The sequence below is a fragment of the Lucilia sericata genome, unplaced genomic scaffold, assembly GCF_015586225.1.
Source record: "Lucilia sericata isolate MDLA Ls3-8-SP2 unplaced genomic scaffold, ASM1558622v1 Contig000594F_arrow, whole genome shotgun sequence".
Lineage (NCBI taxonomy): Eukaryota > Metazoa > Arthropoda > Insecta > Diptera > Calliphoridae > Lucilia > Lucilia sericata.
This window is the reverse complement of record NW_023994601.1, coordinates 28708-100796: the sequence shown is the minus strand read 5'-3', so window position 1 is coordinate 100796 and position 72089 is coordinate 28708. Positions and strand designations below refer to the sequence as shown.

General features: G+C 32.3%; 1 protein-coding gene across 1 annotated transcript; it reads left to right on the top strand.

Annotated features, from left to right (window-relative positions):
- Positions 1–13948: 13948 nt before the first annotated feature.
- Positions 13949–49710, top strand: LOC119606491 (the record flags this gene model as incomplete). The annotated part of the gene is made up of 3 exons (XM_037960019.1): positions 13949–14239; positions 14363–15093; positions 49573–49710. Coding segments are annotated over exons 1-3 (996 nt in total), but the record flags the coding sequence as incomplete, so codon positions are not given.
- Between the last annotated feature and the right edge of the window lie 22379 nt (positions 49711–72089).

Below are 72089 nucleotides of genomic sequence, written 5' to 3'. Positions count from 1 at the left end.
TTATTCTACACCGATTTATATTATAGTCTGTACCATAGAATAGACTATAGTCTGTACTATAGAACAGACTATAGTATGGACCATTGAACACACTATAGTCTGGGCCATAGACTATAGTCTGGACTATAGAATATGCTATAGTCTGGACTATAGAACAGGCTATAGTCCGTCAATAGAATAGGCTATAGAATAGACTAGTTTAGAATAGACTATAGTTTGTAACATAGAATATACTCTAGTCTGGAAAAGATTACAGTCTGGACTACAGGATAGACTGTAGTGTGGACTACAGAATAGCCTGTACTGTAGAATAGACTATAGACTGGACTGGAATACACTATAGACTGGACTATAGAGTACACTATAGTCTGGACTATAGAATACACTATAGTCTGGACTATATAATAAACTATAGTTTGGACTATAGAATAGACTATAGTCTGGACTATAGAATAGACTATAGTCTGGACTATAGAATAGACTATAGTCTGGACTATGGAAAAGACTATGGACTATGGAATAGACTATAGTCTGGACTATAGAATACACATAGTCTGGGCTATAGAATAGACTATAGCCTGGACTAAAGAATAAACTATAGTCTGGACTATAGAATAGACTATATTCTGGATTATAGAATAGACAATAGTCTGGACTATGTAATAGACTATAGTCTGGACTATAGAATAGACTATAGTCTGGACTATACAATTGACTATAGTCTGGACTATAGAATAGACTATAGTCTGGACTATGGAAAAGACTATAGTCTGGACTATGGAATATACTATAGTCTGGACTATAGAATATACTATAGTCTTGAGTATAGAATACACTATAGTCTCGACTATAGAAAAACCATAGTCTGGCTGTAGAATAGACTATAGTCGGGACTATATTATAGACTATAGTCTGGATTATAGAATAGACTATCGTCTGGGCTATAGAATAGACTATAGTGTGGACTATGGAATAGAATATTGTCTGGACTATAGAATACACTATAGTCTGTACCATAGAATAGAGTACACTATCGTCTGTACCATAGAATAGAGTACACTATCCTCTGTACCAAAGAATACACTATAGTCTGGAGTATAGAATACACATAGCCTGGACTAAAGAATAGACTGTAGTCTGGACTATAGAATAGACTATAGTCTGGACTATAGTATAGACTATAGTCTGGATTATAGAATAGACTATAGTCTGGCCTATAGAATAGACTATAGTCTGGACTATGGAATAGACTATTGTCTGGACTATAGAATATGCTATAGTCTGGACCATAGAATAGTCTATAGTCTAGAACATTTGATAGACTATAGTCTGGTCCATAAAATAGACTTTAGCCTGGACTATAGAATAGCTATAATTTGGGTTATAGAATATACTATAGCCTGGACTGTATAATAGATTATATTCTGGACTATAGAATAGACTTCAGTCTGGACTATAGAATAGACTTCAGTCTGGACTATAGAATAGACTTCAGTCTGGACTATAGAATAGACTATAGTCTGGACTATAGAATAGACTATAGTCTGGACTATAGAATAGACTATAGTCTGGACTATAGAATAGACTATAGTCTAGACTATAGAATGGACTATAGTCTTGACTATAGAATGGACTATAGTGTGGACTATTGACTATACTATAGCCTGGACTAAAGAATAGACTATAGTCTGGCCTATAGAATAGATTATAGTCTGGACTATAGAATAGCCTTGACTATGGAATACTCTATAGTCTGGATCGTAGAATAGACTATAGTCTAGACTATAGAATAGACTATAGTCTAGACTATAGAATATACTATAGTCTGGACTATAGAATAGACTATAGTCTGGACTGTAGAATAGACTATAGTCTGGACTATAGAATAGACTATAGTCTGGACTATAGAATAGACTATAGTCTGGACTATAGAATAGACTATAGTCTGGACTATAGAATAGACTATAGTCTGGACTATAGAATAGACTATAGTCTGGACTATAGAATAGACTATAGTCTGGACTATAGAATAGACTATAGTCTGTTCTATAGTCTAGACTATAGTCTATTCTATAGTCTAGACTATAGTCTATTCTACGGTCCAGACTATAGAGTATTCCATAGTCAAGGCTATTCTATAGTCCAGACTATAATCTATTCTATAGGCCAGACTATAGTCTATTCTTTAGTCCAGGCTATAGTATAGTCAATAGTCCACACTATAGTCCATTCTATAGTCAAGACTATAGTCCATTCTATAGTCTAGACTATAGTCTATTCTATAGTCCAGACTATAGTCTATTCTATAGTCCAGACTATAGTCTATTCTATAGTCCAGACTATAGTCTAATCTATGGTCCAGACTATAGTCTATTCTATAGTCCAGACTATAGTCTATTCTATAGACTATAGTATGGGCTATAGAATACTCTATAGTTTGGCCTAAAGTATAGACCATGGAGTAGATTATAAAATAATGTGGATTTTACACTCTGTTGTAATCCAGTCTTTAGTCTATTTTATAAATTCTACAATAGTCTATTCTATCGGCTTAATAAATCCCCATCTCCGTATTTTTACAATTATTTACAAAAACAAACGTAATAGCATCCTTTTACCAACAAACCAAAACTAAAAAAAATGATGATGATAACAGAAATGTACTCGTTGTACTCATTTCTGGGGTGCTACATGGACAATTGCCATTTCTCACCATTGATCATTTTTCTGTCCATTCGTTTGTTGGCTTGTTTTCATTTTTATTGCTGTTGTTTTTCTTATTTTTACCTTCTTATTGGCCAAACATGAGAAACAAACAAACGTAAAGAGTTTAAATGAAAAAATAAATCAAATATCAAAAGAGCGCCATTTTAAGACAAGCCGTTTAAACTTGTTGTTCGATTTAGGTTTTTATTTAGACTTTTTAACTGAAGTTGGTGTTTTTTCCTTGATTTCTGCACTTAATTTGATTTGTTTCGTTACTATCAGGCGCCAGACCATGTTGTGATCTTTTTTCATTTTTTTTTTCGTTTTTCTTCTCCTTTTATTGTATGACCAATTTTGCTATTGCTATTTGAGTACAACAACAGTTTCTTTATAAACATTTTCTTTAGTTTTTAGCCTTTTTTTAAGATTTTTTTCTCCAAAACTGCAATTGTAACATGTCATAGAAATAATGAAGTATGCCCGCTACATTTTTGAAATTATTTAGTGTCTATTTTATAATGTTTCTTTGACTTTTTTTGGTTATTGTAATGGAGCAGAAAAAGGCACCGAAAAAGGTTTAATGTGAATATGAACAAGTTTTGTAAGTTTTTAAAAAATATGTTTATCATAAAGTGTTCATTACTGTAATGTTTCTTAAATTTAGGAAATTTATTTGATAATTGGAATGGAATTTAAATACTTTAATCTGGTTTAATTTTATGTATTAAAACTATAGTCCGGGTAAAATACATACATCAGAATATAAAGAAATCTGGAGTACAGAAATATTATATTGTGGACTATAGTATGGACTTTAGAAAAAAGTATAGTCTAGACTACAAACGAGACTATAGTCTGGACTATAGAATACACTATAATTTGGACCATAGAATAGATTTTAGTCTGGACTATAGAATAGACAATAGTTTAGACTATAGAATAGACTATAGGATGGACTATAAAATATACTATAGACTTTACTATAAAATATACTATAAATAAACTGTAGTCTGCACTATAGAAAAAAATGTAGTCTGGATTATAGAATAGACTGGACTGGATAATAGAATAGACTAGATTATAGTCTAGACTATAGAATAAACTATAGAATAGATTATAGTCTAGACTGTAGAATAGACTATAGTCTAGACTATGGAATAGACTATAGTCTAGACTATAGAATAGACTATAGAAGAGACTATAGTCTAGGCTATAGAATAGACTATAGTTTGGACTATAGAATAGACTATAGTGTGGACTATAAAATAGACTATAGTCTGAACTATAGAATATAAAATAGTCTGGCCTACAAAATATACTATAGTCTGGACTATAGATTAGACTGTAGTCTGGACTGTAGAATATACTATAGCATGGATCATAGAATGGACTATAGTCTGGACTATAGAGTAGACTATAGTGTGGACTATAGAATAGTCTGGACTATAGAATAGACTATTGTATGGACTATAGAATAGGCTATAGTCTGGACTATAGAATATACTATAGTCTGGAATATAGAATAGACTATAGTCTGGACTATCGAATAGACTACAGTCTGGACTATCGAATAGACTATAGTCTGGACTATAGAATAGACTGCAGTCTGGACTATAGAACAGACTATAGTCTGGACTATAGAATAGACTATATAGTCCAGACTATAGTCTGGACTATGGAATAGACTGGACTATAGAACAGAATATAGTCTATTCTATAGTCCAGACCATAGTCTATTCTATAGTCCAGACCATAGTCTATTCTATAGTCCAGACTATAGTCTATTCTGTAGTCCGGACTATAGTCTATTCTATAGTCCAGACTATAGTCTATTCTATAGTCCAGACTATAGTCTATTCTATAGTCCAGACTATAGTCTATTCTATAGTCCAGACTATAGTCTATTCTATAGTCCAGACTATAGTCTATTCTATAGTCCAGACTATAGTCTATTCTATAGTCCAGACTATAGTCTATTCTATAGTCCAGACTATAGTCTATGCTATAGTCCAGACTATAGTCTATGCCATAGTCCAGACTATAGTCTATTATATAGTCCAGACTATAGTCTATTATATAGTCCAGACTATAGTCTATTATATAGTCCAGACTATAGTCTATTCTATAGTCCAGACTATAGTCTATTCTATAGTCCAGACTATCGTCTATTCTATAGTCCAAACTATAGTCTCTTCTATAGTCTAGACTATAGTCTTTTTTTTTTTTGATACGCTGGAGGTGTGGAATTTTCATAAATGTATTCAACCCGTGTTGAAAAACATGCACGATTCGCAGATGCGCCTACGTACTAAACCACACCCCCATACTTCGGACCCTTGTCCCCGCGGAACTGCCATTCGGTATTACTTCGCGGGGGGGCTCAGCCTTATGCTGCTATCTTTATATTTAGGACAGTCTTGTTTCCGATTTGCGGCTACGTTCGGCTAGTAATAGCGAGTGACTCACGACGTCTATAAATTTTCTCACTGCCTCCCAGTTGCTCTCCGATTGAAGCATAACTCCAACTACATTTTCTGTTGACAGGTTTTCGCCAACAAGTATCTCCAGCTGACGCCTTTGGCTTGCGAAGCGCGGGCAATGAAATACTACGTGCTCCGCAGTTTCCTCCTCATTGGTGCATTCCGGACATATGGGAGAGATATCCAGGCGAAATCTATATAAGTAGCTTCTATAGCCGCCATGGCCTGACAAAAACTGCGTAAGGTTGTAACTCAATTCCCCGTGCTTCCTGTTTACCCAGACATTGATGTTGGGGATTAAATTGTATGTCCATCTTCCATTTTGTGCATTGTCCCACCTTTGTTGCCAGTTCTGTATAGATTTAGCCCTTTCAGTTTTCTTTACAGTTCTTCTTTCTAGGCTAGAGCTATTACTTAGCGCAAAGTACGTGACCGAAATCTCATTTGCTGTTATATCTAAAGGCATAATACCAGCTATAACGCTAGCTGCTTCTAGGGATATTGTGCGGTATCCACTGCATACTCTCAGACATGTTCTCCTGAAAAGTGATGTCACGGCTTTTTGGGCAGATGGTTTTGTTATATTCTGCCATGCTGGTGCTCCATATAGGATTATGGAGTTTGAAACTCGTGACAGGAGCAGTCGTTTGCTTTGTCGTGGGCCTCCAATATTTGGCATCATCCTCGCCAAGGCGTTTACTACTCCGGTTGCCTTTTTACAAGCATACTCCATGTGGCATTTGAAGTTCAAGCGATCGTCTATCATAACTCCCAGATATTTGATTACTCTTGAAGACGTAATTGTGTTATCACCTACGCATAAGTTTAGTTTTTCCACCTTCCTTTTTCTACTGATAAGAACAGCCTCCGTCTTGTGTTCAGCGAGTTTAAGGTTTACTGACTCCAACCAATCTTTTATTGTAGTTATCGCCTCGTTTGCATATAATTGCACATCCTCTACATATCTAGCTTGAACGAGTATAGCTATGTCGTCTGCAAAACCAACGATGCTTGCCTCTTCGGGTATTCGTAGTCTGAATATCCCGCCATACATAATATTCCACAATAGTGGGCCAAGGACTGAGCCTTGTGGAACACCGGCAGTAACATTATATGACTGTGGCCCTTGGTCGGTTTCATACCATAAGGTTCTATTTGAGAAGTAGTCCTTAGTTATGTTAATTAGGTAGTTTGGGATACTTATCTTTTGCATAGCTGTCATTATAGCTTTCCATCCGGCGGAATTGAATGCATTTTTGATATCCAAAGTGATGATAGCGCAGTATTTTCTTGCGGTGCCATTTCCTTGGATAGCCGCTTTCGCCGTGTTCACTACGTGGTTGATGGCGTCGATGGTTGATTTCGCCTTACGGAAGCCGAACTGCATTTGTGATATGCCGCCAGCTTCTTCCACGGCTGTTAGAAGACGTCTGTATATAACTCTTTCTAGACACTTTCCAACTGTGTCAAGAAGACATATTGGCCTGTAGGATTGTGCTTCACCTAGAGGTTTTCCTGGCTTTGGGATCAATATCAGCTTTTGCTTTTTCCATCTGCTATAGAATATTCCATCTTTAAGACATTTTGTAAATATTTTAGCAAACACTTTAGGTCTTGTTCTGAGGGCGAGTTTCAAGGCTTTATTTGGAATAGAGTCCAATCCAGGCGCCTTATTGTCGCCGATTCTAGAACATAATTCCAGAATTTCCTCCTCCGACACTTCGACTTCGTTTGGCAAAGTTTCTTGTGCGTTTTGCCTATAATCGGCGTAGGGTTCACCGTCTGGAAACAGATCTTTTACAATGTTACTAATCAGCTTTGGGCAAGTAATTTGGGCTGATTTCTTCCCTTTAAGGCGTGACATCTAGACTATAGTCTCCTCTATAGTCTAGACTATAGTCTATTCTATAGTCCAGACTATAGTCTATTCTATAGTCCAGACTATAGTCTATTCTATAGTCCAGACTATAGTCTATTCTATAGTCCAGACTATAGTCTATTCTATAGTCCAGACTATAGTCGAGACTATAGTCTAGACTATAGAATAGACTGTAGATTGGACTATAGAATAAACTATGGTTTGGCCTATAGAATAGACTATAGTTTGGACTAAAGAATAGTTAATAGTCTGAATTATAATTACATCCTGGCCTAACTTTTTCGCACACTTCCACTCTGTTAACAAATTTCATACAAACACTTCTGGTCTAGACTATAGTCTGGACTATAGAACAGACTGTAGTCTGGACTATAGAATATAATATAGTCTGGACTATAGAATAGACTATAGTCTGGACAATAGAAATCACTATAGTCGAGACTATAGAATGTAATATAGTCTGGACTATAGAATAGACTATAGTCTGGACAATAGAAATCACTATAGTCTAGACTATAGAATAGACTGTAGTTTGGACTATAGAATAGATTGTAGTCTGGACTATAGAATAAACTATAGTCTGGCCTATAGAATAGACTATAGCTTGGACTAAAGAATAGTATGAATTATAGTTACATCCTGGCCTAAGTTTTTCTCACACTTCCACTCTGTTAACAAATTTCATACAAACACTTCTGGTCTTTAAAGTACAAATTAAAAATATTTTAATTAATAAATGAAAAAAGAAAATCTCAAAAATTTTTTCGTTACCACATTTTGTGCGTCTCAATCTTAAAACAAGTTACATATTAGAATTTTTACTAGTATTTATTCAAATGACAGCAAACTAAAGAAAATTGTTATTAAACAAAAAAATATTTTCAACATAGAATGTGTTGGTACTTCGTATTTATAGTATGTATAAGAATTGAAATTATTTTTACTAAGATGCAATAATTCATTTGCATACTTGGCTACCAACCATACCAATTTTGAATCCAATCCATGTCTTAGTATAAAAACAGGATAAGAAGATTTGTCTCTGAGTTGTTGGTTTGTTCGTTCGATATATATGTATGTTTGTTGCTAGAATGTCTGGTTGGTTAGTGTAGTTGTTGCAGTTGCTTAGTATGTGTGTGGATGTACAATATTTGTTTTCTTATATAGAGAGATGACGACGACGACAACACATGACATTTTGCAACAACTTGAAATGCAACTGAAAGATACAATCACAATCAATGGTTGCAGAAGGCATAAAGTAAATACACACATCCATATACAGATTTGTATGTGTAACTCATATATCATACATATTTGTAGATATAGTTGTTTGTTAACATAGAATTCAATATAGAAATTACATTTTATTATAAAATATTATCGGAATATACTTTCATATGTGCAGTAGACTCCTAGAATAGAATGAGTAAGAGAGTAAATCTCTCAAAAAGACCCAGCAATATTAGCAACTAGAATAGGATTAAATTATAGTCTGGACTATAGACTATAGAATAAACTATAATCTGGACTGTAAAATAAACTACAGTCTGGACTATACAATTGACTATAATCCGGACTATAGAATATACTATAATCTGGACTATGATCTAGACTAGACTGTATAATATGCTAAGGAATAGCCAATGGAATGGTTCATAGTCTAAACTATATAATAGACTTAAGAATAGTATGGACTATTCTATGGACCATAGTAGAAACTACAGAATGGACTATAGTCTAGACTATAGAATAAACAATAATCTGGACTATAAAAATGTCTGCAAAATACACTATAGCCTGGACTATCGAATACACTATATAATAGACTATGCTATAGACTGCAGACTGGACTATAGAATAGACTATAAAGTGGACTATAGAATAAACTATAGTCTGGATTGTACAATGGACTACTGTCTGGACTATAGACTAGACTATAGTCTAGACTATAGTCTAGACTATAGACCAGACTATATAATTGACTACAGTCTGCACTATAGCATATACTATAGTCTGGGTTGTAAAATAGACTATAGTATGGAATGTAGAATAGACTACAGACTGGACTATAGAATAGACTATAATCTGGACTATATAATAGACTACAGTCTAGTCTACAGAATACTATACTCTGGACTATAAAATATAATAAGGAATAGAATATAGTTTGGACTATATAATAGACTATAATCAGGACTATAGTCTGGACCATAGAGTGGTCTATAATCTGGACTATAGAATAGACTATAATGTGGACTATAGAACAGACTATAATTTGGACAATAGAATAAACTATAGTCTGGACTGTAGAATAGACTATAGTCTGGAATGTAGAATAGACTACAGATTGGACTATAGAATGGACTACAGTCTAGACTATAGAATGGACTATAGAATAGACAATAATCTGGACTATAGAACAGACTATAGTCTGGACAATAGAATAGACTATAGTCTGGAATGTAGAATAGACTACAGACTGGACTATAGTCTGGAATGTAGAATAGACTACAGACTGGACTATAGAATAGACTACAGTCAGGACTATAAAATATACTATGGAATAGACTATAATTTGGACTATAGTCTGGACTATAGAATAAACTGTAATCTAGACTATAGTTTGGACTATAGAATAGACTATGATCTGGGCTATAGAATAGACTATAGTCTGGGCTATAGAACAAACTATAGTCTGTACTAAGGAATAGACTACTTTGTGGACTACAGAATATACTATAGTCTACACTATAGAATAGCCTATGGAATAGACTATAGTCTGTACTATAGAATAATCTGGATTATAGAATATTATTGTTTGTACTATAGTCTGGTCTAGAGTTCCTTCTGCTTAAAACTTCTTTACATTCTACTACATGTTGGTAGAACTACATATAACCTCAAGTAATCGTTTTGGTTTTTACAAATACATAAAACTGCTCACTGCCATTGAAAGGTACTTAAAATATCTATGTATCTTAAAAGATACATTGTTAAATTGCACTTTATTGCAGATACATTCGTATGTTATAATATTTGTTATTTGGTTGCAAATATTTGTGCAAATGATAAATGACGACATCTCAACAATTTTCACATTCATATTGAAAACAATCACAACATACAAACAAACAAACGAATACACATGTGGTAAATCGAAAATGAAATTAACACAAATTTTTAAGAAAATGATTTCAAAATCAAAACAGAAAAAAAAATCAAAATGAAAGAACAAGAGATTTTCCAGAGCATCTGTAAGTGACTTAAACTACTATAGTAGCAGTATTGAAACAATATGCAAAATGTATGGGGCGGCTGCTACTGAAGATGATGTTGGTGACAATAGACACAACAATTTATAGATTTATTAAGATTCTTGGGAGTGAGTAAACAAATGTAGTTAAAAGTATTTGTATATGTATCTATATATTTGCAATTTTATTTAGTTTATTATTATTTTATACTTTCATTTTATTCAAAAACAAATTTATTTTAGTAGCATGTTTATTGACTGACTGCAGCAGTTACAATATATAACAACAAAATCGTTTACAGAAAAAGTGGAAGAAAAATGAATTTGAATATTTGATTGTGATTAAAATGTTTGCAATTTGTAAATGTTTGTCAAGTGGAAAAACCAAAATGAAATATACAACAACATTCGAAATATTGAAATTTGAACAGAATACATACAAAGTGTTAGAGGGGTTGTTTATATGAATCTATTTTTTACTATATATCTATATACTTTGTTATAGACGATTTGTTAGTTATTCATGTTACAAAAGTAATTGGAAATCAAAATTTAAAAAAAAGAACATACAAGACAATTTATTTAACTTGTATGAAAAATAAATTCTTTGTAAATGTAATTAAAAATATCTATTCAAAAGCTTAGTTTATTGATAGATATGAAATTCCTTGTGTTATTTTCGGAAATGTCGGTACGACTCTATCTCCCCTTCGAATAATATATCTTATTGTATGTACCCTGCAAAAATTATTGGAATACATGATCCATTTGGGTAATCTCAAAACTTCTCCATGAGACGTTTAGTAGGCCTATGTAATACAAGCATAGATCATGTTTATTTCTTTATAACAATATGGTACATGGCCTGCATTACATAAGATTATGGTGCGGATCACGTACTCCCACAATTTTAGATTTCAGATTACTCTGATATAATGCATAGATGTATTACGTGGTCCTTACCTAGGACATCAGAATGTTAAAAGGAGTTTGTTTTTACCATATATTTGGCTTAGTTTTGGACCAAGGGAGTAAAAACGAAATTTGATTTTATTTAAACTAATTGAGCCAAATCTGATAATATTTGAAAAAAGTGTTATATTTAAGGCCCTTTTATACCACAAATAATATGATTTCTCAAAATTTTGTGTAGAAGGGAACGGATGGAATAGTCTAAACGCAATCAACATATATGTACATATAATAATGTTTGTATATTTGAAGATTATAGACTACTGAACGGCTGAAATTTTCACAGTGTATTCCTTTATGTCTGGAAATTTTGAAATTTCAAGTGGGCGAGAAGCCACGCCCATATTAAGAAAATATGAAGTTAGTATATCTGAGTCCATATAACAGTTAGGTAGGTAGGTAGGTTGATAAGAGGATGTATACTACATCAAATCCGAAAAAGTACACCTAGGCCACTATCGGGCTTGTTGTGTGCTCCTTATCATGAAAAAAAGGAAACTGAATGAATTATTTTTCAGTGATTCATAAACTCGGTTTCCTGAACGTAATTCCTAAGAATCTTCCAATCAGTGTTAGTTAGGAGTGTTATTTCCGGAATAACATCACTTTCAAGATACTTGGAAGTTCTCAAATTTTGTAGGAGCCACTTTAGTATCAATATGATTATTTAGGACAAAAAGTAGGCAGACGTTTATCTTGGAAACTATTACAGTTACAATCTTGATATTTAGCACGAAGAACTATAACATCCATGTAAAATAAATTGGCGGACTACCAATGAGGGGAGCGGTACCACCCATACGAATTAAATGCAAAAATTCGTTTATCTGGGAAACTAAAAGAACTAAATTCTTCAAATTTTGCATGAAAAATTTTAATTTTATTCTGAACATTTTGTAAAAATCAGGGCGGACTTTCATCTGGAGGTGGAGTTGGAGCCACCATATGAATTAAATAGAAAAATACGTATACTATTAGAGCTATAATCTTGAAATTTTACATGAAGAACTTTGATATTCATGTGAACACTTTGAGAATAACGGGTGGACTTTCAATTGGGGGTTGGCATCTCCCATATAAATTAAATACTCGTTTATCTGGGAAACTAATAGAACTAGATTCTTAAAATTTTGTGCGAAGAACTTTATATTCATCTGAACATTTTGGATTAAAAAGGGCGAACTTTCATCTGGGTGGGCTTGAAGCCCCAGAATTAAATAGAAAAAAACGTATATCTGAGAAACTAATAGAGCTAGAATTTTCAAATTTTACATGAAGAACTTTGACATTCATGTGAACATTTTTAGAATAACGGGCGGACTTTCAATGGAGGGCTTGGCACCTTCCCTATAAATTAAATACAAAATTTCATATATCTGGAAAAAATTTGACAGTCGTATAGCTCTCTTCATACGTAAAGTCGCAGTAATTACAATAATTTCTAATCATTATAACTGAACAGACATATAGTCTAATACATAATGTTATATATTGTTATTTTTTACATTTTCTTAGGGGGAAAAAAAATATGTATTCCCCTACATGTGCCTCATATGTACATATTTCACTTAATACCTTACCATTCGCCTAAATTTACTCAGAAATGTTTATTTAATTTGTCACAAAAGTGATAAATTTGTATGAATTTTGTTTTATAAAACTGAAAATTAATATCCAAACAATTATTTAACACGTAAAAATGCATGATTTGCGGTGTATTAACAATTTTTTACAATTAATTTTCTTGGCAATTTTAATGCGAAAATATTTTTTTTATTTAAATATTGGCTGCGGTAATATGCTCATCGCATATTATAAATATTTAATAGTAGTACATACGTACCCCTTGAATTGAAAATGTGTGTGGCAAAAATTGTGTCTATTTTTAAAATTGGATCCACTATGTCTCTTCGCTTTAAATGATTGTGAGTTTTTGTCTGTGACAAAATAAATAATGAATATATTTACATTGAAAAATTAAGTAATTTACAAGAAGATTTACATGTTTTCTGCTGTTTTTCTTTAATTATGATAAATTATTGAAAATGAAGCGGGATTTAAAGAGGGAAATTTTAAAATGATAAAAATTTATAGATGAATATTGAAAATTGGAAGAGTGTTTTTTTAATTTCAAGGTGGAATAGAACGAAAATGAAGAATATCAAAATTTGCCAAAAACAAAGACATATTGAATCTTTACTTAGTGTAGTATACAATATGGACTTTTTACTAAAATAGTTAGGCTCATTGTAATATATTTTTGGCATTTTAATAAATATTAAATTTTATATATCTTTTGAATCTAGCGTATTTTTATTTAGAATAATAATTTCAAATTTCAGAAATTTATTTACAGATTTTTTATTAAATAGATAAACGAAATAAATAATTTCATAATTATGTATTCAAAATTGAATTCCACAACAAAAATTTATATTTAAAAACACAATAAATCATAAAATTTTCAATATAAACACTATTTTTCATATAATCTAGTCTATTTTTCATTTCCAACATTCACTTCAACTTATAATTTAGCTTGTACCTCCACTTTCTCACAAAACAGCACACCTCGCTGTTTGCTTTTTTCGTTTATTGAACATATTTCTTGTCTACTCGTTACTTTTGTTCATACACTCGTTCGTTATCGTGCTATTTGACAGTTCGCTCAGCTGTTTTGTTTGTTTGGTTTTGTGTTGTTGCTTCAAAGTGAAGAAAAAACAAATTTGTTTATAAATTTTGTGAAATTCTGTGTTTTTTTGTGTGTGAAATATATTTGTGCTATAATTATAAAAGATAAATAATAAAATATTGCAAAAATGGAGGGACCAAAAGAATTATCATTAAGTGAAATACGTAAATACATGCTGGACAATGGTTGTAAAGTAACAAATCATGCCTTAGTGAAGCATTTCAAACGTTTCCTCACACATCCCGAGACACAAAGTGAGTCACAATGTGTTGTTGTTGTTTTTCATGTACAATATAAACAAAAATACTTGTTGCTTATAAATGAATGATAAGGAATACAAATTAAATGTTAATGGATTTTTTTTTCTAATATTCCAGATGAAGCTCGTAAAGAATTTAAAACTTATGTGAATATTTTGGCCACCATTAAAAATGAAAACAATCAGAAATATTTAATTTTGCGTAAGAAATATTTAAATGAATGTCCGTCTGAGGATGTAGTGCAACGTGCTGTTTCACAAGCTGGCGGCTCTGATTCAGTGCCTAGTAGTCCCGGGGGAGTTTCATTAACTTCAGATGCTGTGGCTAGTTCTCCTTACCGCCAGCCACCTCCATACAAACCTCCCCCAGAGTTTTCCTCTCCTCTGGCTAAAATTTCCCAAACACCAGTCGCTACTGGTGTTGCCGTTCATACGGAAAACGTTGACAACTATCGTGAGTGTGTTAATGAGTTTACCACGGCCATGTCACGTATTGACCCTAAACGTCTTGAACGTCAAACTTCTGAAAATGAACCTCCCACCCCTACACCCCAGGGTGAGGATAATAAACGTAAAGAATTGGAAGAAAAAGCCAATCGAGAAAAAAGTGTTTCTAGAGCTAATTCTGTAGATGAGACCGGTGGTAATAAGGAAAATATTCCACGTTTTTCTTTTTCATCCGGTTCTTCGGCTACCTCAACTGATGGTAGTGGTGAGAAATCATCGGGTCCCGATGTGGACACTGAAAATCCCATAAGTGTTAAGGAGGCCACGCGTAAATTTAATCGAATGGCATCGGAGGAAGAGGCGAAAATTATTTCACCACCTTCGAAAAAGAAGCCGGAAAAGGTAAGTGAAATTTTGGTAGGGAGAAAGGACGGTAGACTATAGTCTAGTCTATAATCTAGTCCATAGTCCAGTCTATAGCCTAGACTCTAGCTTAGTATGTAGTCTAGTCTATAGCCTAGTGCAAAGTCTAGTCTACAGTCTAGTCTATAGTCTATTATATAGTCTAGTTTATAGTCTACTTTATAGTCTAGTCTATAGTCTAGTATATATTCTAGTATATAGTCTAGTCTATAATCTGGTCTATAGTCTAGTCTATATTCAAGTCTATAGTCTAGTCTATAGTTAAATCTAGTCTAAAGCCTAGTTATTAGTCTAGTCTATAGTCCTTTCTATAATCTATTCTAGTATATAATCTAGTATATACATAATCTGGTCTTTAGTTTAGTCTAGTTTTTTACAAAAATTTTAAACAAAATCTTAATTTACTTTCTTGAAATTAAAATATTTTAACTGTAAAAAATCACCTGCATTTATCTAAACAACAAAATTTTGTGCTTTAAAGTTTCCCCATCCAAAAAATACCAACGAAAAATGCTGCTGGTCTAAAGTCTTAAGACGATTTAATTTTTGCTCATATATCTCTCTCCACGATGTTGACTGTTAGTCTTTGTCTGTTTAGTTCTTTTAGTTGTGGTTCTAGTGTCTTTTTAGTTTTCAGCTGATTTAACTATGAGTACTTGTAAACTGTCACTTGATGTCACGTAACAATTTGAAATTGTTTAGCTTTTATTATTACCACACATTTTCATCTTTCAACTGTTGCCCTCTTCTTCAGTAAGACTTCTTCTCGTCCATTATAGTTTTCTAGCTTTTCCTTTTGTTTCGCATAGAAGGAAAACCAGCAGTTTTTCTTCTTTTTGGTGGAAATTGTCACCATTTATTATGTTTGTAGCCGAAACGTGAATGTATTAAATAAATCCATTTATTTTATTAGCAGACAATAAAAATAATGTTCTTACATACACTTTAACATAAATACACATTGGCCGATGTACTGATATGCTTTGGTTCTGCCAATGCAAGTATTTATGTATGGATTTGTAAAGAAGACTAATTTACAAGTGCATTGAATGTCTTACTATGAGCATAAATATAATAATGTTTTATTTTAATAGTTTTTTGTTTGTTTGCTTTATACACTTAGCGATAAAATATAGTCGACTCTATAGTTCAGACTGTTGTCTAGTCTCTAGTCCACACTATACATATTGTAGTCTAATACTATATTCTACTCTAGACTATAATCTATTGTCCACACTATAGACCTGTCTATAGAACAAATTAAAGGCTAGTTAGTCCAAATTATATTATATGCTCTTGTTGAAAAGTTCGTGTTGTGTACATGTAAATTACCGAAAATATTCTATAGTCTGAACAATACTAGTGAGGAACTATGTTCTAATTTATAAACTATAGTCCACACTTAAGTCTAGTCTAAGTTCCAGATTATAGTCTGATCGACAGAATAGACAATAATCTAATGTATAGTCTAGTCTATAGCCTAGTCTAGTCTAGTCTGGTATATAGTCTATAGTCTAGTCTATAGTCTAGTCTATAGTCTAGTCTAGTCTATAGTCTAGTCTATAGTCTAGTCTATAGTCTAGTCTATAGTCTAGTCTATAGTCTAGTCTATAGTCTAGTCTATAGTCTAGTCTATAGTCTAGTCTATAGTCTAGTCTATAGTCTAGTCTATAGTCTAGTCTATAGTCTAGTCTATAGTCTAGTCTATAGTCTAGTCTATAGTCTAGTCTATAGTCTAGTCTATAGTCTAGTCTATAGTCTAGTCTATAGTCTAGTCTATAGTCTAGTCTATAGTCTAGTCTATAGTCTAGTCTATAGTCTAGTCTATAGTCTAGTCTATAGTCTAGTCTATAGTCTAGTCTATAGTCTAGTCTATAGTCTAGTCTATAGTCTAGTCTATAGTCTAGTCTATAGTCTAGTCTATAGTCTAGTCTATAGTCTAGTCTATAGTCTAGTCTATAGTCTAGTCTATAGTCTAGTCTATAGTCTAGTCTATAGTCTAGTCTATAGTCTAGTCTATAGTCTAGTCTATAGTCTAGTCTATAGTCTAGTCTATAGTCTAGTCTATAGTCTAGTCTATAGTCTAGTCTATAGTCTAGTCTATAGTCTAGTCTATAGTCTAGTCTATAGTCTAGTCTATAGTCTAGTCTATAGTCTAGTCTATAGTCTAGTCTATAGTCTAGTCTATAGTCTAGTCTATAGTCTAGTCTATAGTCTAGTCTATAGTCTAGTCTATAGTCTAGTCTATAGTCTAGTCTATAGTCTAGTCTATAGTCTAGTCTATAGTCTAGTCTATAGTCTAGTCTATAGTCTAGTCTATAGTCTAGTCTATAGTCTAGTCTATAGTCTAGTCTATAGTCTAGTCTATAGTCTAGTCTATAGTCTAGTCTATAGTCTAGTCTATAGTCTAGTCTATAGTCTAGTCTATAGTCTAGTCTATAGTCTAGTCTATAGTCTAGTCTATAGTCTAGTCCATAGTCTAGTCTATAGTCTAGTCTATAGTCTAGTCTATAGTCTAGTCTATAGTCTAGTCTATAGTCTAGTCTATAGTCTAGTCTATAGTCTAGTCTATAGTCTAGTCTATAGTCTAGTCTATAGTCTAGTCTATAGTCTAGTCTATAGTCTAGTCTATAGTCTAGTCTATAGTCTAGTCTATAGTCTAGTCTATAGTCTAGTCTATAGTCTAGTCTATAGTCTAGTCTATAGTCTAGTCTATAGTCTAGTCTATAGTCTAGTCTATAGTCTAGTCTAGTCTATAGTTAGCGATAAAATATAGTCGACTCTATAGTTCAGACTGTTGTCTAGTCTCTAGTCCACACTATACATATTGTAGTCTAATATTATATTCTACTCTAGACTATAATCTATTGTCCACACTATAGACCTGTCTATAGAACAAATTAAAGGCTAGTTAGTCCAAATTATATTATATGCTCTTGTTGAAAAGTTCGTCTATGATCGTGTTGTGTACATGAAAATTACCGAAAATATTCATTATCTGAACAATACTAGTGAGGAACTATGGTCTAATTTATAAACTATAGTCCACACTATACAAAATCTATAGTCTAGTCTATAGTCTAGTCTATAGTCTAGTCTACAGTCTAGTCTAGTCTAGTCTATAGTCTAGTCTATAGTCTAGTCTATAGTCTAGTCTACAGTCTAGTCTACAGTCTAGTCTATAGTCTAGTCGAGTCTATAGTCTAGTCGAGTCTATAGTCTAGTCTACTATAGTCTAGTCTATAGTCTAGTCTATAGTCTAGTCTATAGTCTAGTCTATAGTCTAGTCTATAGTCTAGTCTATAGTCTAGTCTATAGTCCAGTCTATAGTCTAGTCTATAGTCTAGTCTATAGTCTAGTCTATAGTCTAGTCTATAGTCTAGTCTATAGTCTAGTCTATAGTCTAGTCTATAGTCTAGTCTATAGTCTAGTCTATAGTCTAGTCTATAGTCTAGTCTATAGTCTAGTCTATAGTCTAGTCTATAGTCTAGTCTATAGTCTAGTCTATAGTCTAGTCTATAGTCTAGTCTATAGTCTAGTCTATAGTCTAGTCTATAGTCTAGTCTAGTTTATAATCTAGTCTATAGGTTAGTCGGAGTCTGATTTATAAAATAAACTACAGACTAGTAGGTTAGTGTTCTGGTCTGCTAGACTGGAGGTCGTGGGGGTTCGATTCCCACCTAAGACACCTGTAAAGGAGCGCGCAACAGGCCCGATAGAGTCCTAGGTGTATTTTTCCGTTTTTAATGTATGTATGCGTACATCAGCGAAAGGCAAACTAACTAACTATAGTCCAGTCTGTGGTCTGGCCTAAAAGTTGTTTGACTTCCGAACGATTTTTATCGTTAAGTGTATAGTATAGTTTTCGGAAGGGGCACCAAAACAAAAATTAGTTATTTTATTCGAATACTAGAAGAGGGGAAAGAAGTTTGTAGACCATAAAATATTTACATGATGATGATACAACACATTGATGATGTTGATGGCAGTGGTGCATATGATGATGATGGTAGGAAGGTTAATGTATGAGTATGAAATCTAACTTACGTTTTTTACCAAAAGATTTGTTTCTTTTCTATTTGGAGTTTGGCCTAATTCAATGAGAAAAAGAATAGAGATACCGCATCAAACAAAATACAACATTGTTGTATGTACATTAATGCTAAGTAGTGTTGTTGTTATTCTTTTTTTTAACATTATTACTTTAACTATTGTTGTTTTTATTATTGTTGTTGTCAAAGTTGTTTATTGTAATGTTTGAAATGTTGTTGTATTAGTTGTTTATTTACAGCAACAACATAGTAAAAAATACATCTAATCACTTGTTATACAGTCACTTGCCTTGCTTGCCAAAGCATCTAAGAGAAGAGTAGTTTTATTTTCCTGGATGGTTCGTTGGTTGGCTGGTTGAGTGGTTGGATGTTAAAAAAAAAACTAAAAATCTTATTTGCTTGGTTGATTCACGTACTCTATTTAAATGTCTAGGAGTAGAAATTTGTGTCGTTTTTTTATTTTTAAAATAAAAAATTTATTTGTTTTATTTTATTTCGGTGGTGGTGGTGGTCTCACCAATATGCCAACATGAGTTACTGCAGCAGCCTTGAGTATCAGCCAGCAAAAATAAAAAAATAAAAACGAACAAAATAAATATACAACATTTACATTGTTGTAATGTTATGTTAAGTACATTATTTTCGCACTTTTAACATTTTGTGCCATTTTTTGTTTGTTTTGTTGTTGTTTTGGCCCAGTCTCTCTATTTTTATTGGGCTGATTACTGTGGTTGTTGCTGTTTCAGCTGCTGTTGTTATTGTTTGTATTCCTGTTTGTTGTAAATTGTTAATTTGTGTTTTTTAGCTGTTTTACATGATGTACGTGTAGTTTGTCTACTATTATATTATTTTTTTTTTTCACTTTGTTGTAATTGTGGATGTTGTTGTTATTCATTTCATATGTTGGTTTCAATGTTTAGGTTGTAGTTAAACATGTTGTAGTCGGTTGGCTGGTGTTGTTGTTAAATTTTGTTAATAAGTTTGTATGGAAAAAAGTACACAATTTGTGTTTTTTTTTCGGAACTTTAATTTGTTTGTTACACAATTGGCGCAATTACATGATGTCAATTTGATAAGTAGTTCAGAGTTTAACACTTTTAAACATTTTGTTTAAATTATAATATAATTATAATACCCTACATTATAAAATGTTTTCAATTAACGCGGGAGTGCTGTTATGGAAAGTAGTGCAAATAGTTGCAACAAATAGTGTCCAGTATACATTGTTGACGTGTCCCCTAACCGCTTTTGGCCAGTTCGCCTAAGGTAAAGAACCGTTCGGCTGTAAGCACTTCATATCTTAAATATGCTTCAATGGATGGAAGAGCCTTTGGTTGAAGTAGTATACATGGCACCACTTATACATGGCACCACTTATACCCAAGCAGCATGTACGCTGAACTCTATGTAGTATTTTGATATAACACTTTTGGTCCAAAGCAGTCCACCAGATTATTGAAGCATAAGCTAGAATTGGTATAATTACACTTTTATAAAGCCAATTTGTCATAGTAGGACTAAGACCCCATTTCATGCCAATAGTTCTCCTACATATCGCCCAGCACCGATGTTCCTTGTTGCTCCTATCCTCTATGTGTTGTCTGTATTTTAATTTTCGGTCAAGGATTACACCTAAGTACTTAACTTTGTCTGTCCTATTGCCCAGGAAGCAAGGTTCAGTATACGTAGAAAATTTAGTTTTTCTTGTGAAAAGACAGATATCCGTCTTCGCCGGGTTAAGATTGAGGCCTCTCGGTTGAGCTCAGCTCAAGTCCGCACTAAGAGCCTCCTCAAATATACAAGTATTTTGGATCCTTCCCTTTTAAAAGTATTACGATATCGTCTGCATAGCAGACAGGTCTAAGTCCTTTCTCAGTTAGGGTCCTTAGGAGGCTAGTAATCGTGGACTATAGACAAGGATATAGTCTGAACTATAACAAGGCTATAGTCTGGACTATAGACAAGGCTAAAGTCTGAACTATAGACAAGGCTATAGTCTGGACTATAGACAAGGCTATAGACAAGGATATAATCTGAACTATAGACAAGGACAAAATGGTGACAAAATGCCACCCTGTGGTATACCGCGAAATACCTTTTTCCGGATAGTTATATCGTACAACTCGCAGTTTATCCATCTGTTCCTTAGCATATAGTTGATCCACTCGGTCAACATAAAACTGGTCTAGGGATTTGATAAGAGTATCAGTGTGTATGTTATAGAAGGCGCCTTCGATGTCAATGCATACCACCAGTGTATACAGTTTGCTATCGAAGGATTCATCTATGTAGTGGACAACTTCGTTTACAGCGGTTTCCACCGATCGTCACTTTACATAAGCATGCTGCTTAAATTTAAGGTCTTTGTCTGGTATACTGCTTTTAACCATATTATCGACTATCCGTTCCAAGGTTTTACATCGTATGGTTACCAGGTCACTCGGGAGTAGTCGGCAACGAAAGGGCGAATGTAATAGCTTTAAAGGGAAGGGAGCTCGAGGTGGTTAACCTGACAAATCCCATAAGGTCTCTTGGACTAATGAAACGACCCACAAAGATCCTATGGGATGACCCTGATGGGAGCAAGTTGAGAAATCTCCTCAAAATGAGCAAGTCTGAAGTTAGTATAATGGTACGTATTTTGAGTGGAAACACAGGATTACGAACATATCTATACAAAATTGGACGTGCGGATTCAGACGAATGTAGAGCATGTGGAGAGGACAGTGAAACTCTGGAGCACTTTCTTTGTCACTGTCAGGCATTCGTTGAAGATAGATCCAAGCAACCCTGATATAGACTTTGATGCACCGGTTCATACATGGGAGTTGTATTCCATTTCCGTTGAATATAAGTACTTAGTAAGAAGATCAGAAGAAGTGAAGTAAATATAGCGTTTTAAAAAACTTAAACGCTTGAAGGATTTTTTAACACTTTAAAAATGTGTTACGGAAGCATCTATCGCACTGTATTATCATGTTCAGAACTTCTGATTCCTTAATATTTACACCACCCATGAAGTAAGATAATCTGTCATGCTTGGGCCTTACAAGAGTTTAATTCAACTCTGCTCGCATGACTCCATTCACAGTTTGTTATTACTAGGTCTTGATTAATCGAATTATTCATGGTTTGGTTCATTGTCTGAATCTTCAAAACGCTTGATCTATAATTGAATGATAGCTATGTTGATGTCATATCTAAAAGAGTAAATAGAGTTGGATGTTTGGCATAGTAAGTCATTAAGAAAAACAAGTAAGAAGGTATAGTCGGGCGTGACCGACCATATGATGCCCTACACCAGTTATGAATATTAAATGTGATATATTTTTCATAATAAAGCATTTATCTGGAATATTACCTTGATTCCGATTTATTTAAGCAATTTATTGACGAAAAACTAATTTTCTGAAATAGGCTTTATATGGGGGATAGGAGCAAATGTGAACCGATCCCGATAAAATGGGCTGGATAGATTTATATTTATATAATAATTGTCTGTGATAAATTTCATTGCAATAAAAGTGTTAATAAGTGAATTGCGGATATTCAAGTCATTTTCCGAAGGGGGGCTTTGTATGGGGGCTAGGGGTCCGATCATTTAGAAATTCGGCAAGATCATTAAGGCTTGTATAAAACTTATTTGTGCGAACTTTTATCGAGATACATTTATATTATACAGAATTATGAGCTCAAAAGCCCTTTTCGGGGGGTTCAGTTGTATGGGGGCTAGGTGAAATAATGGACCGATTTTAACCATTTTCAATAGGTCCTTGGGTCAAAAGAAACATGTATGCCAAATTTCATCAAATTATCTTGAAAATTGCGACCTGTACTTTGATAACAACGTTTACATGGACACACGGACGGTCGTTAAATCAACTCAGAAAGTGATTCTGAGTCGATAGGTATACTTAAAGGTGGGTATAGTACTAATATTTTAGTGCGTTACAAACATCAGCACAAACGCATAATACCCTTCCCACTATAGTGGTGTAGGGTATAATAAGAATAGAGTAGCGGAAGGAACGGTACGTCTGAATTTATTTTGAAACTCTGATGAGATCCGAATAGAGCGATGCCTGAGAAAGCCTGAATAGAAGTATTTACCGACACCAAAGTAATAAGTTTAGTGATATTTGAGGTCAGATAAATGTTCTAGCTTTGGCCACTACTTCCTCCCACGTCTGTTACTTTCGCGAAGAACTTTACTTGTCTCCCTGATTGCTATTTTCTCGTTTAAATGATTTATAGACAGTTTTAACAAATATTTACCACATGAATCATAAGACCACTCATGTATGAGGGAATATCCTCTTGATTTAATTTATATTAATTTTAAAGAAAAAGTCTTGTTTTTCCTCCAACAAATCTAGAAATAACCTAAGCAATTTTAACTAATTTATGAGACCTCTATTTATAAAATAGAAAACAAAAACATTAAAATACTACACAAATAAATTCCAAGTATTTTCGCTAATTAATCAACATGCTTTTTTAAGTACTTTTTTGCTCTTGGCACTTTTTCTTTACGGTTTTAGCCTCTATTTCTGACTTACTATAATTACTTTCTTGTCATTGTCTTCTTGCATGGGGAAATGATATAAAAACAGCAATGATGTTTATGATTTACTGAACAAATGGCAACTGTAAGGTGATGGAGACATGGAGAAAAGAAAACTATTTTGCATTTTAAAACATCTACAAATCAACGGTAAATGACACAACAGACGTAGTTAAGATTAGGAAAAAAAAAATGGAAAATCTCCCACACATTTATGTTTTATTAGGTATTCTTTGGACTGGAAATGGAATCATAGTTGTGTCAATATATAGAGGAGGTTTCTTTTTTTAAATTAAACAAACAAAACTTTTTCCTTTAAGTTGAAGTTTTTTTTTTTGCTGTTTATGTTGGTTGTTAAATGTGGCAATTAAATTTTGTTGGTTTTTTCTTTTTCTATATATGTAGTGACAAGCAGGGTAGTGAAATCCAGTAGTTAATACCTTTCCAGTTGATTCTTTGCTTATATCTTAAAGTGTTAAAGTTAGCACAACTCGGCTAACTTTTTCTTAACTTAAATTTAACCTAAATAAGGTATTAAAGACATTGTTTCTGTTAAGATGAGGGTTCTTTGTCTTTTTGAAAACTCTAACCATTTATGCAGGTTTTTTTAAACAAATTTCGCTTGGGAAAAATACAGTTTATGACATTAACTATTGACCTTCTAAACTATATACAGGCTTAATTTCCCCTACTGCATTGGAACACGTTCCCTTTTTATGAATAAAAACTTATAACCACAGTTGCAACATGAAAAACACATCACAATACCTCCAAAAAGAAATGCATTACATATTTAAAAACATAGTGGCATAATTACCATCTTTCTTATCATATCACTTTAATATTTGTCATCTGTTGACAAAAATATAAATGAAAATCAAAAAGCTGTATTTTCATGTATTTAAAGTAGAACATGTTTCAGAAAATTTGTCAGGCGTTACGAGAAAATCGTTTCAGATCAGTGTTATAAAGTAAAACACACGCAAAAAAAAAAACGGAAATATGAATGGAAGCGGTATAAATGGAAATGCATCAAAAGTGTAAATTGTTGTTCATCATGTTTGTTTTTGTTTACCTCCGTCCATACGTCCGTCTGCCTATGTTTGCCCATTATCCAATGTTGTGAATTGTCAAACAATTGTCAACCACTCAGAGCTGTCAATCAAATGTGATACATGAGATACAAAAGATACATGAGATACAAAACAGACACAAATGTTTCCGCACAGAATAGAAAGACCAATTTCGGTATAGATTTGTGCTGAACAAGTATTAAAAGACGTAGTGTAATAAATAGGAAATAAATCACATATCAAGAACATAAAAGTGTTACAATGTTTAAGAGACAGAGCCTTTAAAGGTTGTAGTCATTAGAATTAGAAAAATTTCACCATGAAAACTGCGATTCATTTTATTCGATCATGAATGCAGTTCCTTTATAAATCTTATGTTCAAAATTTACATTATTTAATTGTTTGTAAGATAAACTAAATTACTGTGTGTAGCAGTAGATCCGTTCTAAAAAGCGATTTCAACAAATGAACTTCCAAGTCGAAAATAATGTTCTAAATATTTCGACTTAGCTTCACCAGTTTTTTTTAATATAAAGTCTCTCTAGAACAAAGTAATGTTATTAATACTTGATGTTTCTAGAATGAAATGGACCCTATGATCTTTTGCTATTGAAAGATGCTATTAAGAGATCGAACTAAGGAATGCTTGCATCATTTGGAAGACAACAACTTTTTTAAAGAAGCTGGACACTCTTTAACTTAATGAAGACGTACAAGTTAAATTATACTAATTTCAAAAAGAAGTTCTTAATATCTTTGTCTTTCGCAATCAGAAAGCATATTTCGTGATGAATATCAAAAATATTCTAAGGAGAGATAGATAAGAAGGTTGTTTCTATCTTTAACTTACTCAAAGCTAAAGAAACTGAAGCGCGCTCTCTCTCCCCGGGGACATGTTACGTTGATGAAATCTTCATCTTCGTGTTATTGCAAGCCTGTGGAAAAGAAGTGCTACCAACACCTTTAGTCTGCGTGGATTATAAACTTGTGATGATAAAATGTATCCTCGGCATTTCCTTGGAATGTCCTTGCTCGTCAGTTGGTTGAGGTTCTTTTGGGCTCTACATAGTGGTTGTGGTTTGTACCCAAATTTGCGGGGAGAGAATGTTGGTTTAAGGACTGATATATCCAAGTGCCATATACATATGTCTAGATTCTCTGCATTGCCATCACAACATACATATATGTATGTCTTGACTTTCACCATTGTTTCGACATTCAGAGGTATCCTGATCTATTGGCTGGGTATTTCGGACTAACAAATACGCCTTTAGGTGCTGTTGCCGAAGCAACAGAGCCTTGTGGTGCTACTGAGGAATCTGAGAAATCTGCCTGAACCGATTACTGAAAGATGGGGACGGTATGGCTCATAACATCGTATATACTTGTTGGTTCATCTAGGTGTACTTCCCGATATTATGGAGTGATCACTTGGCAAGAGATTATATATCTCGTGTACTACAGCTTGTACATAGACCGCAGAACTATGTACAAAAATTGCCACCTGAGTGTTCTTCATTGAAGTCACGCGGAGAGCTTGGTAGACCGTCTCAAGTCTTCCCAGTGGGTGAAAAAAACCACCGTGAAATAAGGGGATCAAGGCAGGTGTTCACATAAAGCAATTTCACATTATTGTTATGAACTTTCAAGTCGATAAAAATGCTCCCTTTACTCATGCATACCCACATGCTGTCGCCATAGTCCTAAGAACTTCGTCTAGTTTTTGATAATTTTAAACTTTATATATTTGAAAGTGATCTTCTGATTCTCACCAGCAATCGAAACTCTAAAGAAGTTAATCTTGATAGATAAATCGATTTTGTATTTTAAACCAGTAGCTGCAAAATACTTAATCTGATTTTGACGCGAAGTTGTTGTTTTTGAAGAATTCCTGATCATTTAGAATCATTTAAACATACAACCCTGAATTTTAAGGAAATGATGAACTGTGAAATATTCTGTAAATTAATTCATCCGTACATTGAGGTTATCATAAACTTAATTGTGGAAATTTCAGACAAAATTCACTATTAAATCCTTTAAGAACGTCGGAGAAACAACAAGAAATTGCATATAAGAATAAATGTTGTTCTGAATCCGTTAAGCTTCCAATTTATTAAAAAGTAAAATGTATTTTTATTAAAAAAAACAACTCCTTTAAACTCCTGTTTTCTCTATAGGTATTAAGTAGGAACTTTCAAAAATGTCTATTTATGATTTGTATTTTACTTTTTTGTCACACTCTCTCTTTTGCTATCTCTTTCACTAAAAGAGGAAAACACATAATGCATTCATGTAAGTCTCACATGAAAAAAGGGGCATAAAATGTTCAAATGTGTCAAAGTCAACTTGTCAACTGTATGTCAAATTGTTAAAATTGCCAAAAACAACAACAACAGCGACCACTGCTAATACTACAATGAACATGTTATAGATTGGTATTTATCCACTGATCTATACAATTACAACAATAAAAACGAAAACAACAAAATAAAATGCCGACAAAAGGACTTAAGCCATTATAACAACAAAAGAAAAAACCAGCAACAGATTTTATTAGTTAAAATCTATAGAAAAAAGTTGCATATAGAAATGCATTTTCTATCCATTGATACTTTAATTGTTGTTGTTATACCCACTCATATATGTATGTACATAGATATATTTACACAAATGTATGTATGTAAGAGTGACACACTAATTTTTCAAACAACAATGTATTTATTGAACTTACAACTAATTTGAAAATTCTCACGTTTTTCATGTTTTGTTTTTATTTTTTTTTTAACTTTGGATTTATTTTTCGATAAAATTACACAAAAAAAGCATTTAAATGTGATCAAATTAGTCCACAAATTGTCAATGTGTTTAACATGAAAATAACGCGTGCCATTTCCTGTCATTATGTGTTAAATGTATATTAGTATCCAAATGTATTTGTTTTTGATATAACATGACTGTGAATGATATCGTTTAACTGGACCGAATTGTGTCAATGTTTTGGAAGTACCTACTAAGAGTGTTATAGTTATTTTATATAGATTTTAATAGATTTCCAAATTGTATACCTTTTAATAAGAAATAGTAAACAGGAATATTATCTAAGTCACTCTACGACTATCGCAAACAAAACTTGCAGAATTAACTTCTAGGGCCATTTAACTAAACCTAATCTAATCGATCTACCAGATGAGCTTTAAGGACGTTGTTCCTACTTCGCAATTTGTTCGTGATTGCAGTGGCATGAGCTGAGAAGATAAACATACTTAAAAGATCGGAATTTGGTCTCCATTGACTACGATGCCAATATTAAGATTTACCTCTTTTGACCAGGTAGTGAAAAGTGTTACCGATGACTTCGCTGGTAATAGCTTCAGATATCGCATAGTAATTTCCGACTCCGACTCCTTATTTAAATCTACCGGTTTTCGAACGCATAGATCCAAACTCAACGAACCTACTCATAGCCACTAAGATATTTCATGATCCATCTTTTCGTATAGTTGAGCATTATTGATAGTAGGATATCTCCGAAGAGTGTGTCATGGCTGACTGTGTCGAAGACTTTCGTCGAGCTGCTGTGAAGTAGCATAACCTTTGGGGAAAGATTCTTCGCGTCAGGTGACAGTAGAGATAAATGTCTTTCCACGAGAGATATATGTATGTATTTCCCGGTTTAAGAATCGGAATGACTTTAGCCATTTTCCAGTCATTGGCTATGTTGCTGATAGGTTATAAACCTTTGTCAGGTATTCGAATCCCCGCTCACCAAGATGATTCAACATCAGTCTGGATATTTCGCGGGGTCAATTGCCGTAGATGGTTTGTTGGTTACTTCAGAAGCGGTATTGGATGGTGGCATGTCCAAGACTGAAAGGTTGTGAGGTTGGGGAACAATACTTTATTTCGCCATATCTCTCTCTGCCTCTGGATGCTCACTGAAAAGCACCCAAAGACAGAATGTTCTAGAGCACCGTTCGCGATCCTGTCATCCTTCTAGGTCGGGTTGTAGTCAGACCGAACCTTCTACCACAGCTTACCGACTTCTGATTTTAGGATGCAATTTCTTATGTCCTCATTGATGTCGCTGCTGTTTAAGCCGCGAGTCGGTAGGGTTGGTACTGCGGATATCATTTTGCTTATTCGCTGCATCTGTAGGGACTGCGAGCGTTCTACAGGTATTCGTCCAACAGAAATAAAGCGAGCAGCAGTTGCAACGATAATTTCGTGGAATTTCCACTCTGCTTGGTGGACGTTGGAGGAAGATGGTAGATCATTGGTTGATGTAATTAAGGCGATGAAATTGTTGGGTCAATAGAGACAACCAATTATGGGTAATTGGTCAGGTTTCATTCATTGTTGCACTCATGTTTATTGAATTCTATAGAATCTGCTATAATAAGAACTAAGAGGAAACGGTCGAGCATTTTTACTCCCTCTCTCTGTCTCTCTAAAGCTTTGAAAGAGAATTTCAGAGTTTAACATTTGCGGAACATTTTGCTTGGAAGAAGTCCAACTTCTTTTTGGAATTTCTTTTGCAAAGTGTAAATCATTGGTTCCGCAATAATTGGACATCCTGAGGCTGGTCTAATGATGTTAGTAAAACTAATTACAAACGATTCCATCGTTAGCAGAAAAGATGTGACCAATTTGGTGTTTCTTTTGCAAAATTAAATTTTTGGTTTTCGCAAAAACTGTTTGGACCCCCTCAGGCTAATGATGTTAGTAAAACTAATTTACTCTTCGATTTCATTACTAGTAGATCAGTCATTCCAGAACAAAGGGCCATTTGTACTCTAGCTATGAAAATATGTAACTCTAAGTCGCGACGAATACTGTCCCATTTCCTTTATCATTATGCGGCTTTGTTAATACAAGAAATCGGATAATTGGCGTTCCTTTTAAGTTTTCCATTGTAAGTTAGTTATTTTCCTGACCATTCATAGTTAGGATAATTATGACAGTCATTTTAATTATCACTTTAAACCTTTTTAAATTTTTATATAAAGTCAAATGTTTAGGTTCTAAATTTGTTATTGTTTAAAGCAATGAATTCTTATTTTTATATATTATTTTCGACAAAGTGTCCTGAAAATGATATTTACCATCCTGGAAATGTATTTTACCCAAAAACGTCACAACTTCAACTCATTTACAGCCTAAGGTAGCGTACATACCGTAAATAAACTTGTCATCCGTAAAATGTTGAGTTTAATGTTTTATTTTTCTAACTTATTAGCATTACATTGTACCATATAAAGTCCATGTTAATTAGCAGTAAAATGTATGAATAAATGTAGCTGAATCTAGATATATGTTTTTCCCGTTTTATTAGTAGCTGTATTAGTAAGTGTTTGTGTGTGTGTGTGTGTAATTTTGCTCTTTTAAACGTTATTTTTAGATTTTATAAAATTTGAAATTTTATTTGAATTGTGTCTGTGTCTAATGTGTCCACAAATAACATTGACCAACCACATAAGTACATGTCATGTCTAACATGCGATAGATACAAATTTCACAAAAATAGAAAAAAAAAACACAACTAAAACAAAATCAGCAAAACCAACAAAAAAAAACTCATTACCAGTATCTATGGATGTGAGTGGAATGTCCCCCCGCTACAGCTCACACAAATTCGCTAAATCTCCAACACTTCATGGCAATGTTTCTATAGATTGTATAAATGTGTTTGTTTGTGTGTACACAGAGAAAACAGATTCGTTGTCACAACCGAATTTGTTTCCAATCGAATTTGTTCGGTTGCATGTACTTCCACAAAAAATTATTGTAATTATCGAAAATTTCGTTCCATAACACTACTTTTTAGAACAAAGGTTGGTTGTTACTACCGAATTTTCAATTGAAGGCAGGAAAATTTTAGTTAGCGTAACTACTAATTTTTAAAAACAATTCGGTCATAGGAACCGAAACTATCAATATTAAGAACCAATTAAAATACACGTTTTTATGTTTTTTTTTTTTTGTATTTACTGTTTATTTACTATTGTATAAATATTATCGATATATATGAACATATGAATACATCTTGAATATATACATATTTTGCAGAGATATGTGATAAGCTGTTATATTTTCCTTGTGATTGGCTACATCATCAAGCAATTTGCACTAATATAGACAGTTTACCGCTTTTTTAAAATAAATATGTACATCTTGATGTTTGAAATAATCTTGAAATTTGTTTACTAAATTCGTCCTGTATTTTTGCCAACTGCATGGTCAAATTATGCCCTCATACAAATGTACGAGGAAATTGTATCAAACATTATTTACACAGTATCTGAAAACAGAACAAAGGATTTTTCTAAAAAATCTTTTAAAAGAAATAGTTTCGATTTTCTTACCATAAGGTCTATGCGATTTCTGGGTACAGACTTCCTTGGGTGCTTGGCGTTGCTAGCCAATTTCGAGGTCGCAGGTCTGCGGAAATGTACGTTTGTTCTTACTTTACGTACACGGGTACTTAAAGCGTCCTTGATAATATTGTTCTGGGCCTTTTTAGGCTTTAGAAAAGCTACAGCCTTAGCCTTCGAGGAGAGTTTGTGCTTCTTACCAGCAGCAGCCTTCTTTTTGGTATTCTTAGTTTTTGGGTTTATTCTTTGGTTTTTGGCTTAGCCTTAGAGGCAACTTTCTGTGTAAGAGCGGCTTCAACTGGTTTTTTAGTAGCAGCAGCAGATCTTTTAGCTTGATCCGGCTTTGCTGCACTTTCCTTTTTGCGAGCGGCAGAAGTAGTAGCCGAAGCCTTCTTCTCTTGTTCCTTATCACCAGGCTTGGCAGCGGTTTTTCGGTTTTCTTTGAAATTTCAGATTATCAATATTTAAAAAATGCTTGTAGGTATGGACACACAGCGTTCTGAAATTAAACATGTGATGTTTATTTTATATTTTATACATGGAAACAATTTTTACTTACAATTTCTATTAAAAATCTGCAAAACTTCTATTTAATTTAAATTTTTTATTTTATTTGTAAATGTTTGTTCTTTTTTATTTCTTTATTATTTGAGTACTAAATATTTTTAAATGTCAAGTAAACTAACCATTTGTATATTGTATTCGATTGGAAATACCGAATTAGATTTTATTGTAATAAATATTGATTTTTTCGGTTGGAAATACCGAATTATTCTCTATTTTATTAATATAACCGAACTTTTTATACTTTTAATTGAAGTATGTGGGTGCCACAACTAAAAACAAATTTTTGGCATTAATAAAAAGATGTAAACAAAATTGTGATTACAAGTACTGATATTTACAGTTGAAGCAAATAATTGTATATTTAATTCGGTCTTGCTAAATGACATAATTAAAATAACCGTTTATAAAACTCAAGTTGGTTAGATTAACTGAATGTATAGTTAGGCGAACCTTAGTTCGATTACAGTTTTGTTTTTTTCAGTTGTAATTATATAAAATATGTTGAAAGTATTGTTTTTTAATAACTACAACTAATATTCTTTTATAGTAAATAAATAATTGCAACTGTGACCGATTTCCAACCAATCATTTTTCTGTGTGTATGTGTTAAGGATAGAGTTAAATATTTATTTTTTATATTAAAAAAAAAAAAAAATTCACACATACAAAATCTATGCCAATATTTTAGTTACAACAATGTATGTGTAGTTTTAGTTGTTGTTGGTGTTTTTTGTCGCATAATATTGTTGTTAGAGTTGTTGTATTATTGACCAATAAACCAAACCCAAACTAACCAAAAACAACCAACCGACCGCCACCTCGCGTCATGTAACCAATTTGTACGACATTAATTTGCTGTTGTCAATTCATATAATAGCAGCAACAACTACAACAATTACTACTACAACGGTAACAACAACTATGGATAATAATATCGACATCAACAACGAAATAGCAGCAACAGCAGCAGCAGCAGCAACAATGTCAACATTAACGACAATGACAACAACAAGAACAAACTACAACAACCACTACTGGTAATACGTGTATAAATATAATAGTTCTTAAATATTGTTGTTGTTGCTATTATTGCTTGTGTTTTAATAGGTTGTGTTGTGATAATTTTGCAACAATAACAAAATTTAACAAATAATAAGAGTGTATTTTAATTGTTATTACAACATTTGCTTGGTTATTAAACGAATATTTAAGTACGCTACTTTTCTATTAAGTTGATTTGGAAAATAAAGTTAATTAGGCCATAGATCCAGGACAATTTTTATCGCACCGATACTATAAACTGGTGATGATCAAATGTATAATCGGCCTTTCCTTGGAATGATTTGACATGAGGTCGAACAAGAGAACTACATAATTTGGTACTACGGGTGGCCAGTTGCCCGCAGGACTTTGTTCTGGCTGGTCAGTTGGTTGAGGTTCCTTCGGGATCCACATAGCGGTTGGGGTTTAAACCCAAATTCGCGGGAAGAGTAAGAGACAGTTAAATGACTGATGCACGGTAAAATCTATAATTCGGGGTAAGTTCGGTGAGAGTTGCCGAAGTCAACCGATACCCCACAGACGAGTAACTGTGGGACTAATCGTTGGAAATGAGTTGGTGTTAAATTTTTATGATACAGGATGAATACAAGGGTATTCGCCGGCCTGTATACCTAGAGTGAGTGTGTCGGATGTTGTTCTCTATGAGTGTGTCGGATGAATGAGAAGTGAGCTGGGTTGAATGGTGACGGATGAAAGGTATTTTGTACAAGTGATAACATTGAATTTTCCCTCCTTGTCCAGATATGTTTCAGGGAAAATTCTGTTCATCTGTGAGTAAGACCAAAGTACTAGGCTTATTTGATGGATTCGTGTTCCGGATGTTAGGCAATGGGCAGCAATGGTCGTGTACTTGAACAAAGTGCTTGTACATGGATCGGCAGAAGATTGTCACCCGCGTGTAAGATAAACAAGGAGGTTTGGCTGCAACACGGCAGGTGTCCACGTAAAGCACTTTGACTTTCATATCCTCTTACCTCTGTTCAATACTTTCAATATTAATTATTTTCACGACATAATTTATTATAATTCCCAAACAGTTTATGTTAATTTTAATATATGTACATATGAAAGAGATCAAGAGATCAATAGATGAATAAAGGGAGTAAGAAACGAATTATACTGTGTTCTGGAGAACAACTCGTAACCAGCCGATTCTGGAATTCGTACTTCATACTTATACCGTATCCAAAACCAGTAGTTAAATGACTGAAAGTCGTAGTATTTATCTCGAAGTAGCGATCCTTAACATAGAAGTCGTATTAATCCGATTGAGTATTTATCGACAGAGACCCGGAGCATTTAATTCGACAAATCGTATTACTTATCTAGTCTTAGCACATAAGTCATATTTAGCCGATAAGAGGAAAAGGATTTATCTCATCGGACCTCATTCGTAACTTTCTCTGGTAAAGTAGATTTCAAAGGAAGCGATCCTATAAAGAATCTGGAAATAAAAACTGTATCTCAGTTAATTGACCAGCTTTTACAGAGAGCGGACTAAGATGATAATAAGGATTTTCTCAAGGATCTCTCACAAACATTTTTAGTTTAGGTTGGGTTAGTTACTTAGAGGAAGGACCACAAAATTCACAAGATCATCCACGAAAGATAATATCTTTACAATATTCTTTCTAAATTACCAACCTTATAATCGAACCATACTTTCTATAATAAAAATAATCCAGTGATGCTAAACAGCGTGATCGGATGATCAACTTAAATATAAATATATCAACATTTAGTTGTTAACATCTATCTCTCTTTATCTCCATGGCGAAATTTGTATCTTCTTAAACATAACGGCTAATGGCTGCGATATTTTCACTTGAACGATCCGATCGAGTCTGTTAGAACTTACGAAGGGGTTAACTATCAAACTCTAGCAAACCATAATGAAGGGATTGACGCTTGATCAGCGCTACCAAATTATCTAAATTTATTTTGTTCCGATGTTTTATTCCAAAATTGTCTTTAACGATTGGGTTTATCGATTGGTTTTATCGCAAAATTGTTTTTAGTGATTATGCTTCTTTTAGGGTTAACGTGTTTGTTGACAAACAATATTGCCGCATATGAAGTGAAACTAATCCACAACAGACCCTAGAGGACCCATAACATGCATAAAGCACAGTTTGGTGGGGTATACAAGCTCGCAGAATCATCGGGTCTTATTTCCTAAAAAATGAATCTTACAAAAAATATGTCAACAAATAAGCGATACGATTAAAACAATACTTAAAGGGGACTCTAGAGACACTGGGAAGATATAGTCGTAAAGCGAAAATATCAAATGGCATATGTTAGGTAAATATTGCAGCAAATTGCGTTACATTAATATATTAATACCAGGTTGAAAATCCTGTCCGGAGGAACTCTAACACAGGCACCCTTGGAAATTAAAAGTTTCAGGAATGCCTGTAGTCTACGAAATAAAACTATATAGATGAGAGACTAAAAAATACATGACTTTTCAGGTTGAAGTTCATGCCCTTATAAAACAAACATAACCAGTTTTTGGACGATGAGACGCTACACCGTATAACTTAAATCTTCACACAATAGAGTAGATTTAGTGCAGAATTTAGAAGAGAGCAAAAGATTGCTCTTGTACTGGTTATGGTTTTTAAAACGAGTGCGATCAAATGAACGTTTGAAATCAAGAGGGCAAGAAAGGTCTTATGAGAGCTCTTTGTGAATAGCTGTTTCTATATGCTTCTACGGTATGACACCTATTAGGTTAGGTTGAAGAGAGGTATTTATAGCCGTACCATTTTAATAAAGTACCTACATTCTTACTTAATTAATAATAGGGCTTTCTTGTATTCGACTTTGATCGTTTAAAAATTGTCATGAAGAACTTCTTTAAATGATTGTTTTTTTCTGTATTAAAAGTTTTGTAATGCCCACCTTCATAAATAATATCAAATTTCTTAAAGGGAAAAACAAAAACAAATTATATGTAATTATATTTAAAATAGGTTTATTTGCAGTTTTTTACTTATTAACACTTTAAACAAAATCAAAACAGTTGTGATTGCGAATCAGTTTGAGAAGCAACAAGTGAGCAAAAACAAAATGTGTTAAATAATAAGTTGCAAAAAATACGGTTATTTTGAAAACGCTAAAGAAAACATTAAAATTGAATTAAAATTTATTTATGTTCGTCAGCAATTTTGTATTTAATGGAAAAATTAAATAAAAATAATAACAATGAAAATAATAACAATAACAACTATATTAATAATAACCAGGAAAATAATAATAATAATAAGATAGTTGTAAGTCATAAACTGTAAACATTTAAAACAGTTAAATAAACATTAGACAAAAAAAAAAAAAAAAAAAAAAAAAAAAAAAAACACGCAATCTTCCACTCAAAACCACACTGTTTGTCTGTCTGTCAGTCAGCCAACCATCATTCAGCCTTCCTTCCAAGCAATTGCTTTAGGAATTTTAATTTAAATTAAAATTTTTATATTTATTTCTAAAACCAAAACATAATAAAATGTACTAAATCATGCAATGATCATCATCACAATAATCAACAAAATGAAAATTATATTTTTGAAAATAAAACAAAACAATCATTCTGGGGGTTAAACATGTTCAATACTTGTAATATTTTGAATGCTCCTGTCTGAGAAAAATCATGATTTGAAAGAGAGTAAACGAACTTTGAATTTGTGTTTGGCGCCATCACAGCGAAAAAGTCGATCAATTAAATTCGTTACGATCGTTTGTAATTAATTCGATGATTTGCGATTTGTTAGTTTTTTATTTTTTTCTTAGTTTTATAAAATGGAAAGAAACAATGGAATTATAAATGAAATAATATTTATATATTTTTTTACAATGATTGATTAGTTTTTTATAAAAAACAAGGTTAAACTGTATAAAATTTAAAGAAGCTTGAAAAAATATTATGAAGTAAAGTGCGAGGGGGATCCGAGACGAATTTTGTATGAGCTGCAGTTGGGACTTTTATTATACAAATATCTTGGAGAATTGGAAATAAAGAAACTAGGTTATGATGCAAATTATTGCTCCTACAACGTATAACAATTTAATACCGTATTAAGTCCTGATAAAGAAACTCACAAGGTTTACATTTGTTGGAAATTTGTATAAAGATCTTAACTGAATCGAGAAGATAGAATATAGATAGATAGATAGATAGATAGATAGATAGATAGATAGATAGATAGATAGATAGATAGATAGATAGATAGATAGATAGATAGATAGATAGATAGATAGATAGATAGATAGATAGATAGATAGAATAGATAGATAGATAGATAGATAGATAGATAGATAGATAGATAGATAGATAGATAGATAGATAGATAGATAGATAGATAGATAGATAGATAGATAGATAGATAGATAGATAGATAGATAGATAGATAGATAGATAGATAGATAGATAGATAGATAGATAGATAGATAGATAGATAGATAGATAGATAGATAGATAGATAGATAGATAGATAGATAGATAGATAGATAGATAGATAGATAGATAGATAGATAGATAGATAGATAGATAGATAGATAGATAGATAGGATAGATAGATAGATAGATAGATAGATAGATAGATAGATAGATAGATAGATAGATAGATAGATAGATAGATAGATAGATAGATAGATAGATAGATAGATAGATAGATAGATAGATAGATAGATAGATAGATAGATAGATAGATAGATAGATAGATAGATAGATAGATAGATAGATAGATAGATAGATAGATAGATAGATAGATAGATAGATAGATAGATAGATAGATAGATAGATAGATAGATAGATAGATAGATAGATAGATAGATAGATAGATAGATAGATAGATAGATAGATAGATAGATAGATAGATAGATAGATAGATAGATAGATAGATAGATAGATAGATAGATAGATAGATAGATAGATAGATAGATAGATAGATAGATAGATAGATAGATAGATAGATAGATAGATAGATAGATAGATAGGATAGATAGATAGATAGATAGATAGATAGATAGATAGATAGATAGATAGATAGATAGATAGATAGATAGATAGATAGATAGATAGATAGATAGATAGATAGATAGATAGATAGATAGATAGATAGATAGATAGATAGATAGATAGATAGATAGATAGATAGATAGATAGATAGATAGATAGATAGATAGATAGATAGATAGATAGATAGATAGATAGATAGATAGATAGATAGATAGATAGATAGATAGATAGATAGATAGATAGATAGATAGATAGATAGATAGATAGATAGATAGATAGATAGATAGATAGATAGATAGATAGATAGATAGATAGATAGATAGATAGATAGATAGATAGATAGATAGATAGATAGATAGATAGATAGATAGATAGATAGATAGATAGATAGATAGATAGATAGATAGATAGATAGATAGATAGATAGATAGATAGATAGATAGATAGATAGATAGATAGATAGATAGATAGATAGATAGATAGATAGATAGATAGATAGATAGATAGATAGATAGATAGATAGATAGATAGATAGATAGATAGATAGATAGATAGATAGATAGATAGATAGATAGATAGATAGATAGATAGATAGATAGATAGATAGATAGATAGATAGATAGATAGATAGATAGATAGATAGATAGATAGATAGATAGATAGATAGATAGATAGATAGATAGATAGATAGATAGATAGATAGATAGATAGATAGATAGATAGATAGATAGATAGATAGATAGATAGATAGATAGATAGATAGATAGATAGATAGATAGATAGATAGATAGATAGATAGATAGATAGATAGATAGATAGATAGATAGATAGATAGATAGATAGATAGATAGATAGATAGATAGATAGATAGATAGATAGATAGATAGATAGATAGATAGATAGATAGATAGATAGATAGATAGATAGATAGATAGATAGATAGATAGATAGATAGATAGATAGATAGATAGATAGATAGATAGATAGATAGATAGATAGATAGATAGATAGATAGATATATAGATATATAGATATATAAATAGATAGTTAGTTAGTTAGTTAGTTAGTTAGTTAGTTAGTTAGTTAGTTAGTTAGTTAGTTAGTTAGTTAGTTAGTTAGTTAGTTAGTTAGTTAGTTAGTTAGTTAGTTAGTTAGTTAGTTAGTTAGTTAGTTAGTTAGTTAGTTAGTTAGTTAGTTAGTTAGTTAGTTAGTTAGTTAGTTAGTTAGTTAGTTAGTTAGTTAGTTAGTTAGTTAGTTAGTTAGTTAGTTAGTTAGTTAGTTAGTTAGTTTGTTAGTAAGGTAGTTACCTAGTTTGATGTTGGTTGTGTGATACGTAATGGTAGGATGTATGAACTAACTAAAACACTAACTGCTAACCTACTAAAGGCTCACCGTGCATCGCTTTAATTCACCACAAAATTTAAATCCATTTTCATACAGACGCAATGAAATCATTCCGTTTCTCCCCTGTTCACTTCAAAATTCTCATAATAAACGAAAAATTTCTTTAAAACTTAGGTGGTCTTTTCTTCCTCTTGTACATAAATACATATGTAAACTCTAAATCTAAGTTTATTTATCAAATTTTCGAAAACACCTTAAAAAACTTTTAAATTCCTGTTTCAATACTTTTAGTTGAAAATTAGATAGAGGAAAAAATCAATATATAATTGGGTGTTAAATTCCATAAATCAAAAACGTTTTTATATGTGTGGCATACTATCTGTCTGTCTGTCCGCCTGTCTACATTCATGTTGTGTTTGTATGGTCAATCATATTTTGGACCTTCACAAAGTTGTTAATTTGTTTTTTTTCTCTTCATCTATAATTTCATAAAATAAACAATTTTTGGTACATTCTGATGGTGGTTGTTGTTGGAGAAAAATCTGCTGAGATAACAAGATTTTGACATTTTTGTTTGGACTAAAAATAAATGATGGATTGTTTAAATATTGATGAAGTAGTTTCCAACTATCGACAATTGCTCACTCATTCATTTCTCATTTTTATATTTAGATAGTTTTGTTATTTTTTATTATACTTAGGCTGGGATTTAAAGTAACGCAATTTTGGTTAATTTTTTTCTTTTATAGGCAAAAACTTTTTCTTAAATTTATATTAAAGATATTATATTAAATTAGATTAGCATGGTTTTGCTCCAAACGGAAAACCTAAAAAATAATACTTTTTTAGGTTCTAAAGTACAAAAATAATTTTCCGCTAGACTATATACTAAACTATAAACTAGACTAGAAATTTGACTATAGATCAGGCTATAAATTAGACTAGAGACTCGACTAAAGACTAGACTTTTGACTCTACTATAAACCAGACCATAAAATGGACTATAGATTGGATTATGGATTATAGAATAGTCTAAAATAGACTACAAACTGGTCTATTGACTACTATGTGGACTAACTATTTATCAAAAGTTTATAAGTTAGAAAAAGTAACTAAAATGTCGAAGAATTTTACAATATCAAAAAGTACTAAAGTACCAAGCCTGCCTTGCACCAAAATTACTTACTTTGCAATTACAATCTTAAATAAATAGTCCATTTATTAGTCAATAGATTATTCTATAGACTTGTCCATAAAATAGTCAATAGATTAGTCTATTATCTAAACCCATTTTGTTCACAGTCGACCAGTCCATAGACTTCTCAATAGACTAATCCATAGAATAGCCAGCCGACACGTCAATAGTCTATTAATCAAATAGTCCATAGGGTGGTCAATGGACTAAGGCATAGCTTAGTTCATAGAGTTGTCCATAAACTTGTCAGTAGAATTGTGCATAGATTACGCTCTACCGTAGACGAGTCAACTCCACAGATTAGTATACTCCACAGATAGTTAAAAAAGCTAGAAAGTAAGTTGACATGCGGTGGAACTAGAGCACCACATACTCTGGTACTACGGGTGAAAAGTTGCCGCAGGACTTTGGCTGGTCAGTTTGTTGAGGTTCCTTCGGAATAAACATAGTTACTGTGGTTTAAACCCAAATTCGCGGGAATGGGTGCTTGGTTAAAAGATTGATACACGGTGAAATATCAATTTTCGGTATACGTTTCTGTTTCCTAGAAACTAGGAGCGGTACATACCACAGGTAGTTAAATAATGGACGAGAGGGATTCTGAGTTGTATCTGTGGAGGTGTCGGAATGACAGATGGAGTCACTGTTGAAGTGGCGGAGCAGTTTGTTGAGACATTGGCGGAGTTGTTAATACCTTAATCATTAATTTATCGTCGATTTCTCTTCATGGTTGAGTGTGTTGAAGTTTACTCTAAACATGTTCAACTTATCACACTATACTTGTGGCCACTGAAATTAGTCTGGCTAATTAAATATAGATCTGTGTTTTCGAACCACAAATTACGTCCCTAGGTGCTTCAGAGCCATCTCAGTAGTGTGGTTCGACGGCTTTAAGAGGTCCAGGAATGCACTGTGATAAGACTTTAGATGATGAGAATGTTTGTAGGGACATGGCATTCCTCATAGCATGATATTGGGTTCGCCCCTTCTATCGGCTCTAACCAGTGATTGCCATTTCTTTTAGTCGGAGTTAGATTGAGCTTGACTCATGACACCTGTCATTCCCAAAAAGGGCTACTATGGCAAGAGATTGGATTGCTTGAGTACTTGAGGATGGACCGGCAGAACCATGTACAAAAATTGCCACCTACAAAAATTGCCAAACGGTGCATTTTTTGTAGATATAATTGGGGCTGTATGTTCTCTCAGACCCGTAAACCGAAAATAATCTTCATCGCTGAAAACATTGAAATCACGAAGTCTATAAGTCCATCGATTTGAGCGATGAGTAATTTTTAGGCGTATTCTTATAATAAATGCCAAAAAGAGCGAGGTATGACAGTTCGTTTCAAAGTTGACAGGAACCCTATTAAAAGTTAATCAAAAAATTTTTAAATCTTGATATTTTTCATTCAACTCCAGGACTCTTCTTATATTATTCTCAGCCTATAATTTAATTCCTTTCAAAAAACAGAAATTTTATTTATATTCTATAATTTCTTCTTTATAAAGTCCTAACTTTCTTGTTAATCGTTATTTCCAATGTGTCAGGTTTTTCAACAAATACCACAAAAACCAACTATTTTCCTTTCCTTAATATTCCGTTATCTGTACAAATAAGGGAAAGGAAAACTTAAAAAAATATTATTCCCCAAACTCTTGTAATAACAACCAATAAGTTTTAAGCTACAAAAATATAAACCTCCTTGTATAATGTCACAAAGTGTCCTTTTTATGTTTTTATTTTTTCCCCCATTTTTTCCTTATTTATGTTAAACAACCACAAAGGACCCAATTAGAAATGTTCGAGTTAACATAAAACAACAAAAGAAGTAGAAAGAAAAAATCTATGGAGAAAAACCTTTTACTTGTTGTTGCCATAACTAAAAAGGCCAACAAATCCTTGATGTTTGGTGTCCCGAAGCGTTTGACTCTGACAACTTAAAATAGAACATTTACCACAATTCGTATAATAAACAGCAACAAAAACTACAATAACAATATGACTTGACATAAATTCATAAAGTTAAAAATAAAAATGTCTTAAGTATTAAAAAAAATGGCTTCTAGAAGTTGGTGACCAATAATTTCAATAAAAACCCCATCTTTTAAATTTTCGGTGGTGGTGGTGGTTATACAAAATTAGATAAAGGTAAAGAAATTACTGGTATTTTTTTGGTTAAAAAATACTAAAAATCCTACTAATGGAATTTGTTTTTAACATCGTTATACAACAACAATTCTACACTAAATATTATAAAAATTTACTTTGGACATTTTTATTTTATTTACGTTGGTTTTGTTAAAGGCTTAATGAAATTTACATTTTTATTTTTGGCCAACTGTCGCTGGTTAAGAGCTTCTGTTTGTGTAGATGGTTTGTTTTATTATTGTTGTTTTAAAGGGTTGTTGTTGGTTTTGCTGTTGTGTCTCGTTATTTGAATGGCAGCAAGAATATTTGCAATTTCGTATTCATACAACAAACAACATTGAATGGGCTTTTTCGTTAGAAAGAAAGACAATCTCGTAAAATGTTGTAGTTACACTGGCTTTTGTTCATCATTAACATGGCCATTTTGCCAAAAGGGTTTTGGTTAAATACACACTCACACTCATCCACATTTATAGACATTTTTACATGGTCTTCAATTTTATTTGAATTTTTCAATTTTTTTTCCACATTTTACACTTTACCTTCTTTATGGCTGTAACATTTTCTGTTTAAGAATGAAATGAAAATGTATTCATTCAATTCAACAATAATTTTCTCATTTTATTTCGTTATCGAATCAATGTTTGAAATGTTTTTATTTCTTGTTATTATGTATGTGGACTGCTGGTATTTTGGTCTATTGTTATTGAAAAAAACAGGGTGACTAATAAGATATGGTTAGGGAAAGCCGATTTAGTATAAATGTATTTAAACGACTTTAACTCTTTTCTGTTTAGAACCAAGTCTAGTTTAGGTAGTATGTTTCCGAGAAGTATACTCTGGTATCCTGAGATCCATTTCAATACTCTTTGAAACCCCTTGTAAAATATAAGCCAACATTTACGAGAGCAACATATCGTGTGCTCCTTCAGACACAATTATATTTCGTATTGTCACATTTCTGAGATAGTCTAGCTCGGAAAAGCAGAGGTCATATTGTTATTCGTAGCATTCTTCTTCACATCGTGTAATTGACCAGATAGTTGTAAGTTCGTATTTCAGTTAGTTAGTTAGTTAGTTAGTTAGTTAGTTAGTTAGTTAGTTAGTTAGTTAGTTAGGTAGTTAGTAAGTTAGTAAGTTAGTAAGTTAGTAAGTTAGTAAGTTAGTAAGTTAGTAAGTTAGTTAGTTAGTTAGTTAGTTAACTAGTTAGTTGGTTAGCTAGTTAGTTAGTTAGTTAGTTAATTAGTTAGTTAGTTAGTTAGTTAGTCAGTCAGTTAGTTAGTTAGTTAGTTAGTTAGTTAGGTAGTTAGTTAGTTAGTTAGTTAGTTAGTTAGTTAGTTAGTTAGTTAGTTAGTTAGGTTAGTTAGTAGTTATTAGTTAGTTAGTTAGTTAGTTAGTTAGTTAGTTCGTAGTTAGTTCGTTAGTGTTAGTTAGTTAGTTAGTTAGTTAGTTAGTTAGTTAGTTAGTTAGTTAGTTAGTTAGTTAGTTAGTTAGTTAGTTAGTAGTTAGTTAGTTAGTTAGTTAGTTAGTTAGTTAGTTAGTTAGTTAGTTAGTTAGTTAGTTAGTTATGTTAGTTAGTTAGTAGTTAGTTAGTTAGTTAGTTAGTTAGTTAGTTAGTTAGTTAGTTAGTTAGTTAGTTAGTTAGTTAGTTAGTTAGTTAGTTAGTTAGTTAGTGTAGTTAGTTAGTTAGGTAGTTAGTTAGTTAGTAGTTAGTTAGTAGTTAGTTAGTAGTTAGTAGTTAGTTAGTTAGTTAGTTAGTAGTTAGTTAGTTAGTTAGTTAGTTAGTTAGTTAGTTAGTTAGTTAGTTAGTTAGTTAGTAGTTAGTTAGTTAGTTAGTTAGTTAGTTAGTTAGTTAGTTAGTTAGTTAGTAGTTAGTTAGTTAGTTAGTTAGTTAGTTAGTAGTTAGTTAGTTAGTTAGTTAGTTAGTTAGTTAGTTAGTTAGTTAGTTAGTTAGTTAGTTAGTTAGTTAGTTCGACCGGAGGTCTACCAGACTAGATCCTAGACGGGCTGAGTCATACCCTATTCTGCATTTCGATTACGTTTACGCATTCAGTTACGTAACGGTCGAAAAAAGGTATTCCAACAAAAAACTGAATCATAAGAAAAAGAAGAAGCGATTTCTTTTCGTTTCAATGCTTTACGAATGTGTGTATTCTGTGTTACGATCGTACCTACGTTTTTGCAAGTTGTTGTAGAATACCAAAGTTGCCAAACGGCAACTTCCTTTACCTGAAGCGATTTTAAATATATAGAACATAAGCAGTGCTGAAGAGTTGAAATAGAAGATTGTTAATGTAAATATCTTGTCACATACGTATATCTATATATACATTGGCTGATTTCTAATTATCTGATTCTAATTATAACGATTTTGAATTATCTCTAAAATGCCTTTCAGTGCTTGCAAGGTTATAACCATTTTCATGTTTGTAGTACTTCAAATGTCGATTTCACGAAATCACTTACAATGTTTGGGGGAATTTCTTCATAAATGAGAAACACAATATTGTAGCTGTTGCGACGCGACTATTGAACTTGTTCTCCAGACTTTCCCCTAAAAAATAAATGTCGTACGCCTTGACAAAGTAATCTAGACATAGACAATGTTGCTTAAAAACCTCAGCCTTATAGGTCTCTAGTATTTTGTAACCTGTTCCCTTAATTCTCTGTTACGCTGTTAGATTTCTTTTCATTGTTAAAATGTTACCAGCAACAATAATACTAAAACAAATTGTTGCCATTTTGTAAACGCATTGTTATAATGTTCTGGTCGAAATTTGTGTAAAAAATACTCTTAATGAAATTAGAAAGATTTCAAACATGTTTCAATTAATTAATTAATTTTAATACGAAACGTATGTTATGTAATTAGAGCTCTTGTATTGAGTATACAATTCTTTTGTTTGAATAATATTAAAATTTAATTTCTAAAGTTTATATTGATTAATAAGAAAATTGTTAATTTATATACAAAATTAATAATTAATTTAAAACCAAATATATTGATAAATAAAGCAGTCTGTTGCTGCTGTTTTGATTTGATACAGATACCATCATGTTCAGTTACGTCATTGACAAGCATCAAAATGGATTATTTTAGGGCGCAATATATGGTGGACCTAGTTACTCCGATCAACCAGTTAGAGATTTACCTAGACTTTTATTGATAGAACTTACATTTTCTGAAATATTTTCATGACCTAATTGATAAAGTATGTATAAAGAAACTTTTAACCACCAGGTTTATTTGCTATTATTAATTTTTGAGCTATAATTTTTCTCATACTCACAATTAGTATCATAATTTAGTGTTTAAATCCAACTCGCATTGTTACATTTTTTATTAATTTTAACCGGAAGCCAATACTGCAAAAGTCAAGTGGCGTAAATTTCCGCACGTGCTAAACGGTGTAGGCCTATGTCTACGAAGAAAAAAATACCAACTTTAGTTCAAACTACAATGTTTTAATCCAATATTTCTTTTTTTTTTTACAACATGCCCCGTCAACAGTAGCAGTCAAAAAACATTGTATTCATTGTAAATGTTAAAAGATAAAGTATAGTAAATACACAACACGTGCAACATCTTACTAGTTCATATTGCAATTGTACAACAGCAACGTAGCGCAATGTTTTCGCATTCTCTACAATAATCTATTGTTGTAGAGAATACAAACACTTACATGTTTTAATCTCATATAAATATTATTTATTAGAGCGCTAATTGTTGTTGTTACTAGAAAAAGAAAAAGTATCTCACACAAACATACAACTAGATACCATTATAAACATCCTTTGTATGTTGCAGCAACGTGTGTTAAGTAAACTCCGCTAAAAGGTGTTACAATTATTTACAACGTAAAAGCTACACACTCTCCATATATGTATGTGTATGTGTTGTATGAGTGTCTATTCGTATAATAGAGGGTTAATATTTGTAAAATATCTTGTATTCGTTCCATTGTTTTCTTAAGAACACATTCTAACATTATGCCGAAATAATTAGTTGCCCCTCGACTATAATAGGAAAAAAAAAAATAATAATAATTTTTATCATAAATAAAAAAGCACACATGTTTTTGTTAATAAAAAAAGGAACAAGGAGGAAAAATAGCTAAAATTAACAAGATTTTTTTTTGGTGGTAATAAGGAAGTGGGAAATATATGGTTCATTAAGTTTGACTATTTTATGCCCTAAATATAAATGTAAATACATGGCGGTAATTGGATAATTAAAATTATTTTTTAGAGAAAATTATGTTTTATTCGTAAGATTTATATAAAAGTGTAATTGGACCGATTCTAACTTATACTTCAATAATATGGTGGACTTCTATGGAGAAAAAGGGTAATATCAAACTACTACAGATAGTTGAAGTTTAAGTGGTGCCATTAGTACCATTAGTACCAAAGAAACGTTGTTAGATATTCTTCCCATCGAAGCATATTTGACACTTACAGCCGAACGACTCATAACTGTAGGCTTTTGGCCAAAAGTGGGTATAGGACACGTCATCATTGTATACTGGACATCGGACCTGCCGATCGCATACCAGACACAGAAAATGTTGGAAACTTTGAAACACTGATCCTAGATGCCTTGGGCAAGCGGAATATTGGATCAAATACCCTTAGGATTCCATAGCTACACGTTTAGCTTTAATATGCGGTACAAAATGGGCCCAGGGTTCTATATTGAAAACCCAGAAACATAAATATACTTCAGTTTACCTAATTATAGCACTAGCTTCCAGACAGATGTCTGAGCAATAACGGAATGCGTAAATTGGATTAGAATAAATATGGGACCACAGGGCTTAACATATTTATCGATAGCCAGCTTAGGATTCGATTGCTACACGTTTAGCTTTAATATGGGGTGCAAAATTGGTCCAGGGCTATATATTGATAACCCAGAATCATAAATATACTTCAGTTTATCTAATTATAGCACTAGCTTCCAGACATATGTCTGAGCAATAACGGAATGCGTAAATTGGATTACAATAAATATGGGACCACAGGGCTTAACATATTTATCGACAACAAGAAGGGAATTAGGGCGATATCAGATGATAATTTTAAATCTAAGACCGTATTGGATTGTAAGAAAGCTCTAACCGAATACTCTCCCAGAGGTAAGGTTTACACCATATGGCTATCAGGCCACTTGAAAGTGGTCGGATTTAATAGCTTTAAAGGAAAGGAAACTCGATGTAGTTAACCTGACGAACGCAAAACCGTTGAGGCAACGAGAACAGAATTAAAAATATGGGTGAGCGAAACCCATAAGTCCTCTTGGAATATTGAAACGGAGGATAGAATCTCGAAGATCCTGTGGGGTGAATCTAACGAGAGCCGAAGAAAAGAAGCCTGATCGAAATGAGCAAGTTTGAGGTTAGTATCATTTATTATACTAACCTCAGACTTACTCATTGTAGAACTTATTCTAAGTGGACACACAGGTTAATGGACACAGCTATATAAAATAGTATATGCGGATTCAGACGAATGTAGAGCATGTAGAGAGGAGAGTGAAACTCTGGAGCACCAATGTCAGACTTTTGCCGAAATTAGATGAAAATATCTTAGGAGTGTTATTATTTCAGATATAACATCTCTCACGAACATTGATTGGAAAATTCTTAGGAATAACGTCCAGGAAACAGTTTCTGAACAACAGTCCCGATAGTGGCCTAGATGTATTTCTTCGGATTTGGTGTAATTATATCCTCTTATCAACCTATATAAAGAACTTCAAATAACTTTATGAGTGTACTCGGAGGTCTTAAGTATCAAAAAGGTCTATCTATAATCCAGAAAGGCTATGAAATGGGCTTCTAATATGGTATTTTGATGTGAGCACTTTTAAAAAAGAGTGGAATTTACATATCAGATGTTGAACCGATTTTTTAACAGAGAGAGCTTTAGTGGTGGATTAGTATACCTACCCAGATTGTTTCAAATCATATCGTAAGTATGAGATATAGTAAGGACCCAAGTGGTCTATGATACAATCGCAGAATCTGTGCAAACCTCACAGTCCTCTAAGAAGTCGAATCAAATCTGTTTAAAGGGTTAAAACCAATATGCACCTCAAAGACCAAAGGATTTCCTTTGCCTCTTTTTCGATATCACAAGGCCTGTACTATAAAGCGGGTGAGGCAAGACATGCCAAACTTTTCTTTATAAATCGTTATTGAAAGCTATTACAACATACTTTGAACGTCTGCTTATTTAGGGCAATAATCGACCAGTGCTCGCGCAAAACCTATTAAGTAGATAAATACAGTTAAAGCAAGTCATGCAACGAAACTAAGAGTGTAACGGAAAAATGGCCGGAATAGCAATAGGGGGCGTGGCACCTCCCATATGAATTAAATACAAAAAGAGATAGATATTTAAAAATAATAAAAGTTATCGAAGAAGAAAATTTCATTTATCGATAAGTTTTCTATACAAAATTTCTATAAAATTAGAAATATACAGCTTAAAGTCGTTTTTCATTTGAAAAAGGTTTTAAAGTTATAAAAATTATCTTCCTTCCTTATTAAATAAAATTCATTAGAAAGAATTATGTTTATCAAAAACGAAAAACAACTTAATTAAGTATTTGGTGGATTTATTTTCTTTACCAAGAGTTTTCTTTTTTTAAAACGTATGTATGTGTTTATGTTCTGTATACTGTAATAAAAGGAAAAACATGAAAAATCTTTACGTGTAAAGGGTTGTTTTTCACATCCTTTAGTTAACTAACGAAAGAAAAAGTATTCATATGTGGCTCCTTAAATCTAGACATATGAAAGGATTCACATATATGTTAATTGTATGTAGATGTTGTTACGTTTTTTGTCTTACTTTAGAGGCCTAATAAATTAAAATTATTATTAAAATAAAACCAAAAAAAGAAATGCCAGATAATTATAAAAATACGCTAATGTGTTAAGACAATGTTACATTTAATACTCTCTAGGGGTTTTAATTATATTTATGATTTATTATAATCTGGTTTTATTATAATCTTATTTTTTTATCTCTTGTGTTTTTTTGGTTTACAGTTAATCGAGGAGAAAGAGTTACCCGAGGTAACATTGGCTCATCCTAAGGCTAAAGAATGGATTGTCTCTATGGCTAAGGCCAATTATCAGGAGTTAGCCAAGTTGGCTAATGAATATCCGGAATTGGTGAAATTGCATGTAAGTTTGAGGTTTATATAATTTTTTATTAATTTACATTAAGTACAATAATTCTATTAACAATTAAAGATCTCGATTAATTATTTTACACAAAATCGATAAATTTTTTACACAAAATTTAATTAAGTAATTTTTTATAGAAAATTATAGATATCGATAAATTTTCCTAGGAAAATTAATTAATTAAAAATATCGATACATTTTCTAATGGAAATTGCTGTTATTAATAATTTTAAAGCGAATTTCGATTATCGATAATTTTTTAAGAGAATATATCCGTTAACGACAAATTTTCTAGATTAATGTTATGCTATCGATAAACTAACTCTCTGCAAAAAAAATTGTTTTCGAAAAATTTTCTTTAGAGCGTTTATGTTATCGATAAATTATCAATAGCAAATTTCTGTTATCAATACATTTTCTATAAAAAATTTTTGTTATAGACAAAATTTCTTAAAACAAATTAAGTTATCGATACATTTTCTATAGAAAATTAATGTTCTCGATAAATTTTCTCTAAAAATTTTGTTATCGACAAATTTTCTCCAGAACATTTTTGTTATCGATAAATTTTCTACACAAAGTTAAAGTTATAAATAAATTTTTAATATAAATTAAAGTTATCGATAAATTTTCTAGAGAAAATTCATGTTATCGATAAACTTTCTAGAGATAATTCAAGTTGTCGATATATTTTTTATAGAAAATTAAAGTTATCGATAAATTATCTATAGAAATTCTGTTATCGATATATTTTCTATTCAAAATTTGTGTTATTTTCTATAGAAAATTTCACACATTTTTGTTATCGATAATTTTTTTTTTTTATTTGTTTATCGATGAATTTTCTAAAGAAAATTTGTATTATCGATAGTTTTTCTATGGAAATGTTCTGTTCTCGATAAATATTCTGTAGAAAGATTCTGATAACAATAAATTTTATATAAAAAAAATCAAAGTTATCGATAAATATGCTGTAGAAAATCTAAGTTATCGATATATTTTCTATCAAAGTATAGAAATTCCTGTTATCGATATTTTTTTAAATTTAAAAAAAATATCATATCGATAAATTTTCTATGAAAAATCATAGTTATCAATAAAGTTTCTGAAAAAATTCATGTTATCGATATATTTTCTGCATGAATTTCTATTGTCGACAAGTTTTTTATAGAAAAGTTCTATTGTCGATAAATTTTCTATATAAAATAGTAGTTATCGAAAAATGTTCTGCAAAAAATTATGTTATCGATAAATTTACTTTAAATTTTCATGGAAAATCAAAATTATCGATAAACTTTGTGTAGAAAATCGAATTTATAGACATAATTTCTATCAAAATATAGAAATTGCAGTTATCGATAATTTATTTTAAAAAATTGTTAATGAAAAATCATATTATCGATATGTTTTCTGTAGAAAGTTTCTATTATCGGCAAATTTTCTAGAGAAAAGTTCTGTTATCGATAAATTTTTTATAGAATAGTTCTATATTTGATAAATTTTCTGCAATAAAATTATGTTATCGATAAATTTCATATAGAAAAGTTTTCTATGAAATATCGAAGTTATCGATAAACTTTCTGTAGAAAATCGAAGTTATGATATATTTTCTATCAGAATATAAAAAAATACAGTTATCGATAAATATATTTGTTTAGTTTTCTATAAAAATATATTTTTTCAATAAATTTTCTATGGAAAATACAAGTTATCGTAATATTTGCTATCGAAATCAAAGTTATCGATACTTTGTTTATGAAAAATTAATGATATCTATAAAATTTCTATAGAAAATCCAAGTCACCGATAAATTGTTTATAAAAAATTAAGTTATAGTTACATTTCCTTAGTAGTCAATAAATTTTCTATATAAAAAACAAGTAGGAAAGTATAGTCGGACATGGCCGACTACATGATACCCTACACCATGGGTTACTTATTGATGAAAAACTAAATTTCTAAAAGAGGCTTTATATGGGAGTTTGGGTCTAATATGGGCCGATCCTCAACAAAATGGGAAGAGGGATGTAATTTTATATAAATGTTAGTTGTGCTGAATTTCATTGCGATACTAATGGTTATAAGTAAAGAGGGGGTTTGTATGGGGGAGATAGTAGTATATTTGACGTAGTTGAGTTAAAAACCCTAAATCTGAAGGTAAGGTTGTATGGGGCCTAGGTGAAATAATGGACCGATTTCAACCATTTTTAATAGCCATCGTCCTTGTGGCAAAAAACTTGTATGGTCCAAATATCAAAATATCTTGAAAATTGTGGCCTGTAGCTTGAGCACAAGGTTTACATGGACAGCCAGACGGACCGACGGACATGCTTTAAACGAAAGTAATTCTGAGTCGATCGGTATTAGGACCAATATTTTTATGCGTTACAAACATCAGCACAAACGTATAATACCCTCCCACTATAGCGGTGTAGAGTAAAAATATCTTAACGATAAAATTTCTGTAGAAAATTTCTGCTAAATTAAAGTTATCGATATTTTTTTTAGAGAAAATCAAAGATATCTACGACATTTTTATCAAAAAAAGTGAAAGTTATGGACTAATTTTCTTTGAAAATTTAAAAAATGTATCGATACATTTTCTATAAGAGTTAAATTTAACGATAATTTAAAGTTATCGCTAATTTCTCTATTGAAAATAATAGTTAACAATTAAACATTTTAAAAGAAAATCAAAAATCGAAAAATTTAGTATAAAAATTTTTTGTTTTTATATAAAAATCGATAATTTTTTTTGTTAAAAATCAAAATAAACGATAAATTTTCCTTATTAAGACAAACTTCTCAAAAAGTTTTTATGCATATTTTAATTATAACGCCTTTTTTCATTATGATTTTTATTATTGTCGCCTTAATAATGAACTGACGCCCTATTCTTTTATGACAATAAATCATATTTAAGAGTTTATTAAAACATAACCATAAAAACATCAAATTTATTTTCTTTTTCCAATATTTATTATTTAATTAGTAAATATTAGTTAATGATTTTATTACATAAGCATGTTTTAAAATATTCTTTTCAAAAAAACACCACCTTTTTTTAAAGATTTTATATAAATATTTTTTTATTATAAACTAAAAAAAAATTCCAGAATTTATTTAAATTTTTTGTGTATATTTTCTCAAATATCTTAAATGTCTATAAATCTTTTTACACATACATAAAGTGTCATAATAATGTAACCTCGCCTCTTGAATTTATAGAAAAAAATCAAAATCACAAAAATCTCTATATAAAATTTAACACATAATCTTTAAACAACTCTGATCGCAGCAACCTTCTGCATGAAAATATTGTCTCTCAATTATAATTTTGAGATTTAAAAACAGTGTGCGCTTTAAACAAGCGCATAATTCATTTTTTTAGGCCCACATTTCAATCGTCATCATAATATACTTTTTGTTGTTGTTGTGGTGATCGCCCTTAAACTATTGCTCTGCTGATCGTAAAAATCCCCATTACTTGAGTTTTTTTTTTTTGGTTTTTGTCTTGTTGTTGGGTAGTCATCATGATTTATAGCTCTTTAGTACTGATCTTTAAGGAATTTTTTTTGGTAAATCGTTGTTTCTTTTTTTCTGTAGCAAGTGGAGTCTTTTGCTGCTGTTCTTATGTGGGAAATTAGTTAATCATATAAACTAATTGGATCGTATTATTATTTCTTACTTGATCATGTGTACGTCATGTCTGTCTGTCTGTCCAGCATTATGTTCTCTGTTCCCGGAAATATTTTGTTGAGTTGAGTCTTAAGGCCTTTTGCTGTTTTAGCATATGTGGCATGATTGTGTTGTAATTAATTTGTATTCCAAATAATTTTTTTTCTTACTTACACTTGGAAGCAATGTTTTCATCCATGGAGTGCTGAAGAAAATTATGCACCCACTTATTTGGCGCTTGCAAATTCATCGTTTCATTTGAATTTGCAACGAAACGGAAATGTATATAAATCACAACACGTAATAACATAACAAAATCGAGGCATGCCGTTGAAATTGTGGCAATCGTATTGGGGCGTTCGTTAGTGCAGTTAATTCTTTGGAGTTGCCAACATAAATTCCTGTCAAAGAGTTTTTGTATTGTTTTTTTTTTTGCCATAATTAGCTTTGGTTTGTAGTGTTTAAGATTATTATTAAAATTTGTTATATGTCAGGGAACTGTTAAACAGATTGATATACTTGTTCAGGGAAAAATAACACACACATACACACAGGATTATTAATGGTGACAAAATTGTAAAAAAGTATTATAATGTGTTTCAAATATGTATTTGAATTCCGGGAAAATTTTAAGAAATACTATTAGGGAGTAACCTTTCTCTCCTTAGTAAAGCTTAGGACCTTTACGAGATGTAAAATTTTCGCAAACCCTATAAAATTTTAGTTCAAATCCCTTAGACGAATTCGTCTTCTATATAATTTGTTACTCTGTATTAATAATTTATTTGCTTTCAGTTCTTTTCAAATATCTAAAAATCTATTTAAAAATTGTCTTGTTCTATCTTGTCAAAGCTATTTGCCTTTGAAGCATTAGAAGATTTAGCACAAATTGCTATATATTTTTTAACCCACTTAGTTTTTATATATAAAACTAGCTATACCCAGTGTGCTTTGCTACCCTAAAAGGAATATGTATAAATAAAAATCCCACTTAACGATTTTGAAGATTCTAACTACAATAGTTTTCCAGATTTATAATATGTTACATATGAGAGATGTCAAGCAAATTATTGCAAGTTCGCCAGTTTCTATCTATCGCCAATTTCTATCTATCTATAGAAAATTTTAATAATATAAGAGTTTCCAAGATGCACGAAATTTTGTATTTAATTCATATATGTTGTGCCAAGCCACCCATTGAAAGTCCGCCCGTTATGCTCTAAATGTTCACATGAATTTCAAAGTTCCAGCTTCAAAGTTTTCAGATATACGAACTTTTCTATTTGGTTCATATGGGGGCTTCAAGACCCCCCAGATGAAAGTCCGCTTTTTTTCCTCCAAAATGTTCAGATGAATATTTACGTTCTTTGTGCAAAATTTGAAGAATTTAGTTCCATTAGTTTTACAGATAAACGAATTTTTGTCTTTAATTAATATGGGAGGTGCCGCTCCCCTCATGGGTAGTCCGCCAATTTATTACCCAAAATGTTTAGATGGATGTTAAAGTTATTCGTGCAAAATTTGAAGATTCTAACTGTAACAGTTTCCAAGATAAACGTATTTTTGTATATAATTTATATGGGAGATGCCACGCCCTCTAATGCTAGTCCGCCTACTTTTTGTACTAATATTGACACTAAAGTTGCTCCGACAAAATTTGAGGACTCTAACTGTTATATTATCTAAAATATACGGATTTAATATTTTCTTAATATGGGCGTGGCTCCTCGCCCACTTGGAAGTAGCCCATTACCTATTCCAGACATACAGGAATACGCTGTGAAAATTTTAAGAGAATCGGTTCAGCCGTATAGTAGTCTATAACGTTCAAACATACAAACATACAAACAAACAAACACACATTAATTTTTATATATATAGATTAGTTTAGAATAACTAATAAAATTCTTATACTAAAGTTTATGACAAATTAAGTACAATATTCATGTTTTTACCAATGTTAAACATCTAAGAAAATTATGTTTTAACAAGAATTAACAAACGAATAACAAGATAATAAACATTTAACACAAAACGTATAAATAATAATGACAATAAATAATTGTGTAAAAAAAGTATATATTTTTTAAAAATATATATATTTGGCAAAAATATCTAAACGATGTCTTTCGTATACGCTATTCTATATTATAGCAATTCTATATTTTTTCATAACAAATTTCAGACAAATTGTGATTCATTGTCATTTTTGATTTGTTAGCAAGGGTAAAAGTCACTCGGATCGCAGTACGATCCATTGCCAATCGTCTGTGTTCGATGGGCAGTTAGGTATGTTAGATTGATAGGAGGATGTGCCTGCATCTAGGCCACTACGGGGCCTGTTGTGCGCTCATTATGTTGGTAACAACAAAAACCTTATATAGTGTTCACTGAATGAGTTATCGTAAAGCCCAGGTTCACTTTATCCCCCAATTTAGAGCCGTCTGTGTAGCAATTAATTCCAATGGATATTTGCTCTAAAGTTCCGCTTGACCATGACATTCTATCTGAAATCAGACATATTCTGAGTCTGATATGCGATCTGACACGTCGGATGATTGTGTATAGTCTTCCAATGTATAACCTATAACCGCTTTTGGCCAGTTCGACTAAAGTTATAAACCGTTCGGCTGTAAGTTCCGCCTCATTCATTATATATGTTTCAATGGGTGGAATATCTAACAACGTTTCCAGAGCTTTGGTTGACGTAGTACTCATGGCATCACTATACCCAAGCAGCACTGAACTGTAGCCAATGTGTCAAAGTAGGAATAAGGCCCCATTCCATGCCTATGCTTCTCTTACATTTCGTCCAGCGCCGATGTGCCTATTTGATCACAACCTCTATGTGGTGTCGCTATTATAATTTCCGGTCTAAAACTAAGCACCTAACTCTATCCATCATCGGTATATTCTTGTGAAAAGGCTTCCTTCCGTCTTCTTCAGGTTAACGTTGAAGACTCACGGTTGAGCCCAGCTCAAGGCAGTATTCGGAGACTCTTCAGATTTTCTGCACAAGTAATTTGAATACTTTTTCCTTAGAAATATAACGATATTATCGGGATAGCAGACAGGTCTAAGTCCTTTCTCTGTTAGGGTCCTTAGTAGGCTATGAGCAGTTGTAAAACAATGAGCTTTTATCTGCTTATATTATTATGAAACTTTGTTTTTGGACTGTAATGTCGAAAATCTGTATCTGCCTAGATCAGAAGAAACGACCTTCGTAACAATTTATCCTAAAATTCCCGGAAATATGTATATTTGATAATATTTGGCGAGAAAATTCGGGAATATGTTTTAACGATTTCTTCTTATCAGATCCGCTGCTGGGTGGGTCTGTTGTGCACTCCTTTTCATTGAAGAAGTTGATGAAAAAGCCTTCTATATGAATTATGAACATAATTGTCGCCCTATATTCACAAACTCTGTTTTCAGGGCGCAGTTTTTTTAAACCGCTAGATGTTCTACCATAAAGTATACAAATCGGTTAAGAATATCGATCTGTATCGATTTTTGTCCATCAATCTGCAAGTCGCAATATGTAAGATAATTTGGCCCATCGAATAAGTCTCATAGTTCAAGATTTTGAAAGAAATATTTCATTAATTCCTTCGAATGAAAAAAAATCAAAAAAATTTGAAACCCTAAGTCTTTATCATTCCTATTCTTGATATTTTAAGATTTAAATAATTAAGTAGACTCTGGCATGAACTCATTCCGATCTCAGCATACATCGTGGGAAGATAATAATGGATAAAAGGTGTGTTCAGGTTCGGTTCTGTTCATATCTGTTCTGTTCTCTGTGAGTAAAAACTTGTCTTATTGGATGGTTTCATATTTCGGTCTATCGATTAATCTGTGATGAGTCGTTTAACAGCTTACCCGGTGGTTGTAAAAGTACCAACGTGAAATAAGGCTGTCATGGCAGTTGTTCATGTAAAGCTCTTCGACTTCTTTGATTCTCTGACCAATCGAATAGAATGTTAGTCCAATTAAAAGAAATCTAAATATATATATATAAATATATATATAAAATCCAACAAAAATTTAATTAATTTAAGATTTTTGTATTACTTCTTATAGGGTGTTTTAAAAATCCCATAACATCAAAATCTTTTATATGTATATTTTTTAATTTAGTTCCTAAAAAGACAGCAAGTGGGTGGTAACTTAATTATTTGTTCTTTCTTTTCCTTAAAGATTTAAACAACAGAAAAGAGACAAAAAGACATTTGATTACTCATGGGTCCAATTTATAAACATTTTATATATTTGACGCTTTTACAAAAAAATGCCCCGGCAACAAAATGTCCATAAATTAAATTAATTGAAAATCTTTGTTTAACTTTAAAAAATAAACAAACAAATAAACATACAATAATGATTAAAACGTTATATATCCCCCTAAAAGTATAGTGGATAGATGGGGTCCAGTATTGCTGATACAGTCATTCACTTACATACATATATAAGTATTTGACTGCTTGACAGGAAGGTGACTACTGTTAGAACATGTGTTTACTATTTGTTGCAATAAAAATGCAACATGCAATACAAATGTTTTCAGGTTTTTCACAACTGATCCTCATTATTTAGCAAAAAAAAATTTTGAAATTTTTCATTACTTTTTGCCTCATGTTGTGCTACTATTAAGTAGATCTATTTGTTATTTACAAGTCAAATATTTTGAGCAGCTAATACACCAGTTTTTGGTAAAAGAAACCCTGATTTAAGAAAAAAAAGACACGTGTCTTTGGTACATTTTTTGTAACATACCAACATTTACTCTGTTGTTTAACATTTTGTTTTACATTTTGTCTCCCACAATTGTTTCAAAAAACCCAAAAAAAAGGAGTCATACTAAAAAATCAACCTACAAAAACCACCATTTAAATAAATAAATAAACAGACACAGGAATTAACAACAACAAAATGTATGAAAAAAATGTACAATTAAACAAAATGAAAAACACATGTTTTACATAGCGATTGTATTGTATTTTTCCGTTTTTTTTTTGTCAGTGGTGGCACAAGTATTTTTCTTCTTTGTTTTAAAAGGAACAAAATACAAACAAAAAAACATAAAAAACACAAAGTATTCATCTACATAGAACGTTGTACATGAATTTGAATTTATTTAAACAAAAAGTAAAAGAAAAAATCTGTAAACAAGCTACAATCGAGTACTTGCCACATAAAGTATCTCTTAAGTACTTGAAAATATTTGTATTTGTATAAAATGGCTTATTTTAGTTATAGTACAAGTACACAAGTATGAGTTTATGTTTCTATTTGTATTTAAGAATTAAATTATTTCCACAAACTGGGCGTTTTTCTTCTAATTTTTTGTGAAAATTGATGATTCCGCCAGGTAACGCCCCCTTCCAACTGACATGTGTAAAAGGAAACTTCAATATAGAAGTTTTATGATGTATTTTAAGATGATTGTAATTTTTCTTTACGTTAATTTAAAATACATTTTTCATTTTGGAGTTTCTTATTTATTTCCTTTATTGAAGAAAATTTGTTTCTTTTTAGGGGAGAATAATGTATGGAAATTGCTTAGACTGCTTCTGAATTTGTATTTGGGGGAATCAAAGTCAAGCAGCATAAACTTAGCAGTAGTTTTCATAAAGTTAGACCATTGTATTATGAATTGGTCTTAAGATCTCATTGTATCCACAGTATTGCCTTATTCAAAACAATTAGGTTAGGTTGAGAGAAGGATATATAATACATTAAATCCGAAGACAAACACCTGGGTCATTATCGACCCTGCTGTGCGCTCCTTTACATATATAGCTTTATGATATTGCTATCATATGATGTTCAGAAACTCAGTTCTAGAGTTTCAATGGTAGCATCGCATGCTCTGCATCATATTAACTTCCATCATACTTACATGTGGAAGTATGTTCTTTTTGAGGAGGCTTTCCGTACCTCCTCTTCTCATTAAGGTTACGCCATTAGAATACCTTAGGAACTTTGTGGTTCTACCCTCTGTTTCATTATTGCAAGTGTCCTTATGGTATTCTCTTGCACATGTTTTTCTTTAACCCTCGATGCGTGGAACGGTTTTGCATTCGTAAGGTTAACTTTCTCGAGTTCTCTTCTAAAGTACAATCGTTCTTTCGTTATCGATTGTCCCCTTACCTCTGGAAGAGTATTTGGTTAAATGATTTCGCATCCGTTAAGGAAACTTTCTCGAGTTCTCTTCCAAAGTACCATTCTAATATACTTACATGAGGAAGTATGTTCTTTTTGAGGAGGCTTTTCCACCTCTGCTCATTAAGGTTACGCCATTACAATACCTTAGGAACTTTGTGGTTCTACCCTCTGTTTCATTAATGCAAGTGTCCTTATGGTATTCTCTTGTACATGTTTTTCTTTAAACCTCGATGCGTCGAACGAGTTTGCATTCATAAGGTTAACTTTCTCGGGTTCTCTTTCAAAATACAAATTTCGTGTTTAGTACGTGATCGTGTTTGGTTCGCCTACAGTTAACAGCCAGTCGAATGTATTCATAATATGATACAATACGAGGAATATCGTGATACGTTTCCAGAACCTACATTGACGTAGTGCTTAAGGCTGAACTACCTATAGTGGTTTTCTATTATACTTTTTGTCCAAAGAAGTTCACCATATTGTTGAAGTTTAAGTAAGGATTGGTCCAATCACGCAGTTACAAAACCGTTGTGTTATAGTGTAACTAAGTCCCCCTTAGGTGTTTATGGTTCTCCTATTCAGCGCTCGGCAATAATGTATCATGTTGAGCATAACCTCCATTTTAATTTCCGTTTAAGAAAAGGCCAGGAACAGGATTTTTGTCTTTGCTGTGAAAAGACAAATTTCATTCTTTTAGTTCCCTCGGTTTAGTCCAGCAAAAGCTCGCATTCAGGACCTCTTCGGCTCTTTTTCGAAAGTAATTTGGATCCTTTCTCCTAGAATGCACAAGAAGTCGAAGGGAATTACTGCACTGTGGTACTTTTTCATGAGATGCCAAAACATCACTTCCTTTTACAACCAAGTTGATGGGATGGCCTCTGTTGAGTCGGAAACAGCACGTACGAATTCATCAAATAAGCCGAGGACTTGTACTCATTTCCAACGCTTAGTCTCACAGTCACTCCTCTGCGGAGTACCTGTTGTTTCGGCAACAGCACCAAACTTATCCTGAATTACAGACTTTACCGTACATCAGTCTTTTAACCGACATTCTCTTCCCGGGAATTCACGTGTATCCCGACAGGACCCCTCCAATAATCGAGGCATAACAAATTCCGTTGTTCTCTGGTTCGATCCAAGGAAATACAGAGGAAACATCACCAGTTTATAGTCCCGGCAGACTAGAGATACTGATAACACCTCTTTTCTCAGGAATTGTAGATAGGTCTAAGTACATTCTCGATTAGAAGGCTGTGTAGCAACCTGTGATGGATTACCTATATAGTGGATTATTCAACGCGGTTTCCACTGATATAAATACTGACATTTAATCCACCTACATCTGTAAGAATGTTGGGAAAATATATCCGTTATCCTCCCTTCGAACGCATTGGTTCCTTTATAGTATCGGATATATAAGAATCAAATATTTGCATTATTCATTGCACTGATTTGAATTGCTCTTCAATTCTCTCTTCTTACAAGCTCCTGGTTAATCTGTCTTTCCAAAGTATTAGTCGATCGTTATCTTCTGATGACTTCTCTCATTTTAATACTGTTAATTTCCCACTAGATTTGCGGAAATAGTGTAAAATTCTTTTACTTTTTGATAAGAAGTTATCTTCTAAGAATTTTACGTCAATTTCCTAAAGTTCCCATCGACTGACAGCGATCCCATTTTAACTATCACAGAATATTAAAATGAAGTTTCAATCCGGGTCCATATACCTTATGCTTCTAATAGTTACCACAGGTCCCTCGTTCCTTGATATGGTCTGACAATTTCCAATGGATTAAAAAAACTCTATAGACAAAATATTAACATACCGTCGGATTACCTTAAAGGCAAATATTCATTTCAAATTCAAAAATAAAGTTTTCACAAATTTAAATCTTAACAATCTAATGCCTGAATTTCTAACAACAAAACTACTTTTTCTTCTTCTTTTTTTCGAAAATGTGTGAAAAACATTTGTTGGTTTTCGAAAATAATAAATAAACAAATATAAAAATGAACAATTTAAAATCATGAACGATGTCAACAACTGCAAATGCAGACGAGACAACAAATTTCTTGACAAGATTTCGCTTTTTTGTTCTTTTCATTTTATTTTCCTCATAATCAAACCTTAAGGAAGACATTGCTGAGCAGCAGTCTCGGAATCTATTGTGATGTTTTAGTTGGTAACACATTTAATTGTGATTAATTTCATAATTTAGAAAACATAAACACTCACATACAGACAGACACAATAAAATGTGACTGACACTTTCTTATTTTTTGAATAAATTAGTTTTTAAGTGTTTAAGACAACAGATGATTGACAAATGAAATTTGAATATTTAAAAAAAAGAAAATTGTAATGAAAATGTTTTGTGGGTTTTATTTATATAATTTGTTTGTTAAAGGGGTGATATTTTGAATGGTATTTGGTACCACAATCTAATAGAATGATTTTTAATACTTCAAACAATTAACTATTTAAAAATATTTTACTTATTGAATTTTTTCCCCATTTTTTTTTATTTGGTAATTTCTGACTAGCCGCCATAAAAAAACATTCATCATATTCATGTTTTCTGTAATAACTCTAGACTTTTATATGTTTTTCTACATGTTTGGTTTGGCTATGAAAAAAAAGTTTAATTAAATTTTGAACATAACATGCTGACAACATAAAACCCACCAAATCAATCTATTCATCCATCCATCCATTCATCTATTCAACCGGCAAATGCAATTCAGTGGCTTTTAACTGGAATTTTTAAACATTAGATACTTTAATACTTTTTTATAACTGCATTCGTTGGTTGGTAGGTTTCAGAATTAAACACACATTGGTAGTAAATATATATAAAATATTTTAAAACAGTTTCATTCCCCCAGTGCAATGTGTGGCCTATAGTCTGGAAATGTAGACTTGCTTATTGTCTGAACTATAATATAGTTAATTGTGTGGTCTGTAGTATTATCTGGACTATAGTCTGTAGTGTAATCAAAAGTCTGGACTATAGTCTATCTTATAGTCTGGACTATATTATGGACTATAGTCTATAGTCAGAACTATAGTTTATTCTCTATTCTGGACTATAGACTATTTTATAGTATGGACTAAAGTCTAGTCTATAGTCTGGACTATAATCTAGTCAATAGTACGAACATCAGTCTGGACTACAATGTAGTCTATAGTATGGACTATAATCTAGTCTGTACTCTGGACTAGTCTATCTATAGTCTAGTTTATAGTCTGAACTAGGTCTAGTCTATAGTCAAGTTTATAATCTGGACTAAAGTCGGTTCTATAACATAGACTAGAATCTAGTCAATAACCTGAACAACAGCCTATAGTATGGACTACCATGTAGTCTATTATCTGGACTGGGATATATCCCAGTCTATAGTCTGGACTATAGTCTAGTCTGTGCTCTGGCCTATAGTCTATTCTCTAGACTGTAATATAGTCTAGTCCATAGTCTAGACTACGGTCTAGTCTATAGCCTAGTTTATAGGCTGGACTAAAGTCTAGTCTATAGTCTGAACTATAATCTAGTCAATAGTCTGAATAACAGCCTACAGTCTGGACTACAATGTAGTCTTCTATCTGGACTGGAATATGTCATAGTCCATAGTCTGGACTATAGTATGGTCTAGTCTATAGTCGAGTTTATAGTCTATAACATGGACTAGAACATAGTCAATAGCCTGAACAACTTCCTATAGTCTGGACTACCATGTAGTCAACTATCTGAACTGGGATATATCCCAGTCTGTACTCTGGCCTATAGTCGATTCTCTAGTTTGTAATATAGTCCAGTCCATAGTCTATCTATAGTGTAGACTACGGTCTAGTCTATAGTCTAGTTTATAGGCTGGATTAAAGTCTAGTCTATAGTTTGAACTATAATCTAGTCAATAGTCTGAAGAACAGCCTACAGTCTGGACTACAATTTAGTCTACTATATGAACTGGGATATATCCTAATCTATAGTCTGGACTATAGTCTAGTCTGTACTCTGGCCTATAGTCTATTCTCTAGTCTGTAATATAGTCTAGTCCATAGTCTACATATAGTCTAGTTAATAGTCTAGACTACGGTCTAGTTTATAAGCTGGACTCTAATCTATAGACTGAGCTACAATCTAGTCTGAACAACAGCCTACAGTCTGGACTATAATGTAGTCTACTATCTGAACTGTTATATATCATAGTTCATAGGCTGGACTAAAGTCTACTCCGTAGTCTGGGCTATTATCTAGTCTATAGTCTGGGATATAGTCTAGTCTATAGTCTGGTGTACAGTCTAGTTAATAGTGTGGACTATCTAGTCTGGAATACAGTCTAGTCAATAGTCTGGACTAAAGTCTAGTTCATAGTATGGAATATAATCTCGTCTATAGTCTAAACAACAGTATTAATCTGGGCTACAGTCTAGTCTTCACTTTGTACTTTAGTAATATGTAGTTTAAACTACAGCGCTGTTTAATATCTGGACTATAGTCTAGTCTTTAGTCTGGACTATAGTCTAGTTTTAATCTGGGTTATAGTGTAGTCTTTAATCTGGACTATAGTCCAGTATTATAGTCCGGATTACAGTCTAGTCTATAGTCTGGACTTTAGTCTATTATATAGTCTTGACTACAGTGCAGTCTGCTATCTGGACTATAGTCTAATCCACTATCTGAAATGTAATCTCGCCAAGTCTATAATCAAGACTATAGTTTACTTTATCTTGTCTGTAGCGGAAATCGGAAAAAAATATTTGCACAAAAAAAGTATCCTTTATAATTTAAAGCAATATTGCAAAAAGCATCTTAAGTTATTTCCTTACTTCCTTTAATTAAGCACCTTCATCATTTCCTTCCAAAGATTACTACACAAAAAAAATCCCAAACATATTGATCTAATTGTGTCCAAAATAATTTCATTTCATAAAATTCATTATATTTTTTGTCATTCCTAAATTCCCAGATTCTCCCCAATTCAATCAAATACAATAATGGTCATTATCAGCACCAATTTTTTAAAGTGATTTATTCACATGTCCAATTGAATTGTTTTGCGCGTGCTTGATCACCCAAAAATCGTTGGTTGCACAAACAATTATCTCTGCTCTCATATGCCTCTGGCTACTTGTTCTGTTCCCAAATGGTAAAACGTAAAAATTGAATAAAAACAAAAAAAAAAAAACAAAAAAACCTTTTTTGTCAAAGTAAAGTAACGCATATATTCTCTAAAAGATCATTTCACAATCATGCGCGGAAATCATTCAGATTTAAAAAGACAATTGATGTGCACATGATTGACATGCCATGCTCTGGAAATTGACATTTTTTGCGACCAACCAAAAACCCAGAACAATGGCTTAAAGAAGCATCGGGCCTTTTCTGCATTTTATATATGAACAACTTTAAGTCAAGTTACTTGAACGTTTTGTTTTCTGCAACTAGAAAACAAACAAACACACACACACACAGCCTCATACATTCATACATGTAAACGTTTTTTGGAACGTAAAAAAGTTGTGGTGACAATTCCCTAAACGACACACAAAGGCGCCATGTTAAACAGTAGATTACCTGCCTTCCTGACTTTGTCCATAAACATTCAACCAACCATCCATCCATCAGTCAGTCATTCCGCCAGTCAGTCAATGCAAACATTTATACCCAAAGACCATCTAAAGATGTTCGTTTGTTCATTCAGGCTTTACGGACGAAAAGATGAATTTTGTGGCGTCTGATTGCCAATTGTTTGTTTTAGGTTTTTTATGCCTTCTGTTTGAAGGATTGTTTAGTGCGCCAAGTGTTTTTTTATTTCGCTGTAACGAGTGCAAAACGCTGGCGCTAAATTGAGTTCAAATCGTTAAAGGTACAAAAAAAAAAAAAAATAAAAACAAAAGATCTTCTCCTCCTTCTTCTTTTTTTGATGGTGATTGTTTTTGTGAGAATATTATTATTTCGTTTTATTTATTTATTTTTGCATTTTATTGTTGTGATCACTTCGACGGATGGATGGATCGATGATGATCTTCTTGTGACTGTTGTCTGTCTATATGGACTTATTGGAGTTATTGCCTTTTTTGTGCCATATTCAAAGCGAGAATATGCGCATAATTTATGTTTCAAATTGATCGACAGATGATAATGATGTGATCAATTCATGATCACAAGTGCTTTTGAATAGCTAAGTATTTCGCTTTTCTTTGTTCTTGTACCTTTTCTTGTTTTTGTGCGGCACAAAGTTAATTTTCAATATTATTAGTTCAATTTCAAGGGTGATCTTTACGATATAAGATCGCATAAATATGAGCAAGTTTTAGAAAGAAATAGGGTAAAAGGAAGTCTAAAGTCTAGATAGTCTACCATAGACTAGACAATAGTACAGATCATAGACTAGACTACATTTCAGACAATAGACTAGACTATAATCCCGTCTATAGTCCAGACCATAGACTGGACTAAACAGTAGACTAGAATATAGTCCAGACTATAGAGTAGACTATAGGCTAGACTTTAGTCCAGACTATAGACTAGTTCAGACTGTAGTCCAGACCATAATTCAGACTATAGACTAGACTATAATCCAGACTGTAGACTGGACTAGACTATAGCCCAGACTATAGACTACACTATAGTAAAGACCATAGACTAGACTATAGAACAGACTATAGACTATAGTCCAGTGTATAGACTGGACTAGACTATAGTTCAGACTATAGTCTAGACTACAGTTCAGACCATAGACTAGACTACAGTCCAGAGTATAGACTAGATTGTAGTAAAGACCATAGACTAGACTATAGTACAGACTATAGACTAGACTATAGTTCAGACTAGACTAGACTACATTTCAGACTGGACTAGACTATAGTTCAGACTATAGACTAGACTACAGTTCAGACTATAGACTAGACTATATCCCAGACTATAGTCCAGACTATAGACTAGACTATAGTCCAGACTGGACTAGACTACAGTACAGACTATAGACTAGACTACAGTACAGACTATAGACTAGACTAGAGTTCAGACTATAGGCTAGACTATAGTCCAGTCTGAACTGTAGTCTAGACTATAGTCCAGACCACAGACTAAACTCTAGTTCAGACCATAGACTAGACTTTAGTCCAGACTAGATTATAGACTAGATTATAGTCAAGACTACAGACTAGACTTTAGTCCAGACTATAAACTAGACTTTAGTTCAGACTATAGTCCAGACCATAATTCAGACTATAGACTGGAGTATAGTCCAGACCATAGACTATAATACAGTTCAGACTATAGACTAGACTATAATCCAGACTGTAGACTGGACTAGACTATAGCCCAGACTATAGACTACACTATAGTAAAGACCATAGACTAGACTATAGAACAGACTATAGACTAGACTATAGTCCAGTCTATAGACTGGACTAGACTATAGTTCAGACTATAGACTAGATTATAGTGTAAACTGTAGTCCAGATAGTAGACTATAGTCCAGACTATAGATTAGATTACGCTATATACTAGACTATAGTCCAAACTATAGACTAGACTAGACTATAGTCCAAACTATAGACTAAACTATAGTCTAGACTGGTCGATAGACTATATTACATTTGATAGATTATAGTCCTGATTATAGACTATACAATAGTCCGGACCAACACTAGACTATAATCACTAGAGACTAGACAATAATCCAAATTGTAATAAAGATTATAGTACAGAGTATATTCCAGACTAAGTAAAGTAAATTCCAAAATTTTCATTCCCATTTCAAAACCATCATCATCTTGTTATATGTTTATCACTAAAATTGTGTCAAGTCATGTTAAACTTATTAAACAATTAATAATCGTACTTCTTTCCTGGTTTCATTCAAAATTTAAAAAACAACAAATAAATAGTTTTCTCGACAAATATACGAAAAAAAACATGTAATGAAAACAAAAAATTCAATTTAGATGCATGTTAAACAAGTCTACGCCTAATCCCTTAGAAAAAAAAAAAACTAATTTTAAAATATAAAAATATTAAATAAAAAAAATAAAAAACTACAACACTGATGGATGGTATAAATAGAAATGGTTTCATAACGTGATGGATAGATTTAATACCAAAAAAATGTATAAAAAATACAACAAAAATTAAATAAATGGACACAACCTTAAAACAATATAAAATGTAAAAATATAAAATAAAAGAAAGACACACACATACATACATGCATACATTCCCTGAGAAAACAACTCAATGTTAAATTAATATTTTTACTTTTACATACAAATGAAAATGAATGAAAGATGGATACAATTTTTGTCTACATTTTTTTAGATACAAAATACAGAAAAAAATTTTATATGGGGATAAAAACATAAAAACAACACCAATATGAGTATTGTAAACAAATATAAAACATGAAAATTGTTAAAAGTTTTAATTAATACTAGAGTTTTATGTTGTTGTCGCAATGTAAATTTTAAATTGCTTGTGATGAGAGTCACAGGATATTTGAATGCAAATAGGAAAAATGTTTTTATTACAAATGCATATGAAAGTAGATTTGATACAATGGGGAATTATAGTTGAAATGCTTGGAAGCCAAAAAAGAATTCATTACTCCATGAGGATTATTGTCAGATTTAACGATACCTCCAATTTGCCGGGACTATAAACTGGTGCTTTCAAATGTATCCTTGGCTTTTTCTTGAAATGATTTGATGTGGGGTCTAACTAGGAAGCCTTACAATCTGGAAACTGTAGCTAACTGGACAGAGTTTTCGACATTGTCTTGTGCACCTTCGGGGTGCACATGGTGGCTGTGTTTTAAACCCAAATTGAACTGAATTTTCCTTCCTTGTCCGGGTATGTTCAGTTTTTACTCTGTTCAACACCACAGTGTGTTCTTTGTGATTGGGTTAGGTCCATAAGAGGTTGTATCTACATCAAATCCAAAGAAATACACTTAGGCCACTATCAGGCCTGTTAAGCGCTCCTCGTCCGATGTTCAGAAACTGAGTTTCCTGAACGTAATTCCTAAGAATTTTCCAATCAGTAATTCCTAAGAATTTTCCAATCAGTGTTCGTAAGGGATGTCATATCCGGAATAATATCACTCCTCAGATATTTGGTTCTTATTTCGGCGAAATCCTGACAATGACAAATAAAGTGCTACAGAGTTTCACTTTCCTCTCTACATACTCTACATTCGTCCGAGTCCGTACGTCCAATTTTGTATAGTTGTACCCGTAATCCTGGGTGTCTACTCAAACTACTAACCTCACACTTGCTTCTCGTCCTGCTCTCTTTAGGCTGATGTCAGAGTGTCTGCTACAAGCGATGCGAAGCTTTGCGCTACAAACTTTTGCTTGTGTTTTCTCGCATCAAGCTTCGCTTTCACTCTGACATGACACATAGGAAAACACAAGGAAAGGTTTGTAGCGCAAAGCTTCGCATTGCTTGTAGCAGGCACTCACTCTGACGTCAGCCTAAGGGTCGCCCCATAGGATCTATGTGGTTCTATCTACCAGGAGGCCTTATGGGATTCTCTCACCAATGGTTTTGCGTTCGTCAGGTTAACTATCTCGAGCTGCCTTTCCTTTATCATCTGATATCGTCCGAATTACCTTCTGTATGACGGTAAATATGTTAAAACCTATGGGCGCTATATTTATTCTAATCCAATTTACGCATTCCATTATTGCTCGGACTTCTGCCTAGTGTTTTAATTAGGTAAACGGTCGTATATTTCTGTTCCTAGTCTTCAATGTAGATCCCCAGACCCACTTTGTCCCCCAATTTAGAGCCATCCGTGTAGCAACGGATTCCTACGGGTATTTACTCTAATGTTCGACTTTTATCTGGGATCAACGTTTCAAAGTTTCAGACATATTCTGTGTCTGGTATGAGATCGGACACGTCCTTTGATTGTGCATTGCCATCCAATGTGTCCGTTCGGCTGTAACTGCCGCCTCATATCTTATATATGTTTACATCGGAATATCTAGCAATGTTTCCAGAGCCTTGGTTAAGTACTTTTTTCCAGTGCTAAGCTCTGCGTCATCTGAAATTTGAAAATAGTCGATGTTAATAGAACTAAGTAATAAACTTGCTGTAAATAAAAGATAATCTGGCGAAGTCAACCTGAAAAATGGAAAACTCTTCAAAGCAATGAGATTGAATTTAAAAGAATAAGCAAGAGAATCCCATAAGAACGGCGGGTAGGCCGAATAAACTAAGTCGCTAGAGCATCTGCTATGGTCAGGCATTAACACTAACTAGGACCACACACCTTTGGAGTGATGTTATACCAAACATATCATTACTGATAAAGGAGGTCTTAATAATCAGAACATTTGTTTTAAAGATCGGATTTCTTTATGACATCTTTACCCAGTCAATCATGAATTTCACGCGGCTTCGTGAATGTTTACTCTGAATAGAACTGCTAGTTGTGCAAAATTTTCCTGCCGCACTACTTATCTCGAAGAGTAAATTATTGGAAAGTTTACTCCCCTTTCATACAGTCATTTCCTTATTCTGAAAGTGTTAAACAGTTTTGGCCAAATTGTCACCGAGTTATATGAGTTTTAGCACAAATGAATCTTAATTGTAAGTGATGAATCCCTCATAAATATGAATATTGATACTGTATAAGCAGCAAAGAGAGATCACCCAGTAAAACGCTGTATTTAAGACTATTATCACCCCAGTATACTTTAATGTATCTGTTGTGCGCACATTTCCGAAAGAAACCAGAGGGTGTAAAAATCTATTAGATATTTGTAGATCGAAATGATAAAAATGATCGAGCTAATATCATTGGCTTAACCAATTATGAATGATCATTAGTGCAGAGCCTCATTTAAATGATCTTGCTGAAATATTACGCCTCATCACCGAGTTCAGAGCAGCTTAGCCATGAGATCGGCAAATAGATCACTTGATCGTGAGCTCCGTTAAGAAGCTGTGTAGAAGATTTAGAAGTGTTTACGATTTCTTGCACGAGATGTGTTTTACGTTCAGTCCTACTTAAGCTACCTTCTACTGAATAAAGTTACTAGATTTTTTTGGACTAACCCTTCTTTATATGTATGAAAAAACTGCAAATCTTACAGGTTTTAATGCCTAAGGTCTTGTTAGGATTGCGTGATTATATTTTTTTGCAGTTTTGCCCATTTCGTTTTTGTTTTAAAAAGATTTGCTGACAATTTCACACAAAAACCAAGCAATTTCTTAAATGACATTATCGCCAAATTTTGTTTTCGTTTAGTGGAAACTTATGCCTCCTGTATTTTTAGTTTCAGTGTGTTTTTTTTTTTCTTGCCAGCAATGCTGGTGGGCATGAAATCCAAATACCATTGATGATGGTTTTTGAGCAAGTCACGGTATGAAAAGGATGTTTATGGTTTAATGTTTTTTTTTTTTATTTCAAATAAGAATGAAATATTTTCCATTTTTTTTGCACTCAACACTAATCCAAATGAAAAATAAAAACAACTTAAGAGACTACTGTTGTATTCACTTGTGACGATGATCATGATGCCGATGATGGCGTCCAACTACCACATCAAGGAACCAAAGAGAAAACAAAAATTAAACACAAATTGCAGTCAGGTTCACAGTGTAAAGAAAAATTCCCTAGTTTTTTCCTTCTTTTTTAAAAGGATGCTTTTTTAGATGGTTGATTTTTTTTTGTTATTATTAAGTTCCATTCGTATTGCGCTCGTTGTCAACTGAAATAACAATGATTGCGTTTAACTTACATGATCGTTGGAACGTGCAATCGTTGGCGCCAATAACGCCACCCAATAAATGCTGTTGACACAAACAATAACAGCGGAAAAAAAAACTCCAAACTGCAGATTATCTGTTAAGTTTTGAAAGTTTTTAAAAGACGAAACATTTAAAGATTTTTTTTTTTAAACCATAAAATTTTGTATTGTTTTTTCCACCATAAAATTTATTTCATGCCATAAAGTATTTAATACAATTTTTCACATTCTCAAGCTAAAGGAATTATAAGTTTGACCAGGACCATGGTTAGCGTTTTTTCGCTGTTTTTTTTTTTTGTAGGCCAATAACCACCCAGTGTTTAATAACATTCGATTTAATTCATGTTCACTGTCATCTTGGCAATTTTTCATAATTAAAGTACAGAAAACACTACTAAATCCAATCATTCTTACTTTTTTGTAAAAAAAAATAAAAATCTCCTGCCTTTCAAAAACTAAAGAAAAGAATAAACAAAAAACAGAAGGCGTTGCCTTAAAACAACCATATTGTTGTTGTAGACCAAGTAACCAACCCAAACTAGATAAAAAAAGGAAGAAGTATTGTTGCTTGCATGTCAGCAGCAGCAGTTCGTATACGATCGACTAGATCGTATATTGCCTGTTGATAGACCATTTTGTTTATGATTAAAAATCAATTTAAACTAGATGGATCTGGTAGTTTAACAATTACACCATAGAAATATGTTTTTCATTTTTTTCTCTTACTTCCTTTATCATTTATTTATTTCTCTTTAAACCATGATC